This window comes from Gossypium hirsutum, chromosome D02, assembly GCF_007990345.1.
Source record: "Gossypium hirsutum isolate 1008001.06 chromosome D02, Gossypium_hirsutum_v2.1, whole genome shotgun sequence".
In the NCBI taxonomy this organism is placed as follows: domain Eukaryota; kingdom Viridiplantae; phylum Streptophyta; class Magnoliopsida; order Malvales; family Malvaceae; genus Gossypium; species Gossypium hirsutum.
The window spans coordinates 66,948,338-67,020,426 of record NC_053438.1 but is presented as its reverse complement, the minus strand read 5'-3'; the positions used below and the strand labels follow the sequence as shown (position 1 = coordinate 67,020,426).

Sequence of the window (72,089 nt, the reverse complement as noted above, 5' to 3'; positions counted from 1 at the left end):
TTGTTCAATCTATGCTTACAGAAAAGAAGAATCGGACCCAACTGTGTGGAATATGTACTACGTCTGAACATCCGATGGATTTGTGCCCAATCCTTAATGAAAATTCAACGGCACATGTCGACGCCGTCGGAGGTTTTCCGGGACCTCCACAAAGACGCTATGGTCCTTTCTCCAACACTTACAATCCCGGGTGGAAGGACCATCCCAACTTGAATTACGGACCTAACCCCCGATATAATCCATCGTACCAACCAAGACCTCCGCAACCGCCACCCAAGCCGAGCACATCTTTAGAAGCTATTATGGAAAGATTGCTGTCGATGTTGCGAAGTACCAACAGAGGATAGACGCATCAATACAGGAGTTAACTAATCAAGTTAGTAAACTCTCGATGGCGGTTAATTGTTTGGAATCTCAAGGTAAATTACCTTTCCAGACGAAGCCGAATCCTCAGTAGAATGCAAGTGCAATAACTCTTCGTAGTGGAAAAATTCTGAAACCAGTTCCCGACAAAAGTCATGGGCAAGACAAGGAATGGGAAAATTAGATCTCTGATCCAAAAGCCAAACCAAAATCAAAAATTTAGAAACCAATTGTGATGCCACCTCCTTTTCCAGGGAGACTCGCAAAGGATAAGAAAGAGAAGGAGGAAAAAGAAATCCTCGAAACGTTCAGGAAAGTGGAGGTGGATATCCCTTTGCTCGACGCTATCAAAAAAATCCCTCGTTATGCGAAATTTCTCAAGGAATTGTGCACTAACAAAAGGAGGTTAATAGGTAACGAAAGAGTAAATGTAGGAGAAAATGTCTCCGCAGTACTGCAAAAGAAAGTTCCGCCTAAATACAAGGATCAATGTATGTTTGCTATTTCCTATAAGATAGGTAATGTAGGCATTAAGAAAGCCATGTGTGATTTAGGGGCTTCCATTAATGTTATGCCTTATCCTATTTATAAGTTGATTAACGCGGGTCCTTTGAAAAAGACAGGAGTAATAATCTAGTTGGCGGACAAGTCAGTCATCTATCCCGAAGGGTTGCTTGAAGTCGTCCTTGTTAAAGTTAACGAATTAGTTTTCCCTGCAGATTTCTACATTATTAATATGGAGCACGATAACTCAACTAATTCGTCTGACATTTTACTTGGAAGACCGTTCCTAAGTACCGCAAGCGCAAAAATTGATGTTCAGAGTGAAACATTGACAATGGAGTTTGATGCCGAAATCGTGAAATTCAATGTCTACGAACCATGAGTCATCCTAACTCATTATCAAATATTTCCAGTATCGATAGTATAGATTGTTTAACTCAAAATTATTCTGAATATCATGACTTTGATGAGTTAGAAACTGTTCTTTACAGAAGCATTGACATGGATGTATTGAGTCGTCTCGAGGAGTTAGCAGTTATAGAAGATCCGTTGATAGAAATTGTCAAACACTTGGAGACGCAACCATCGTTGACGAATCGAGGTAACCAATTTGAACTATTACCTTCCCAAATTAAAATGTTGCCTTCGATTTTGCAGCCACCAACATTGGAGCTTAAAGCGTTATCGGACCACCTCAAGTATGTCTTTTTGGGAGAGAAATACACATTACCGGTAATAGTGTCAAACAGACTAACCAAAGACGAGGAGGAAAGTCTAGTTCGAGTTCTGAAGGATTATAAGGAAGCTATTGGTTAGACAATAGCCGACATAAAAGGGCTAAGTCCATCCACTTGTATGCACAGAATTTCCATCGAAAATAACACGAAACCAAAGAGAGATGCTCAGAGGCACCTTAATCCACTCATGAAGGAGGTAATAAAGAAGGAAATCCAGAAAATGTTGGATGCTGGAATGATATACCCGATCTCTAACAGTGATTGGGTTAGCCCGGTTCATGTCGTGCCCAAGAAAACTGGCGTGACAGTGGTGCAAAATTCATCAGGAGAGCTAGTTCCTACCCAAGTCCAGAATGTATGGAGGGTTTGTATCGATTACAGGAAGTTGAACGCAGCTACCCGAAAAGACCATTTTCCACTTCCCTTCATCGATCAAATGCTTGAGCGATTAGCTGGTAAGACTCATTATTGTTGTCTTGATGGATATTCAGGATTTTTCCAAATTCCAGTGGCACCTGAAGATCAAGACAAAACAACTTTCACGTGCCCCTTTGGAACGTTTGCGTATAGACGAATGCCGTTTGGACTTTGTAATGCTCCGACCACCTTCCAGAGATGCATGGTAAGCATATTCTCCGATTACGTCGAGAAAATCATTGAAGTCTTCATGGATGACTTCACGGTGTACGGTAACTCTTTTAACGAATGACTCGATAATCTCACTAAGATATTACAAAAATGCCTAGAATTTAATCTTTTTTTAAATTATGAAAAATGCCACTTCATGGTTGACAAATGATTAATTTTAGGTCATATAGTTTCCTTAGAAGGTATTGAGGTCGATAAAGCAAAAATGGATATTATTAACTCATTACCTTACCCCATATCTGTGAGGGAAATTCGTTCGTTTCTTGGGCATGCAGGATTTTACAGACGATTCATAAAAGACTTCTCGAAGATCGCGCAACCGCTTTGCAGTCTGTTACAGAAGGATAAAGAATTTAAATTTGACCAGACTTGTAAAGATGCATTTGACGTATTGAAGCAGAAATTGGTCTCCGCCCCTATAGTGCAACCACCAAATTGGAACTTCCCGTTCGAAATCATGTGTGATACAAGTGATCGAAGTGTGGGAGCTGTTTTTGGCCAAAGAATAGGGAAAGAGCCTCATGTTATCTACTACACTTCGAAAACCTTGGATGCTGCCCAAAGCAATTACACAACCACTGAGAAAGAATTATTAACTGTTGTGTTTGTTTTAGATAAATTTAGATCTTACCTATTGGGAACTAAAAGTGATTATTTTTTCTGATCATGCAGCTTTGAAATATTTGATAGGTAAGAAGGAGGCAAAACCTCGACTGATCAGGTGGATTCTACTTCTGCAAGAATTCGATTTTGAAAATCGAGATAAAAAGGGATGTGAAAACTTAGTAGCTGACCATCTGAGTCAATTACCGATTCCAGTAGACAACACACCATTGAAAGACAACTTCCCAGATGAAAACCTATTTTCAGCAAATACGGTTCATCCTTGGTACGCAGACATAGTAAATTATCTCGTTACAGGTACTGTTCCTTCGGAATTACCAAGGTCCAGAAAAGATAAGATTAAAAAGGATGTTCGACATTACATTAGAAATTAAGAGCAATAAACAATTTAAAAAAATATATTTATACGACCTATAAAGAACAAAATCAATAGAATTAGTCTTTAAAATTAAAATATGAAGCACAACAAAATTAAGAAAGTTGATTGTTTGAAAGATAATCCTCATGAAGCTTAAGCAATTTTCTTGAAAAAGATTTGAATTATTTAGACTAATATTTATATGGATATTAAAAGTTTATATTAAAAAAAAGTCAGAAATGCTTTTTTACTTTCTCTCTTCAAAATCAGTTTACTCTCTAAATATTCCAAAAAGTGACCCATATTCCTTTTTTTTTTCTACATATTCATCAAAGTTGTTTATTTTAGAAAAAGATAACATTCATTTTAGGGTCATTTAAAAAATGATAGTTTAAAATATAAAAGTAGAAATTTGTTAGCAAAGTATGGATGAGAGGGTTATTTATTTTTCATTTTGAGGTGTGATTATAGTTTTTAAACTCAACTTAAAATTTAAAGTTTAATAAGTTTTTTTTTAGTAAATCATTTTCACATATTATAATTTATATTTTTGTATAAACAGAATTAAATTGATAAATATTTTTTATGAACTAATTTAAAAGAATGTAATAGTTAAGAAATTGTATTAACAAATTAAAAAAATAGTTTTAATTAATTTAAAATAATAATAAAAATATTAAACCTTAAAATATTCATACTTAAAACAATACCAATTTCTCATCAACAAAATCAATTAAAACTTTTTATAGAAATTTTTTGTTTAAATATTTCAAAAATGACAAAATTAAAAAATCACTCCTTTCTTTAGCAAAATTAACCTCAAATTTTAACCTCAATATCGACATATAATGCATAAAAAAGATATTTCATAAACCAGAAGAAGAAAAATTAAAATCAAAATCAATGAAAACACCAGTTCATTTTAGAAGTTAATATGTATTTAAATTTGAGGTAATGTTCTGATACAAACTTATTGCTCTGAATTGAACAATGCTTGTTGACTTACTATGTTTTGGAATTTTTATGATTATGTTATGATACATTACAAGTTGTTGCTTATCGACTTTTATGTTCGATACATTTAATATATGTACTGGAACTTAATTTTAGACCTACATAAAATCAATTTTAAAGGACTTTTGGGGATATCTTATCACTTATAGCATTTTAAATACCGTAAAACACTTTTGATATTAAGCCAAAAACATTTAGAGAAGTTAAACATTTATGCTATGTTCAGTTGAAGTATTATTTTTAGCCACTCAGATTTCTTGTTTATGTTGAGAGAGAAAATATTTTATTCTTTTTGAAGGGTTTTGTTTTTTACAAAAAAAATTTGCTCATCATTTTAATTGTATGTTTAAATTTATACTAATTATTCTCTATTTTATATCTAACTATTTTAGAACGTGCCTTTATCATTAAATTAAGATAAAAAATTATTATTTTTAACGAATTATTTGGCAAACTGAATGAAGCCGGACTCAGACTCGGGTCTGAATTTTTTTCAAACCGGACCTCGTCCCAGCCCGTCCCGGTAAATGAGGGCCTCCACTTATAGTAGCAGTTACTGGTTCTTTCTGTCGGCGACGGTTGCAGCGAAACTTGAAAAAGCAGCGCGAGACGCGGCCATTTTGGCCACCTCCGGACTTTTTATGATACTGGACTAAAGTTTCTCCTGTTATCTACTTCTTAGCGTCATGGCTTTGTCAAGAATCATAAAATCCAATCAAATTCTCTTCAAATCAACCAAACTAATCCCACCAAATTCTTCGTTACTGCATTCCTGCAAAAGCCCCCTGTTTTTCCCCTCAAATCAGCGAAGACCCATTTGTGCAAAGCACCGAAACGACAATTTCCTCTCGTCCGATCAGATCAACATCTCAAATGCCTTCATTTCAATCTTAATCAAACACCCTTTTTCACCAAATAATCCAGAGCTGAACAACCTCGTACCTCTCCTCACCCACAAAATCGTCGAATCCGTTCTAAACAACCTCAAAAACTGGAGACTAGCTCAGCAGTTTTTCACATGGGTTTCAAGTCTACCTGGTTATAAGCATAACATTTATACTTACAATGCCATGGCTTCTATTCTATCACGTGCTCGACAGAATGCCCAACTGAAGGCTTTGGCTTTGGATGTCGTCGATTCCAATTGTTCTATGAATCCTGGGGCATTGGGGTTTTTTATTAGGTGTTTGGGGAGTGTTGGGTTGGTGGATGAAGCTAATAACTTGTTTGATCAGGTTAAAAGGATAGGTCTTTGCGTACCGAATAGTTATAGCTATAATTGTTTGTTGGAAGCTTTGTCTAAGTCTAATTTGATTGATTTGGTTGAAACCAGATTGAAAGAGATGAGAAATTTGGGGTTGGAATTTGATAAGTACACCCTGACCCCAGTTTTGCAGGTTTATTGCATTGCCGGGCAGTTTGACAAGGCTTTGAGGGTGTTCAATGAGATGCTTGAAAGGGGATGGGTGGATGAACATGTTTTGTCCATCTTGGTTGTTGCCCTTAGTAAGTGGGGTGAAGTCGATAAGGCAATTGAACTGATAGATCGTATGGAAGAGCGTGGTATGAGGTTGAATGAGAAGACATTTTATGTTCTGATTCATGGATTTGTGAGGCAATCTAGAATGGATAAAGCTCTTTGCTTGTTCGATAAAATCCGAAAATTGGGATTTTGTCGTAGTGTTTCACTTTTTGATGTGATGATTGGAGGGCTTTGTAAGAATAATGAGCGAGAGAAAGCATTGTCTTTATATTCAGAAATGAAAGAGTTGGGAATTGATCCTGATTTTGGGATACTGACAAAGCTGATATCTTCTTTTTCTGAAGAAGAAGAAGAAATGGACCGGTTGCTTCAACAATGCTGGGAATATGTCGGTTCACAACCTAAGAACCTGCTTTTCAATTCTGTTCTGGAAGGTCTTGTTCGCAATGGCTCAATAGATACAGCTTGTAATCTTATCCAATCGGTAATGGGGAACAACAGAAATGGTGGTAGTGTCCTTGTGAAGTACTTTTTGAATGAAAAGGAAGTAGTTACCCTTAATACTAACTCATTTACTAGTGTTATCAATGGCTTGCTTGGTGCTGGTAAGGTGGATATGGCTCTCTCTCTCTTCCGAGAAATGGTTCAATTTGGTTGTAATCCAACTTTATTGCATTATAACGATTTGATTGATGCACTGTGCAAGTTAAATAGACTGGAAGAAAGTTATGAACTTTTGAGACAGATGAAGGAAATGGGACTTGAACCAACCCATTTTACTCACAACTGCATCTTCGGGTGTCTTTGTCGGCTAGAAGATGTTGAAGGAGCAGTTGAACTGGTGAGAAAGATGCGCTTTTATGGCCATGAACCATGGATAAAGTATTCTACCTTGCTTGTGAAGAACTTGTGTAAACATGAGAAGGCAGTGGAAGCTTGCAAATTTCTCACTGATATGGCACAAGAAGGTTTTCTTCCCGATATAATTACCTATTCTGCTGCTATAAATGGTTTGATCAAAATTAAATCAGTTGATAAGGGTTTGGAGCTATTCCAAGAAATCTGTGCTCGTGGGTATTGTCCTGATGTAATTTCTTATAACATACTTATAAAAGCGCTTTGTAAGGCCAAAAGAGTTGCAGAAGCTGAGGGTCTTTTGAATGATATGATGTTGAAGGGGCTTGTTCCCTCTGAGGTTACATATAATTATTTGATAGATGGATGGTGCAAAAATGGTGAGATTGACCGAGCTATGCTTTGCCTTTCCAAGATGTTCGGGAAAGAGAGAGAGGCAAATGTGATTACTTATGCAACTTTAGTTGATGGATTGTGCAAGTTTGGAAGACCTGATGATGCTCTAAAGCTATGGGATGAAATGGGTAGAAAAGGATGCATTCCCAACAGAATTGCTTACCAGACTCTCGTCAATGGACTTTGCAAGTGTGGTAGATCCTCTGCTGCTTTAGTGCATTTCAATGAGATGAAAGAAAAGGAAATGAGACCTGACAGCTATATCTATATAGCACTAATAAGTGCTTTTCTATCAGACACAAACTTAACTTGTGTTCTCGATATGTTAAAAGAGATGGTCGATGTAGGAAATTTACCAGATCCACTAGATAAGAACTTCCCTATCATAAGAGGTGCAATTTGTAAATTGTTAGAAGATGCCAGAACATCTTTTAGCATAAAACACTTTATAGCCGAGGCAAGATCCCAGATGTTAGTCTCTTGGAAGGAGCTGAAGGTAGACATAAGCCCTCTATATGATCCTTTTCTGTCTCGCATCATCTATATCTGGTGTTATGTTTTCAGATCCAGCAACCCTAAACCCTACGCCATTGCTAATTGGAACTTTAATCTTGAATCCTAATACTGCTTGACGGCATTCGACTGACAATGTTTTGTAGTTAATGTAAAAGGTGAACGTAGCATATTGACCTACGCCCATACTTGTTATTTGATTAAGCAGGCAAGGATATCTTAGGTGAAACGCCCAGGATGATAGCGGCTAAATAATGCTTTCTTTTTTTTTATTTGGATGCATTCCCTTAACTAAAAATTGGAAGTTAGGCCCTATGTCATCCATGAGTTTACATGTGAATTTGCAGGTATTTGAGGCCCTGTAATGACAATGATTAAGTGCCCTTTGTTCAATATGCAAAAAGGGTAGGGAAGTCCAAACTCCAAGAACCAAAGGGCAGGAAGGAAACATAACTGTCAAAATGGCAGTTTGCACACATTCCCACAACGCAGAAACTTTAACCCCCTATTAATAACCCTTTATCGTCAAAATTTTGGTACCAGTACCCTCTTTTTTTAGTGCCCCTTCCCCATTTAAGCTAGGTAGATCTTGTTTTCTGAGCCATGGCAACGGATTTAGATAGATCATATGGCTGCACAGCGAAGCCTTCAAGCCTGTTGAATTCCATCTTCATGTCCATAGTTAACATGGCAGGAAAGATGCTTGTCTCAACTTCAAGCTCAAAAGCTGAGAACACAGAGAAGTGGAAGCTAACAGATCACTTGAGGTTCATGGTTATGCTAATAAGTTGGCTGATGTTGTGGGTTCTTAGGTTTTTTATGGACCTCTTCTCCTGCTCTATGATTTCCCCTCCGGACTATCACCTCGGTGGCTCGTCAACCGTCAGGCGATTCCAGCTATCACCATATTCATCATCAGCAACAGGAGAAGCATTGCCATCTTCTGGTTCATCATTGGATTTGATCCTTCGCAACAGGGTCGATGTTGATGGACTAGCTGTTAAAGCCCTAGTCAAAGCACTAACTCATGTAAGTTTACAACTCCACACCCACCATCCATAACCTGAAATATTTCAAAGAAATCTTTACTCATCTGGTACCTTCGCCATTTTAAGCATTAAGCTCAAGTTGACTGATTGAAAGATCTTTTGAGTGCTTTTTTAGTACTGTCCTGTTCCTTTTTTATCAGTACAAAAGTGATTTCCCTGAATGGTTTTTCCCCTTATTATCAAATAATCAAGTTTTAAACCCGATAATTATCATAATTAATACAAATTAAAGTAAGGGTGTGTTTGGCCTTTCCCAAATGATGCCAATGGCACCTGACGAACACACATTTCACCATTTCAAGCATTCAACGAATGTCACTTAATCTGGGATAGTAAGAAAGGAGCAAAAGAAGATGGTGACAATATTACAACACGACAGTAAGATGAGTGAAAGGCTTTGGTGTATATATATATGTACGTATATATGAGACTGGAACACAGAAAAAATGTGAAAGTGAAGCTAAATACAGAAACGTCCCAGTCCAACACTCGAGACGATGCCACGTATTTTTCCTTCTTATTGCCACTGAGTAACATTTGATCTTGGCATGCGTAATTTTACGTGCACCAATGCACATCTGGAACACAGGTAATTGGTTCTAGTAAGGAGCATTTAAGGTAGAGAAATCTTATTAGAATTTAATTTAGGATAAAACTTAAATTACTCAAGCTCACTAATTAACTTTTACTCGAACTTGGAGTTGAAAAAAAAGCTTCAAATTTTCATTTGAGCCAATAATGGGAAACTTTTTTTTTTCATTTAATTAGTAAAACTATGTGTGTTAATGCAGGTTTTGGCCTTGTTGAATGAGATACCAGCTTCATCAAGAAAATACCAATACACAATGGCGATGGCTGACCAGATCATGGAAGATAATGCAAGGCACGGTCACTCAGCGCTTCTCCATGTTAACCGTTTGGCTCTCGCTTCGTCTTTTACACGTACTTCCGCCCTGTTATACCGATGCCTCCAAGTCCAAACCTCGCCATCGGGAGACTATGGTGACTCATGGCACTTGCGAGCTATCAAGGCAATCCCTTTCGGCTCCTGCATAGCATCATACATGAAGGCCATCACCATGTGCTTGAATGCCGCATTTTCCTGGTTCGACACCGCCACAACGCGTTTCCAGAGGAGGGATTGCAATGTAGAGCCGGACATGATGGCTGAGAAGTTGGCACAAGAGTTGCTTTGGGTAACCAACAAGCTTAGGTGTTATGGGGGTGTTAACGAAGCTTTAGTTCAATGGAGTTTGGCTTCTGGTTTGGCTTCTCTATCTCTCAATGCTAGTCCCAGAGTTCAAGGCTCCGTTGTTAAAATCTCAGGTCATTGATTCATTTCATTCATTATCCTCTGTAAGTCCAAAACCACATTACTTAAATCTATTGACCCAAAGTTTTTATGTTCCTTCAGCCTTTCTATTTAGGGAGCTGACTCGAAAAGACCTGGAAATTGCGAGGCAAGTGAAGTTCCGTTTGCTGGTGCTATGGACTCCATTGTTTTGCCATGCTAGCAATGGCCATGCATATCCTATCCTAACGAGTTTTCAAAAGGCAGAGATAGAGAGAGCAATGGACGAAGTAATATCCAATTTCCCAGCAATGGAGCAAGAACTTATCCTCACCACTTGGCTTGAAAACTATGCCGTATCTGTCTCCGATTGGCCTAATCTCGGATTAGCGTACGATCGGTGGTGCCAATCTACTCGAGAAATGGTTCACCATTAATATAACTGCACTGTCAACTTTATTGTTTCCTAGTAGCTTTCCTTGTTCATTTAACTTAATAGTTCAATAATACCAAGCTATCTCATGCTATCCCGCCAGGGATTTCCTTTTTTCCTTTTTTTTTTGTCTCTTTGTTAATGGAAAGGCTCGAGATATGTAGTCAAGATTATTGGAGATCGGGCACAAAACCTAAACTGATTTTTCCTTCTTTTTTTATATATTTGTATCAAATTATAGTAAAAAAATCATATGACTCTCCAAAAACTCTCTAGATACATGGAAATAAAGTATAAATGTTAACTTGATTACATCTAATCTAGAGACACAATAATGACAGCGACATTCCTTGTTCTAGCACTTCTTTGGCCCATGTTTGGATCTTTGGACCACAGTGTACCGTTTTTTATTTAATGCAATTTAAATGTTTTACAAAAAAAAAATCAAACTGATTGGATCTCTGATTTTAAACTCAACTGGTTGAATGGAGCTGTTCGATCCTTTTAAAGAATTAAAATGAATAAATTATTAATAATTAAAATCACTCAACAAATATTCAAAATTAGAAATAAAAAATACTATTTGCAAAAAGAAAAAAATTGAACTAAACCATAATTAAAAAAAATGGGATTTTTTTTTTGCTAATTTTAATCAATATTTTCGATTTTCAAATTATTGATTTTTTACTAAATTGAAATAAGTTTGATTATTTTTAATGGATGAAAATGATCCGATTGAGATGAGAAGTGGGTTTTTGGAAAAAAGACATATTGCATTTGACATAGGTAACTTGCTTTGTAATTTATCGATGAATTTCCACTTTATGCTTACCTTTTAACCCACTCAAAAACCGAGTGTAGGATACACTTCCCGACTCCCCACTTTGTGTGTGAAATATAAATAAAGAAGTAGTTATATGGGTGGGTTCCAAAATTAAAGTAAATGAATGAAGTGGCTCCTAAAACGGAGTAAATGAATTATGGGTTACCATTTGAAATTTTGATACTATTTTTAAAAAATTATCATATTTTTTTAATATTTAAATTTTTAATATTAATTTTACTTATGGAGTTTAAAAATTTTACTCGTAGTATTTCAAATATTATTTCTATTATTATATGGAAAATTATTTGGTGCGAGCTACTAGTGGAGTTAAAAAACTCCATAAACGAACGTGAAACGTTGTCATGTGTCTTGAGGGAATATTAAAGAAATTAAAACAGACACATGTCGTGTATTAATCCCTGCTTCTGGAGTTTAAAAGTTCCATTAACAGTGGACCAAATAATATCTCTTATTGTATTGTTTTTATTTTTAAAAATAGTTATTGTTATAATTATTTTATCAAAACAAACTTGCAATTTTTTAGACTATTTTAATATACAAGGGATGGTTCTATTAATCTTTTAAATAAAAATTAGGTTTTTAACATTATATGTTACATGTCATTTTAGGTATTTATTACTTTATTTTAATAAATACTGTATTTTTATTTCATTTAATTAATATAAAGTAATATTATTCAAATGATTGAAAATAATTATAATAATAAACAAATTTAAAATATAATTAAAGTATGAATGAGCTATTAAAAAACATGGTGAAACTGTACTTTAATATGAACACAAAGGTGGGGTTAGGTATTTTACCATACTAAATTTTTAGAAGAATGTAACGAACCTAAGTTAGTGGTGTCGGAAACACGGGTTCGTGATCTTGCTTTTGTAAATCAAGCCCATAAATATTTTTATTAAATATTTATAGAGTTATATTACAGGGGAATTGAATTCTGGGTAGATAACTTTTACCGAATTAGTGAGTAATTAAGGTACAAGAACTATGTCGAAACCATTTTTTTGAAAACAAAAATTTTAGTTATCGACTTTAAAAAAACAAAAATTGGAGTCGCCACCGATCCTTTATTGAGGTGTGATCGGTTCACCTAAAATAATTTTGGCCTACGAAATTTGAGAAAATAGGTTCGGGAGTCAGTTACGCACGAGGAAAGGTTAGCACCCTCGTAACGCCCAAAAATCGGTACCAAATTGATTATCTAATGTCTTGGTGTCAAAAATTTAAAAGATTTAAAAAAAAAACTCAAATATTGAAATCTGAAAAGGATAGTCACTTATTCAAGTCATGCGAAGAAATTGAGACCCAATACGTTAGGGTACAATTTCTCAAAATCCCCGAATTTTGAATATCACTTTTGCTTTATAAGTAAATCTTCATTTCAAGGAAGCAATTATGTCATGCCCAATACGTTAGGACATAACAAATTAAGTTCCCAAAAATGATTTTTACTTATATATTTTTAAATAACGAATATTCTCGGTTATTTGAAATTAACAAAGAAAATCGGAACCCAATACGCTCAATTTTCCTCGAAAATCCCTAACTTTGAATATCGTTTATTATTTTGAAAACCTTTGAATCATAAAAAAATGATTTTAATATTTTGACAAAATCAAAATGTATTCGAAAAATGTGTTAAAATGTAATGCAATATGAAACAAATATTTTAATTTAAATTATGTGTATACATAAGTATGATATATAAACAATTTTAGCAAATATGTATATGGATATGAGAGAAAAAACGTAAGTCATAAAAAAACAATGATAAAATACATATAAAATATATTAATACATTTAAATAATGTATTAGTAAATATAAAAACATGGAAAATATTTATAATAGCCTTGAAAGGAATGCAAAAATATATGTATAAACATATGAACTATAAAACATGAAAATATAAATATCATTAAAAATATGAATGTATATAAAATATATATCAACTATAAAAATAAAATGATATGATAATAAAATATATGCGTACTACATATATGCATTTAAAACATTTAGAATATACATATATATTAACATATATATATGCGCACATATATACGTACAATAATAATATAGTAATAATTATAGTAATAAACAATATAAACAATATAATAATAAATAAATAACTAAAAAACAAATTAAAGATTAAGGATCTGTTTGATTGGCAGTAAAATGTTTTCCGTAAAATGATTTCTGGAAAATGTTTTACATTTCTGTAAAATGACTTACTGGAAAATGTTTTTTGGTGTTTGATTGAATCTGTGTAAAATATTTTCTGCTGTTTGACAGATTTCCCGAAAATATTTTCCGGAAAAATTATTTTTAATATATTAATATAAGGGAAATTATAAAAGTTAAATATTATTTCTTAAAATATATTACTTATAAAAGTAATAAGGGAAATTATAAACTCTAGATGGATCCCAATAAGCCCAATTTACTTGAGGTTGAAGATATGATTTTGGATTCAAGACATGGGATATGTGATGCCAAAAGATGATGTTGGATATAAGACATGATATTCTAGGGTGTGTATACAATGATTCGTTCTTGATTTTTTGGAACAAAAGAGAGCAATAGCTTTGACTCCTAACCAATTGCTTTGACTCTCATTCCCACTTCTATTTTCAGACTGCCCTCTTCTATTATCAGAGAACAAAAGAGAGCAATTATCAGACTGCCCTCTTCTATTTTCACCTTCTTCATCTCCTAACCAATTGCTTTGACTCTCATTCCCACTGCTTTCCAATATCTTCTCCTCATTCCCTCCGACTGCAACAGTAAAACTTCCTTCCGATTCACTCAAATTGGCCACACATTCAGCATCCTCTATTGCTTCCCACTCTAAAATTTGATTGCTTTTATCTGAAGAATCGAAAATACCTTGATTTTGGTCAATTACTTCCGCATTATTTTCAATTTCTGCTTTGGGTCAATTTGAAAAGCAAGCTCATCAGATTCTCGTTCACTTTCAATCTCTGCTTTGGGTCATTCCGAATCAATTCCACAGTCTCTGTCTTGGAAACACTACGCTCAATGTCATTCACTTGCTCCCTTTTGGATCTTGATTGCCGAGTCGGATCTGCCCCGCTCCGAACCGACGAAGTGGACTGGGATGGATACCATCTTGGGCTTAAGAGACTGAGGCTGCGACGCCTCGGGCATTACTAGAACCGGGATCCCTCTAAAGCTTCTCCCATAGCGGGGGCGAAACGACGCATCGAATGGATTTTGGGCAAAAGCAAAATGGAATCCAAGCAAAGCTTCAAGGAGAGCTTTTTCCATCAGATTGACTGCCGAGGGCTACACTTTTCGAGAATCGGCAACTTCTCTCTGAAGGCCACTGCCATGGCTTGGAGGCGATTGTAGGCTTCGAAACGGGAAAGGGAAGGAGAAGGGGAAAGGGGAGAAGAATGGGTCATTTTCCGGAAAATGTCTTACCGAATTCAAAACGGTAAGACATTTTCCTCAAACAAGAACTCTTTTTCCCGTGTTTTGTAAAATATTTTACAATAGGAAATCATTTTCCTCCAATCAAACACCGAAAAATGGGGAAAACCAATTCCGAAAATGGTTTTCCCCCTATCAAACAGACCCTAAGTTTCAAAACCAAACGGAATTTGAGAGCTGAATTTGAAAAACAAAAATAAGAAAGGGAGTAATTTAAACACGCGCAACCAGGGAGAGGACCAAAAAAACAATTTACCCAAATCACCCGATCACGCAAATGTCCCATTTTGAACCCTATAAAACCCCATTTTAAAACCCTAAAATCATTTCCCTTCTGCCATTTGAAGTTGCATCGTTATCCCATTCTCTCTTCCGCTCCCAACCGGCCACGACGACGACGACGCACTACCACCGGTAAGAACCTTTCCCCCTTTGTCCCTTTTGCTTATTTAATATTTTTTTTTAAAAACAAAAGAAAAAACAAAAATCTAACGCCAACAGTAACAAGAACAAAAGAAGAAAATCAAGAATCCTTCACCTTTAAAATCTTTTGCTTTTCTGTCACTTTCCTTTGTATTTTCTTTTCTGTTTTTTCAATACCAAATTTTGTCCAACCCCCATTACAGACCCTTTAATCGGTTTTTATAGCCGAAAAAAAACAAACTCTCAAAAACTCCCCCCATTTACATTTTTGTCCTCTTTTTTGCTATTATTGATCGTTCGTTGTATGTGAAGGAGAATGTGGAAACGGGCGTTGTGCAGTGCTGCTGAACGTGCGAGCAACGAAGTGGGCAGTGGAACGGTTGCTGTGACAAAGGCGGCTGCTGCTAACTGCTTAGGGTTCTTTGATTCTGTTTAGTGTTTTAGGCTAGTGGGCTTACTTAGGGTTGGGGTGTTATTGGGTTTAAAACTGGGTTTGTAATTTATTGCATTTTTATTTTCAGGTTTAAGCATTTGGGCCCGGGCTAAAATGGCTTATTACAAACTATATTGTAAAAGTGGTAAAAATTCAATTGCTATAGATTTTTAATTAAAAAATGGGGTAAGGACTAAAGTGGTAATTATATCATCTTAAGAACGATAGTGAACGGTAGGTAAATAAATGTATTAAAAATATGTTATAAAAATTATAATTTAATTAATTTAGTTATAAAATATAAAATAAAATACTGTGATGGAAAGAAAGAGAAAGCATTGTCTTCCTCATTTTTTACCACCGAAAGTTTAAAAGAGAAGAAGAAACATTCGACCTTCAACGGTTTTAAACTTCAACAACAAATTGGTTAATTCAATTTAGTTTTTTTTTTTGTAATTTTTATGTTTTTGAGATTATGGGAGCTAAATTTAGTTAGTCCAATAGCAATTTGTCAAACTGTTAAAATTTTAGAAAGTTACCATTGATTATTTTTTGAAGTTTTAGGTGTTAGATTGATATATTTTAAACTTAGATATGGAAAAGGATAAAATTGTGAAGTGAATTGATAGTTTCGTACATTAGGGACCAAACTGAATAAATTTTAAAATTGACTACAGAAATAAAAAATAGGAGAATGGATTATAGTGAAATCATATTTCAATTTAGAGTTTTATATTGAAAGTTATGTTAGTCCTGGGACTAAATTGAATAAAATACAAATTTTGTGCAAAGTGACAATTGATTGTGAATTTGGTGGATTATTGACGGTATTGTATGTTTATGTTAATTCATAGCTAACGCCGACTTGGATTCCTCTAGAGGTAAGGGAAAAGCTAAAGTCGTCAACGAGTAGCTTGGAGTTTTTGGTTTGTATTTCTACAATTTGAATTGCTTAAATTGTTGCATAATTTCATTGTATAACATGGTAAGATATCGAAGTAAGTTGGGATTGATTAGATGAATTGTTTTGGCATGAAAATGTTAATTTTGGAAATGAGAGATTAAATTGAATAAATTTAAAAATAGTTGTAATCTGATGAAAATGTAAAATTAAATTTGAATTCAACTGATTCATGCTATCTTATGAATGAAATTGTTACTTAATTGATGAATTGAATATGATAATTTGTGAATTGACTATAATTGTAAATTGAATGGTTATTACCCTATTAACTGTTCAGGCAAAATTGGATATAATTAACATGTCATAAGATAGATCGAGTACAGGTTACTTCAACTACATGTCGATGAGGGTTGGGCACAACATTTATTTCGGTTATATCGATGAGCGCTAGGCGCAATCTATTTTCTTTGGAATTGTCTGATAAGGTACTAGGTGCCAAATTGGTGTGTCAGTTGGATCCACGTATTAGTTCGAGTCCAAGTCAAGTTAATAGAGATTTAAAATGAAAATATGAAAATGATATTTAAAATGAATTACTATTGTGAAATATTATGTGAACTGAATTATAAGCCGGAAGATTGGTATGACAGTGGACGAATCAAATGATTCGATTTGGAATTTGATATGTTAATGTGATTACCCCCAACTTAACGTGTTATTTTGTGGATTGAATCATATGATATAGATGAAGTAATTGATAGCATGATTTGCATATGATACCTTAATTTGCATTGATCTTTGAATTGTTGAAATACAACTAAGTTTATTACTCAACATACGGTTTTGTTTTCCGTACGTAGGCTAGGTTAATATGAGATCCCAAATACTTATATCAGCATCAAGACGTAATCTCGGGCTCAATGAAGTTGGTTATGTTCTTTTGTTAGTTTGATGGCATAGTATTTTGCTATGTTGGAATGTTCGAATTAGAAGTTAATATGATTTATAATTATATAATGCGAGGTTAGTAAATGAAAGTTGGTATAATTTAATTATATGTTTTGTTGTTAATAGATGATATGCTAGATAAGTAAATTGTTGATATAAGAAAGTATTGGCCATGTTTGGAATGCTTAGATAAGTAAATTGTTGATTTAGGTATGATTTGAACATGTACTTAGGTGTTATTATATGTGTTTTAATTTGCATGATAGATTGTTTTGAATCTTGATTAATTCTTAATTTTGGATTGTTAATGATTATATGAAGGTGTGCATATGATGATATCATGTTAAGTTATATATGTTTCATAAGAATGCTAAATTTGGAAATTTAGTTACTATGTTTAAAATTATAAAATCGAATGGTTGTACAAAGGTGAATGGTTTGAGAATTTACAAGTTGGAAATGGTGTGGTTAAATGCTTATTTAATGAATGAATATTTTGTTTGATTGAGAAAATGGTTGAATCGAAATGTTAGGTCTGTTTTTGAATTGGTTTATGCAAGTTTTAAGTGTGTATATAGGCACCAATTGAGTATCTTTTGGTTTGGACATGAAATGGGTGCCAAAATGGAAAATTTTGACATATTTGACACTAATGTGTGATACCTTGGTAACACTATTAGTACTTGGTATCTTTCAATCAAATTTTCAAAAACAGAATCTCAAAATAGTATCGATACTTTACAAGGGTATCGATACATATGGTTTTTGTTTAATTGGCAAAACATTGAACCTTATAACGGTATTGCTACCAAGGTATTGGTATCGGTACCTAGAGGAAAGCATCGGTACTATAAGCCCAGTATCAATACATTTTTATTTAAATTGATTTTTCTGAAACATCAAAATTAAAAATGGTATTGATACCTATCAAAGGTATCACTATCTTTTTTGAAACTTTGAAAACTTTGCAATTTGGTCCTATTTCATCTTCGAATTAGTAATTGAGCTTTCATAAGCTTGATTGAGTCTCAAAAAGGTTTGTTTAGCATATAATGATTGTATTTATGAAATGTTTGAATGTTAAAATGATTTATTTATAGTGCTTTTGGCGGTAGTTGCTCCGGCAACGAATGTGACATTCTGTTACTGACCGTTACTAGGCGTGTGAACGTCTAGACTAAAATACCACAGCAAAAAGATATATAATAAAACAACGATGCCTGGAAGTATACGGATCAAATTGTAATATAGTAAAGTGTTACAACGAAACAATCTAGGAAGTATTCCAAGGATCGTACCCAAGAGAGATTGAGTTAAACTAGAATTTGCTTTTCTACACTAATAGAGCTAAACAATAATAATCTAAAATTATAGTACAAAAAACCAAATTAGACTTAGGCAGCAAATATAATAGAAATTAAATTAAACTAAAGGAAAATGAATGAGCAGACAAAATAATAACAAGTAGAAGAATAACTCTCATCAATGTTCATAATTAACTTCAAAACTCGGGATTTATAGAATTACCTAATAACTAACCAGTTATTACCTATTGGTCTTTAACTAATTAATTAGTCGAAAAAAATAACTTATCTCTTGACCTCGCTGTTTAAACCGAGATAAATTAAGAGGTACTCGGTAAATTATTCTCTCGACCTCATTTACCTAGATTACTTCCTAGGGTTGTCAATCCTAAGGTTTAAGCACACATAATTTAAGCCAACTAACTCTAGAACAAACCTTAATTCTTCTGTTAATTATTCCCACATCCGATCATTAATCTCCCTAAGGAATTTAGCCACTCATGAATCTAGATGCAATTTTCCCTAAATTCAAATTAAACATGGAAATTAAATATTTAAATAAAAAAAGAATAGAGAAATTGATCCGTTTTGATATCGAGTTGTACGCGAAAGCCAAAATTCCTTTGACAATTGCAAAGATAACGTTGATTGCAATTGAAAACCAAAAGAAATTTATAAAGAACTGAATAAACGAAGGCTTGGATCTAAATCGAATCCAAGTTAGAATAAGAAGAAAACTTTTATTTTTAGAACAAAAGACTAAATTGAAAATAAACTGAAGGCTAAAATTAAATACTAAAAATCTACTTTAAAACGGCTCTCTGAACGGCCTCCTTAATTTAACCTAAGTATTACTATATATAGCAATGGTTTCTGCCCTAATTAGGTCAACTACAAGCCATAAGGTTGAAAAAGATGCGTTGTGTAGACGAAAACACCCTTAGCTTAATTTTACCTTTTGTCACTCCGACGTTGTGGCACTAAACTTCACAGGGAACTTAATTGGTTTCAAAGTGTGGTGTTGCGACACCGCATGTTGGTCTCGTGACGCTAGAGTCGTCCCTAGGCCTAAAAATGGTGTCCTACACACTAAACCGACTTGTCAGTCCTTCCTTAGGCCTGTATTGGCCCATTAGGTCATTAAATTACCAAAATATGCATAAAAACGCTCATTTACGACTTGAAAAGACTCTAATAATTTTATTTATATAAAATAGAATTATTACTTGAATAGAACTCTAAGCATAAAATATAGGAAAAATTTGTGATAATTCTAATTTAATTTACAATTATTAGTTAAAAATTTGACTTAAAAAAGTGTGTTAATTTAAAAAAAATGCTAATTTTATTGATGTAAAACAGAGTTATTACTTGAATAGATCTCTAAACATCTTAATTATCACTTAAGTAATATTAAAGCTATATACCAATTAAAATTTAAGTTTAACTTTATAAATATTATTCAATAGTTAGACATGTTCAATCAACTAGCATCTAAGAAAAAATGTCAATAAGAAAATGGAGATTGTTAGCACTAATAAGTTAGACTTATATTTTAAAAAAAGAGCTTACTTCAAAGAGGCAATATCAAATTATACTCGAACAACAATACTATCGGAAGTGATCGAAAAATATTTTAATCAATGATGAGATAATATAATATTTTGATTTTTTAAAAATATTAAAATTTTTTCTACAAGTTGTTTATATTATGTGAAACACACACTCTTAAATTTTTTTTTTGTTGAAAATCTTTTTTTCTCTATTAATTATTTATTTGTTTGGTGCAGGTAATGTTTTGTAAGTTTGTTTTGAAAAGAAAATTAAATTTAAATAATTATTTTTCAATATTGTTGCATGTTACTTTACCTATTTTTTTATTTTTTTAAATCAAAATTATATTTATTTAAATAATTATTATTGCAACACTAACTAAAATTAAGTTATTTAAAAATTAATTAAAAATTAAACATATAAAATCACGTATATGTGACATTAGAAACTAATAATTTTTAAAGCCTCAATTAAAACCTTATTTATTCTTTTATATAATTTTTTTTTATAAAACTCCCCTATTTCATATTTTAAATTAATATTTAACAAAATTTTTAATATTTTCAATAATTATGGAGTTAAAAATTTTGTAATAAAGTATAAATAAAAGTAAAAGTAAATTACATCTAAAGTCATTAAATTGTTAGTAAGTTTGTGTTTTGGTTACTTAACTTTAAAATGTTATAAAATGATTATTGAAGTATTTGAAAGTTTTCATTTAGGTCACTAGGTTGTTAAACTCGTTGTTGTATGACATTCTTTATTCACATCGCCTGCACTAACCGAACCCCCCTTCTATTCTACATGAAACAATTTTGAATGTTACAAATTACAAACCAAAATCCAAACAGTTTTGTTCTGTATTGTTAGACATTGACCGTTATATCGACTTAGATCTAAAGTATTTTCTTCTACTTATTGATGAATATTAATCTACCATATTGATTATCGAATTATCGCTTGAAACTTACTAGCTAGACTTTTCTTTAAAAAATAACAACCTAATAATTTAAATAAAAACTTTTAAATAATTAAATAACCATTTAATAAATTTTAAAAGTAAAGTGACTAAAATGTAAATTTACTAATAATTTAGTAACTTTTATGTATAGTTTACCTGAATAAATAATGAAATATACTCACTTTTCTCTTTTCCTACGTTAAGTAGCACTATTAATTTCCCCTCATAAAAGAAGGAACAAATAAAAATATATAGGCTTTTCAATTAAAGAAAGACTCCACCCAACGGCGGCTCTCTCCAATCATTCGGTTCTCCCTCTCATTTCTCCCTCTTTTATCTTCCTTTTAGATTCTTGAATTATCCCCCGATTTTTATCCGATTCCATCCCATCGCCGATCTCTCCTCTTTACATTTTCATCTACCCGACGATTTTTTCCTGATCTGAAAACCTTTGCTTCGGAGAAAACTACGCCGAGGAACAGCATAGCGAAATCGGCGGTTGTCGGTTAGGGAGGAAGGCAAAAAGAATGTCGGCCGAACAGAAAGAACAAGAACCTAACCCTAACCCTAACCCTAATGGTAACGGCAACGGCAATGAAAATTTGAACACTGAAAGTGAACATGAAGAAAGACAAGAAGACAGGCAAGAACATGAACAGGAACAGGAACAGGAACAGGAACGAGAGCAGCCGCCACGTCAGTCTTCGACAAGAACTCCTTTCACTAATCTCAGTCAGGTTGATGCTGACCTGGCTCTTGCTCGAACCCTACAAGAACAGGTAAAAATGTTCAACTTTTTTTTTTGGTTTGGCTTTGAAATTTGTTCATTTTTTGTGTGCTTGTTTATAAAAATTACTTTTTTTATAGGAAAGGGCGTATATGATGCTTAGGATGAATAATGATGGTGGGAGTGATTACGGGAGTTGGGAGGCTGGGAGCTATTTGCATGATGATGACGATGATGATGATTTTGGAGATCCCCATGATCATGATATTACTGACGGCGATGATGAGGATGAGGATGATGGTGAGCAGGAGGATGAAGATGAAGAGGAATATGATGGGACTGATGCCGATGATGATGAGGATGCGTTTGATGTGCATGCACATGCTGAGGATGGTGATGAGGATAACAACCCTAGTGCTGAACTCGACCCAGCTGCTTTTTCGAGTGATGAGGCTTTTGCTAGAGCGCTTCAGGACGCTGAGGAAAGAGAAATGGCTGCTAGATTGTTGGCCTTAGCTGGGATTAATGATAGTGAGTCTTTACTATTGTGAGACTCTTGTTAATTGCTTTGAATTTATGCATATGTTGAGAGTGTTCATTGAGGTTTTACTAATTTGCAGGAGGAATTTTTACATTAGAGGATCATGGAGGTCACTCCCAGGTGTGAATTACTGTAAATACGGGTTATAAGCCTGAATTTTCTTGCATATGTATTGATCTCTATGTTACTTTATGGGAAAAAGTTTCAATCAGATTATGTGACATATATCATTTGTACGTATATAGACATTTGTTTGTAAATACTTAGATGGTCGTCTATTGTTATTTTTCATTCTTTCCTACATACATGCAACTATGCCAGGTTGAAAACTGCAATAACATGTCAGGGAGAATTTGGGGTTCTCACTTCCTTCATTCCAAAGATGTTCACTTGGAAATTTGTGGATATTGAGTAATATGTTTGGTTGTCTATTTGTGAATGTTATGCTTATACTTTTAACAAGACTGGAATGGTTCTAAAGCTAAAACCTCATCAAGTTATTTGCAATCTGATGCTTGTGATGGATACATTTCAGTTTACTCATCTTGACATTATTGAATCACACATTAGACTATCTGGTTTCAATTAGATGTTTAGTATTTAGGTACATTCACATGCTAATATTAGCACTTGATTCCCTCTTGTTGGCCACTTCATATTTTGAACTAGTAAGTGTAATCTTCTTAGTTCTGACATTTAACTTGTTATAAGCGAGGATTCCACAGTCAACATTACCATCTCTTTTGTTTATGTCTGAGGCAGAGGTTCATGTCTGTCCCTCTGTACTCTTGGGTTGATAATATGCTGTCTGGTTCTGTTTTAGGATTATACATGTAATGGCTGTTATTTTACATTTTGGAATTTCACTTATTGGGAATGATTGGTGATATATTGGAATAAACAGGATTTATTGAGTATTTATAACAGTCAACCTATATTTGTCATAACAGTGCTGGGAGTAAAATAACTTGTTTGAAATGCAAGGACCATTTTGTGAATGGTTCAGAATTTGAGGTTGTTGTATGTTATAGTTTCTCGACATTTTTCTCTTAGAAACTCACTATTATGAGATTTGACTGAGTTTTCATTAAATAGTTGATTGCGTGATACCTTGAGATTTGACCTCTGTATAAAATGAAATTTTCTTCTCTTTTTTTTTTTTTTTGCTCTTTTTAGCAGTGATGAAGCTTATCATCTCACTTAATTTCTAGTCTGATTTTTTGGTGATATACATTTGCAGGATACATGGGAAGAAGTTGATCCTGATGAGCTTTCGTATGAGGTAAACTGGGTAGAGTCTACTGCATTTAACTTTCTGCTTAAACACTCTAAGTATGATTCTATCATCCAGGAACTCCTTGCACTTGGTGAAGTTGTTGGAACTGAGAGCAGAGGGCTTTCGGCTGATTCACTTGCCTCCTTGCCTTCCATAAAGTACAAGGCAGGAAGCAGTCAGACAGGAAGCAATGATTCGTAAGTTTGAATGCATCATTCCTCAATGCCTGTATATCATTCACTTGCTGATTCAATTTGTATCCTTTGTTTTCAGGTGTGTCATATGCCGTGTAGACTACGATGATGGTGACTCCCTGACAGTGCTTTCTTGCAAGCATTCATATCATCCCGAGTGCATAAATAATTGGTTGAAAATAAACAAGGTATACTGCATTTAACTGCCTCTAATTTTGCTTGTTATATAGGTTTATGAGGACTTAGAAGCAACATCTGCATAAACTCTCCATCAAAAGACAAAACTGGCAAATGTCTCCCTTGTTGCTTTGTTGTGACATATACATGTTAGAATACTGGTTTCTGCAACTATTATCTGTTCACAGAATCATTCGTAAACATACATGTCCCAATGCAATGGGTATCGAATGATGTATTATTTTGTTACCGCAGGTCTGCCCTGTTTGTAGTGTTGAGGTCTCAACCTCGGGTCAGAGCTAGTACTTTGGGAATACTCCTCCATCGAGCCACAAGGTAGCAGCGTCTTGTTTTAATACACGCAGAATGTACCAGTTCTTTATGGTAAAAGACATGTATCTACAACATCCATTCCTCTATTAACTTGTGTTCACCCTATGGGAATTAGTTTTTACCATCTGTCTTATGCCGACTGGCCGGCCTTTTTAGAAAAATGACAATCACCAAATTGTGTTTGATTTTTGCATGATGTTTAGAAATGGCAGCCTCGCCCATTGAAGATTGTCAATATCTCCTTGGATCTGGATTGTGTATAATGTTTTAATATTTTGGGTAAAGGAAATATCCACTTAAGGGTTTAGGGTTTTAATCAAAGGGAAAGGATGCTAAGTGCCTACCGTAAGGCATCATAACACATGCATATCCCACTTACCCTATATTTACATTAACTGCATCTCTCTCAGTTTTTTACATTTAATTTTTGTTAATTAATAAAATTGGAATATTATTAAAATAATTTCAATTATTTGATACTAATAATTTTGTATATATATTAGTTATATTAATATTTCTATAAATACATAATTTTAATTATTGTATAATATACTAATAAATATATTATTATATGTAATATAAAATTACTTATACACTAACATATATTATATTATTAATTATTAAATAATAATAATAATAGAACGAGGAAGGTATTTATAGGTTTGAAATGTAATGATTGTTATTTGTTTGTTAATTTCTTTGTCATTTATGTATTTCAACTTTATCAAATTTTGATATTATTAAAAAGAAAAGAAGATAAATATCAAAATTAGATATGAATTATGGTTTAATATGTAATTGTATACGTAATTTTGATTTGTGTAATTTTATACATGAAATTTTGATTTCATCCTAAATTATTAACACAATTATTGAAATAACATCATTTTATGATTATATATTATTTACATAAATAATTATATCTATTCAGTATAAAAATAAATTGATTTATTTATTTATTTAAATATGTATGATTAAATTAAAATTAAAATTTCAAGTATACATTTAAACCACAATTAGAGTTTCGCGCGTATAATTGTATCAAATTAAAATTCACGTATATAATTGTACATTAAATCAAAGTTTATGTATAATTTTAAGATTTATTCCTTAAAAATATAATGTTAAAATATTAAATATTTATATAATTATCTAAGTTAAATTTGTAACAAATGTTGTAAGACTATGTAAAAATTAAATATATTTTAAATTAGAACTGTTAAAAACAATTAATATTTTTTCAATTAAAAATGCAATATAATTTTAAATAATTAAAACATTTTAAAAGTTAAAATCATTTAAAAAGTAATTTAACTTTGTCAATGTTTTAAAATATTTTTAAAGCATAAAGATAAATTTAGTCCCTAATGCTTACTCATATTGTAATTTTGGCCCCCTTTTTTCTTTTATCATTTTGGTTTAAATTTAGTTAAATTACTTTCTTTTGATGGAAAGACTAAAGTATTAAAATTTTAATGACATTGACATTGCAACTCATGTGGCACTGTAACAGGTAATTTTAAAAGCTTGTTGAATTTTTTAAATGTTATTTTTTTTATGAATTATACATGGACTACCACACAAATGGTCATGTCAATACTGTTAAAATTTTAACAATTCAATCAATAACAAGTTTACTAAAATTTAAAGGTAGAGAGTCAAAGTGATTTAAAAAAACTACAGTATTTTTTTCGAATCAAAGGCATTATGAAAATTTTATTTTAGAAAAAATGTTTTCAAAATTTATTAATTAAAATGTCTTTAATTTGATTCTTCATTCATAATGTCTTTAATTAACTAAAATGTTTTCAATATTTTATTTTATGATTAAAACTATAAACCATTGCTTCAATATTAAATTTTAAATTAAGATAAAAAAAATTTACCAACTGTATATATTATTTTCCATATTTAAGAATTTAATTTCAACATCTTTATATCATCTTATCAACATATTACACTCTCTGTTACGTTAATTTGACATAACATTCATATTTACAAAAATGTACCATTAAATATTTATAAAATTTTCATCCCTGTCCTCTCACCCGTGTATAACCCAATCATTTGCACAACTTGTTTTCCCAACCAACTGTCTGAGACAGAGCTAGTGGAGCAGCAACTGTTGGAGCTAGTGGAGGTGTACTATGCAAAATTCGCATATTAGGAGTTCTCAAATTAGCCAACAATTGCATTAAAATTTTTAGTCATGAAAACACTTACAGTAGATGAAGTTTTACAACTTCTAGAGTTGTGTCCAACCATGAAACACCTATGGCACTTTATCTTTCTCCCTTTTCTAGACAGTTTACCCTCACTTCTCTTACTTTGTTCTTTTTTGGTCCCCTAGGCATTTTCTTTAGGATGGGGGTCAATTGGTAATCGAAAAGGTAAAGTTTCTTCAGCAATCAATTTGCTAATATGGATTTTTATTTTTTATATTTTTAATAAATGATGTTAATTAATTTAAGATAAATAATTTCAATCGGTTTTTTTTAAGGGAACAAGTCAAAAGGGGTCGACAGCACGAGATTGACCAAAACTACCACTGTCATTAAAAAATTGAATAAAAATTCAGGTACCAATATGAGACAAAAAAATCATAAGTATCAATCTCATAAAAATGTACCAATTTTAAATTTACCACTTTAAAAATAATATCTATAAATACTTATCATTTTCCACCTCTTTATTAGGAAAAGTATAAATTATCAAACTTAATTAAATGATTAAAGCAATAAAACTTTTAATTTTTTAAAAACTAATTGATGTATCCAATGGAACCAATAACCCAAGGCTAAATCAATTAAAATTCCAATCAGGTGATTCTAATCCCCAAGAAAACACCAGAATAGTTCAAAGAAATACAGAGTATTGTGCTAGCCTTTATCATTTAGCAGGAGCCAAGAAGGAATTAGGAGTTTATACATACATACATACATACATACATACATACATACATACATACATACAGACATATGTATATGTTGCTACATCTTCTTGACACTGTCAATAAATCCAATCAGTCAGTGATGTTGGAAAAAAAAGAAGCCGTTGCCCACTTCGCAATTGTAATCGTTCAGAAAGGATGCAACTCAATTAACTTTATAAGCAAGTTCAACCCTGAATCAACCAATTTAACTTATTTCAGCAAATGGCGACTTGGTGAGCACGCTAAACTATCAAATGCATATAAAGCACTAAAACAAAACTTTTTGACATGATTTATTTGCTATATCTGGATATTCTTATGATAAAAACATCTTGCAGAGGTATCAACATAGAATAAAACCAGTGACCATATGGTGCAGTTAAATGCAAAGTAATTAAGGCAGCATCTCACGAAATCAATTGCAATTCTGTTTTCACGTAAAAATAAATGCATGAAAGGACCAAAGTTTCACACATAAGTGAAGCAGAATAGTAAAGAAGCATTGAGGACCATATCAGATCATCATTTCAAGTAAGTTATCGCAGTTATATAAGAAAGAAAGTTTCAGAGCGAACAATATAATATAGTACTAATATTCATAACCAAAGCATATGAAGTGACTCACTCTGCATTTGGATCCAAGTATTTCACAGCTTGCTGGACTGCATGTACAGTCATTTTCTTCACCTGTTTACAAATGGCAATTATAAAGAAACAACATTCAAAGGGATTAATAAACACAAGGCTGAAATAACTACATCGGATGAAATGAACAAAGGCCAAAAAAGATGTAGGTAATGGAGAGTATGCAGTGCTACAGTGATTGGATTCCACAGCATTCATTGATCAATGGAGCAAATGACTAATGTTCGTATAGGTCTAAGAAACAATGATCCATGATAATGTTGTTCAAGTAAATATAGGGCAAGATACAAGTAAAGCTACCCACTTCCCCTCTCGCTAGAGAGGCTAAAAGGCATATACAGAGAAATTATAGCATTAACATTTCAATGGTCAAGAACTATGTGCATACCTCTAGTTTATCCTCTTTTTCCCTATGATCACGGGGAAGCAGACGAAATTCCTCAGTCAAGCGAACACACTCACCGACATTTTCAGGCGAAACAAAATCGAGAGCAACCTTTATGCATGACTGTCAAACATAAAGATAGATAGTAAGATAAGCCCATGCATATTGAATAATCAGCATAAGAAATCAACTTGATGATGGTTGCTAAAAAGCATGAAACTACACCGTGATTTATGTGTACAAGACAAAGTCATTAGACTATTAAGCTCAACTTTATGCACAAACCTCCAGTGTATCCTCTTTTGGTGAGCAAGTAAGGTTTTTAACACAGTACATATGATTAAACATAGAAGAATCCATCAAGGATATTAAACAAGGCACCAAGAAAACAGAAAGTACCCCCGAGTTTTAGAAATGTCCAATATTGCTTCCCAATTGATTTGCAAACCTCTCACAAGCATCTCAAATCTATACATAATTCAAATTAACCATAGGATTCATAAATCATTTTATACTCATTATGTTAATAATTACTGTAACAAAGATAGAAGAGAAGAATGCTTATCATGCTTCCTCTTAGAAGTTGAATTTATACAGGTTACAGTGGTTGAAGAAAGGAGGAAATCAAACAATAGAACCCTATCAAATTCCTAAGATTATGTACAATTAGTCCCTAAAACTATATTATTATACAACTGAGTAACACTCCCTCTCAAGCTGGAGTATAGATGTCAATCATGCCAGCTTATTACAAAGATATCAAACCCAAGTCCCAATTATAACCTATGTGAAGATGTTACTTGGTCTCCTGTCTTCACATATCGATAAATACCAGTATCTCTTGCATTTTATCATGAACAAAGTGGGAATCAACCTAGGTATGTTTAGTTCATTAATGAAATAATGAATTTGTAGCCAAATGAAGAGCAGTTTGATTATCACACGGCAGTTTTTTTGCTGAAGAAGACTTTAACCAACTTCAACCAAAAGATGACGTATCCACATAATCTCACATACTGATCGAGCCATGGCTCTACATTCTAACTCTACATTGGATGATACAACGTTATGTTACTTCTCCACAACACCAAGTTCTCTCCAACAGAAACACATTAACTTGTAATGGATCTTCTATCAACTTTTGATCTGGCCCAATTAACATTTGTGAAACATATGATATTGGTGTATTCACGATTCTCATACAGTGTTTCTCTAGTAACACAAAATCTACTCTAGAGCTACCCAATGATTAACTATTGGTAAATACATAAACTAACTATCGACACTAGTTGTGTACAAATATTTGGACAAGGTACTCTAAGATAATTCAATATTCAAAACTTTTATACTTCTCCAGGCCTTCAAATAACCCACCATCATCTTTGAAAAGATGTAGATTAGGAGTCATAGTAGTACATCGTGGCATGGCTCATGTTTTCCTTGTCTTTGTTAACAAATCAGTCACGTGTTTTCTTTGAGACAAGAAAAACCTTTTCTTGCTTCTTGATACCTCCATTCCCAAGAAGTATTTCAACAACCCCAAATCCTCTGTGGAACTTAGTATGTAGAAGTGTTTTGATAGATGGGATTGATGTATGGTCATCTTTTGTAATGATGATGTCGTGAACAAACACAAAGAATGATTTTGTTTGTAGAATAATTAATGATCAGACTTAGGCTTCGTTTGGATGGGCGATTGACTGCGGTGCGGTGCGTTTAACTTATTTTTTGTCTCACGCTACAGTATCGCTACAGTATCTAATCTCACCGCCACTGCTGTTTTTACACTAACCGCAGCTAAACGCACCGCCCATCCAAACTCACCCTTACTCTTCTTTAGTCCGAGTTGCTGAACTACCTTGTTGAATTTTCCAAACCCAGCACAAGGACTTAGACGATAGGTTTCCCTAGACTCCCTCTGAGTAGTAAACCTTAGCAAATGCTCCATATAAACCACTTCTCGAAGATATCCATAGAGAAAAGTATTCTTAATGTTCAATTGCTATAAAGGTCAATTGTAAGCAACTGTCACGGAAATAAACAAATGTCATTTTAGCCACAGGAAAAATAATGTATCAAAGTAGTCTACCCCATAAGTCTGAGTATAGATTTTGAAAAGAAGACGTGCTTTAAGACAAACCGCAACCATTAAGATTAATTTTAACAGTAAATGCTCATTCGCAACCAACAACCATCTTTCTTATGGGGAAATTCACCAAGCTCTAAGTTACATTTTCATCTAGGATACATATTTCCTCAAACATTGCATTACACTAACTGAGATAACTTAGGCCGCTTGAACAACCTTAGAAATAAAAACAAAATCTAGAAATGCAATTAATGAGCAAGATGAAGGAAACATGAGGCCATACTAAGTTGCTAGAGAATATTTATATACTTGTATATTGCTAATTTATAGGGATTGAATTAGGATTTTATTTTATTTTCTTTCTTTTTCTGTTAGCTTGTAACTTGTATAAACATATATCTCAAAGTAGAAAACAACATATAGTTTTCACTCAAATAAATTTCATTCTTTTTCTATTACTCAATTTCGTTTACATGGTATCAGAGCCTTTAAGCTTTAACTTTTTTGTGTTTCGTTGATCAAATCATGAAACGATTGGGTATTTTCATGGGTAACTTTTAAGGTGATTGTTAGCGTGCACTGCAGGCACAGGGAGGAGCACCACCACACCTTCAGCCAATTTGCACTTTCCAACAACTAGAAGGTTATCACATGCAATTCACGTGCCGCCTAAACAACCGCCACCTTCACACGCCGGCATGTGGAAGCGTGTGTGGTGTTAGTTGCCTTCCAACCTTCTACGGCATCGACTACATGCTCCAACCAAAACCTAGTGTTGGGGTATTTGATAGGACGTGCAACTGGAGGGCTTTTGGTGTTCGGAGCTTTTTGCACTGTTTTGAGATTTTCTTTTTTCCTAGACTATTCTATTTGGTTTAGGCATCGACGTCAAGGTTTAGTTTTTTAGACTTAGGAAATTATGTTTTATTTGCACTTTTGGGCCCTTGAGTTTTGTTTGTGCTTTGTGATTTTTCTTATGGTTGATTCTAAGGTAACAGTAAGCGAGATGGTTCCACTGATGTCTAAGATTATTGAACATAAACTGAAGGTGTCCAACTATTTAAACTGAAGCAAGACCATCAGGATTTATTTGAGTATTGATAAGGATGACCACTTGGTCAAGGACCAAGAATGGATGATACTAGACAAGTCTGGTTATGAGAAGATGCACGACTATACTTACAAATCTGCAATTCTATCAATATTGAGGTGATCGCTGTGATCAAACACTAAGAATTTGTTAAAGAACTAATAAAGTATTTGGAGTTTCTATATTATGGGAAAGTAAATATCTTGCGAATGTATGAAGTATGCTAAGCCTACTACCAACCTGATAAGTAAGGCAAGTCATTTACGACATACTTTATGGATTTCAAAAGAGCACATGGATTTCAAAAAAGCACATGAGGAGCTTAATGTTTTATTACCATTCAACCCAAATGTGAAAGTTCAACATGCTCAACGGGAGCAATTGGCGGTTGCTAAACTTGAGGTTACTAAATCTCAAATCCTCTCTAGATCAAAGATCATATCTTTACAAGATACCTTTATGAGAGTATTACGTATTGAAAGCTCTAATTTAGTTCAAACTAACAATAGAGTCCTTGTGAGTAAGGGAGTGATAGTTGCGGTCAGAAGATGGGGAGAATCATGTGATATTATTGTCATGAGCCAGGCCATACTAAGCATTTCTGTGTAAAGCTACAAATAAGGTTCAAAGATCGCAGCCAGCAAATATTGCAAATATGCGAAGTTGACAAATCTTCTCATTCTCCCTCTAAGCAACAAATCCTAATGGGTGCTCCATATAGTTTTTCTCCTAGAAATCACTATGTAAAAAAATCATTCTTTATATCCAATTGATGCAAGGACCACTCAGACATAGCTGCTATAGTGATAAACAATCGAACCGAAGCTAGCTTTACTGAAACGGAATTGGTGACTTTGTTGGCACAACTGCACAAGTGCAAGAGGAACAAGATTGCCTGGTCATTTGGTGAAAGAATTCAAGATGTGAGAGTATCAACCATTCTTCTCCCTTCCCCATCTTATAGAAACTGAAGATGTGTCCTCAGAAAAGAAAGTTTTTTTTCCTTTTCTAGAAAAAGAGACATCAAAAGTTTTTTTTCCTTTTCTAGAAAAAGAGACATCAACAAATACTAGATACCTGTTAAGATTAGGGTTGTAGCACTTGTACCTTTTTCTGAAGATAAGAATGCCCAAAAAAACACACTCCAAAGACTTTTGTTCCAACTTAGTGATACGAGGTCGAACATCCCGAATAAGGCACGTGTTTCAGTTTCATCAGAAACAATGACAAGGTTGGAAACAAAACATTGTATGGACTATCAACATTGAGTGCTGATGGGGACATGTGGTTTATTAAAAAACACATGATGGGCACAACATCAACCCATAATTATTTAGGAACCTTCATTTGAGACAAAAGTGCTTGTAGTCTCAAGGGCATGTTTGTTCTTCCTCGCATTTAGTCCATTCAATGATGATGTGACAACATATAAGGTTTGATTAAGAATATGATCTTGGAACATGTAGGGATCCTTGGCATTATCACTACTCAAAATGTGCACAAAATACCATATTGAGTTTTTATATCAACACAAAGGGCATAGAAGAGAGAAAACAATTAAAAGCATAGAGACCATCAAAACATGTCCTCTACTAATAGCCTACTTCGCTATAAGATCCTGCAAAAGACAGTGGTATAGGAAAAATGAGATACAACAGTTTAGATAATGAGAAAATTTACTCACAAATTTAAGTTAAAAGGTAAGTTTTGGCAGGCTTGATACAAATGATAGAGTAACGGAGGAAGTTAGATTGACATTATTAAAACCAAAAAGGAGAACCTATCAACTATAGTCACAAGAGAAGGTGATTTATGCGATTGGAAGAAGGTAAAAGATTAGAATTACATGCCATATGATCTGTGGATGAGAAGGAAACAAGACACCTAATACCGCAGGAGTAGTAACAAGAGTGGTCTGAGTTCGAAGGCAATTCTACAATTTCTTACAAAATCTCTTCATATGAATCATCTCATGACAATAATAGTAGACGATGTTTGATTCAGACTGTTAACGGTCTTTTCTCAGTTATTCCCCATCCAATGTTATTATTCTTTTGTGTGGTGTCATTCCGATCTCCTTTGGTAACATGAGGAGATAGAGAATTTTTAGTGTGAAGGAAAGAAATTCAAAACTCGATAGAATTTGAGATTTGTAGCCTCAAATTCAAAAGGAAAACCAACCAAGAAGCTCATTACAGCCATTTGCTCTCTTTGAGCTTATTGCACTTTGACACCCGAACTAAATGGTATTAACATATTTAATTCTTCACAAGTCTTCTTGAAGTCAATGTAATAGGTTGTGAATGACTTGGCTTCTTTCTTAAAACACTAAGAACATTGTAAACCTCATAAATATGATGCAAATTTCCTTGACTGAAAAACAAAAAATCCAAGCAATCGGCGAGTTCTTTACAAATTCATAGTGATTAATGAATCCAATTATCTCACTATCAATAAATTCAAAACTTGCAAGGAGAGCCGTGCATCCACTTAAAACCCAAACTTTTCTAGTATCATTGGTTAGTCAAATAATCGTCTTTGTCAAGACTCCGAATGTAAATCCAAACGGTCTTACTCCAATCAAAGTAATTGGGGTTGTTTACTTTGCATTCCATAATTTTAGACATTACTAGAACCATCTCACTCATAAAAACCTTAGATTCGGTCAATCTCTTTTTATTTTGGCAACAATTAACCCAAAAGTAGACAAGTACGTAAATCGCAAAAACCAAAAGATTAACCGAACCACTCCAACCCAAACCAAATCAAAACTAAGCAGCAAATGGCAGCCCAAAATTTCTACCAAACCAAATCAGAACAAAGTAGCAATGGCAGCCCAAGGCAACCCAAAAATTTCAGCCAAGCCACACGGTCACAAAGGTTCCCAAACCAATCACCAATGGATCCATAGGGTAACAACATGATTAACCCCCTAAAGACCAGGGTATTATCAAAGAGAGACTCCACACTCCCCCATGTGCCGACATATGAAGACTCCAAAAAGGACAAATGGCACATGAGCTTCACTCATGGGTCCTTCATTCACCAGACTTCAAGGATTGACCGAACTAAAGTTGTTGCACCTCCTTGTAGAGGCAATGAGCCCTGCAAATCACTTCTAAAGTGACCCACGAAAAAAAAATCCCTATGGCTATGGGAAAACAACCATTAGAAGTTTTTCCCATCCAAACTCAAGAACAACAAACTCTGAAATTAAATGTAAAAAGCTATAATACCATGTGACAAGGATAGAAGAAAAGAGAAGAATGATTGTCATGTATTCGGCTTGGAAGTCAAATCCCTAAAATTATGTACAATTAGTCCCTAAGATTAAGTTATTATACAGCTGGGAAACAATTACAATTATTTCACTAAAAAATACCTAATTGAGATATTACATCAAATGAGCATTACATCGTTAAACAAGAAAATAGGATATAATTGAGAAGAAGTAACCACATAGGTAAGAAGATCGTTTAGATCTGCAAACTGCAACTTTTGTTGATTTTAGCATAATAATTTGAAGTAGAACTTAATACCATCTCAAACTACACTATGACTTCGCATTCAAGAGACAATTAAAATATGACACTAATATTGCAGACACTAGAGATAGATATTCTTTTGCAACAAAAGCATTTAAAAGAAAATGTAAGTACCATGTTACCTTAATGTTCCGGACTTGATGAGGACAACCAGCAGGTATTAAAACAGCTTCCCCAAGTTTCTGAACAAAAGTCCAAGGTTCAATTCCTGCATGCCAACATTTTATAACCATAACCAAAGGCTGACATTTTGTCTAACCAGTTCAACAATATTTACTATACATTTTGACATACCATATTCCTGCTTAAGCTTTGCCTTATGATCCATGGTCAGATAAAAGGACTGATCATGTAGAGGATGAAAAACCTATATAACAAAGATACGAAGCATTGCATAGTATAAATAACTCGTCAAAGACATGAAAGTAAGTATCAATTGCCTAAAATTAATACATATAACTTTTCAGCATATAAATAGCTAATAACAAATAGCCTAACTTCAAATCCTTTTTGTGAATCCCCATCTGATTATATTCTTTACCCAGCTCAAGAAGTGCGGAACGTTAGATGTGGAAGGCATCACCAAATTCTCTAGGTCCTACTTCATATTCCAATGCTTTTCTTGTACACACGTGCAGACAACTAAATAAAAGATCCCGTTTCTTCCATTGTCCCCAAGGGACCATTAAAGGCACATTTTAAATAGCAATTGATATCAATCTTTTTGTTACAGCTTTGAGATTAGTTCATTTCTAAAATAATGAAAAGGATAATAAGAATCCAACCAAAAGAAACAATTGCAGCTCCTCTACTGAAGATATTATCAATTCAATAATATTTAAAACAAAAAGCTCCACTCTCAATACATAAAATTTAGAAAAGCTGTTTTCAAAAAAAAAAAAAAAAAGAAAAGAAAAGCTACCTGTGATACTGGGCAACAATGAACATATCTAAACTCCCTAAAGTGCTTTTTAAGGTAATCTTGCAGCTTTGGAACATCTTGCCTCCGGAAAATGTCCCAAACAGCTCCTCCCTCGTGAGCTTCCACCTCTTCAATTTCATTCCCAGAAGTTTCAGATGACCTGCGATTCTCTCCGCATTCTTCTTCATCCATTTTTTCCTTCCTACTCTCTTGCATTTCAAATTCCCTCACTGAATTATTGCCACTCAGGCTCGAATAACCATCTTGACCTTCTTGTTCAACAATAACTTTGCATTCCTGATCACCAGCTCTATCATTAGACTGCCTGTCGTAGGGAGATACATCGAACCACCCATCATCAGGCTTATTCCTGTCAACCTTCGAAATTCTTCCAAAAAGTTCCTGCTGGTCTTGCAGATTGTGCTTTCGTTTTAACTTGTTGATTGCATCAAGCTGTTTACGAGTAAGATTCACCTCAGCAATGTGTGTTAAAACATTCACCTGAACAGAAATTTCAAAACAAATAAACATACTTAGGAACTTGGGGGGGGGGGGAGGAATCGTCATTATAAGTCATGCACGTTCTAATTATGTTTTGAAATACATAGAAAGATGATGAATTATTTACTTAGGAACTTGGGGGGGAAATCGTCATTAGAAGTCATGCAGGTTCTAATTATGTTTTGAAACACATAGAAAGATGATGAATTATTTAAGAATTAAGCATCAGAGTGAACACGTAAAGACAGGATATGTTACCCAGCCTCTTCAATTTCTCCAAAGATGTCCAACACCTATTCGGACATAAGTATGGGGATATAATCCTCCAAATAAATGAAAAAGCTTACAAGAAATCGAGAATCCATGCCACACATACGCATATCCAACACTCACCCCGAGTCCGGGTAACATATAAGACAAGATCTAATCACCCATAAAATAGAAAGAACAAGCTATCAGTCAAAACTGCAAATTTTCCATTTTGAATACACCTTTCGGTATTACACTTTGGATCAGCAAAATAAACTAATGTGACAGTGGCTTATGATCCAGACCGTGTCAAAGTTAGTGTTTACCAAAACCAAAATACACATGTATATTAGAAAAGCTGTAATATGATCTATTTTATATATCAAGCGTTGTGAGAATTACCACAAACATCAGTTCATTTCTCAATAAAGCATAAAATTCAGGTAGATATTTACATATATATAGTTGTGCGGGAACAGGCACAGAGATGAAACTTCATTAGTTTTGATACCTTACTTAAATTTCATTGGCACATGATGTGTAGATATATCAATAACTCTATACCAAAAAAGGCTCAAAATATAACTGAATAAATAATATGTTTATTAACATTGAAGTTGTAAAAATAAAGGAAAAATCGAGAGCAGATACCGCATCTGACATATCACAATGAAGCCTGGTTACTGAGTCTCCACGCCCAAGCTCTTGTGCAACTCCATATGCAATATATGACTTAGGCCCCATATCTGGCTTTAGAGATTTCTTTGGCAATTTGGTAGCAATATTAAGAAGCCCACTTTGAGGATGGGTATATTCTTTAAATGGCAAACAACAAAGAAACTCGGCATGATGACGTGGAAGGAGATTCTTAAATTCGTTAGATGGAGGCCAATCTTTCAGCTTCAGTATCTGAGGCCATGATTTTGAATCAAAACGACCATCTGTGTATCCTTTAAAGAATTGGTGAATATTGACCACTACCTACATTTAACCAACAGTGCTGATTTTAGAACCAAGGTTATCCGGATAACAAGCAACTGTTAAAAGACAAGCATATTTCACTACACAAGCCAAAATTCAGATGATATACTCAAATGGAAATGATGCTACAAAAGCACCAACATACATATATTATACGATTTTTCTCTTCAAGTTACAAAAGAAATTGAGATGTGGACTCCCTACAGGATACTAAGGCTTTGTTCTGGATTGAGCTACACGTGGACGACCTCGCATAGGGTATGGTAGAAAGAACAACATAATAGAACCTGGGTGCAGACCATGTTAAGTGTCCAAGCTAATACCAATTGGAAATAGGTGGAGGTGCAACTTTAATATAGACCAAAGAGAAAATTAAAAGCATGATGAAAGCTTAATTTATAAACAATTGTAAGTCGTAAAGGGAAAAAAACCTATTTTTTAGACATGGCAGCTGCAATGGAAACATATATTAAGAAAGTTATTGGCAATGAGATCAAAGCTTAATTCGGCTTCAGCAGTACTGTGTTTGACTCAAAAATTGGTACATACACAGTACCAATTTAAGCATCATATTCTGATAATAAGAACTAGTGCAGTTGATAACCAAACTGACCTCAGACCAATCTAAGCAATGAAGTGCCTTAACTTCCAATTGGTGATCACTTTTTTTATTTGTTACTTGACGAAAAGCACGCCACATAACCATTGGCTCCCAGCTCAAACCAGATGCATTCTCAAGGACATTGCTGACAATAACAGGCTCACCATTAGCCCAGTGCTTTTGGAAATGTTTCAAATCTCCGCTCTCAATATCTTTAGCTTTTGGACAATATAAATAGTTGTCAGTGGCATCTTCTCGAGAAGCTGCTTTCCTTAGCTTATTGTTGTCAATGTCAGCTTCTCCCATTGAATTGTAACAAGGGCACTGTTTGTTAGAAACTTCAAGAACATGGTCAAGATTCAGAGCTTTGGTTATTTCCTCAGCCTTTCTAGTTAACTCAATAACAGCATGTTCTCCAAACATGCACCTTAACTCCAAAAGGCCATTACCACATCCACCTAAGTCCTTCGGGGGGCAGCGAATGGTGCCATTTTCATTCACCTTCCACTCAGAAGTTGCAGCATTATGTTCTTTAGAGTTAGTTTCCTCAGGGGAATCCTCTTCCTTAGAGGGCTTTAGAGCATTCCCCACTTTTGATGGCATAGAGCACTGAAGTTCTCCATGCAAGTATTCAAAACTCATGTCAGGATATTCCATAATTACTTCCCTTTGTCCACCCCGCAAATCCCCATCACGGATTTCATGGCAACATGTAAGGCACAGATCATAGTTACAATCAGGACAGCTTCTATGAAAGTCAGCAATTGATGTTCTGCAGTAGTTACTGCAAAAATATTTAAAAAATCTTGGTATCAAGAATTGCTAAAATGAGTTCCAGCAACATACAAAATGATCTCCATTTAATTTCACAATGACAAAAAATACCATAAGAACTTACCAATATACACGCTCATTCTCAGTACATATTGCCTGCTTAAGCTTTATCTGTTCTGCGGCCACCCCTACTCATTCAATAAATATGCGTTAAAAATGAACCATTAAAAAGAAAGAAATTAAATAACAATGTTCTAACATGCCATACTGATATTAACATAACAAAGTTCAAGGTCTGTCATTGGTTCAACAGTCTTCCAGATATTGAACGGCCCAAGAAATCACATTTTGGAGAAATGAAGTCAGCATAAATAATTCTTAATAAACCAACCAGCATACTAGAAAAAATATGGTGAATTAATATTGTAATGAGAAAAACTTTCATACGATGCGCTAGGTAACCATAGACAAAAGAGTGTGAAGATGCCACGCTGGCAGACCCCTTAAAATCAAGAACAGTCATAGTTGACTTCTTATGCCAACAAGATTGCAATACAAAATGTTTGTCATCATAATAACAAATTCTGCCAGCATAGTATCTGGAATTTCTTTTTCAACCTTCTTTCCTATAAAAACATAGCTAGTAAGCTCCAAGCAAGGCAAAGAACAATCTTTACTATCCACATCAACAAGATAAACAGAGTTTGAACATTATTTATAGGATCATTCTCCTAACAGATTCTACAGATTATTTTTAAAAATTAATTTCAACATCAATTATTTGATTGTAATCACACCAAATTAGAACCCCGTTAATCTCTGTAGAGAACAAAACTAAATTCACACAAGCAGATGTCCAAATAAAGATATACATACCATTAATTTTTGCCTCAATGACCTTCTCTTTTATTTGTTCTTCACTAAATTGTTTAATGTATGGAAGAAGTGTCTGAAGCACGTATCTGGTATGCTGAACTTCTTCACCACCACTGAACTTCGGATTAAGTGTCTCTTCCAATTTCTACAAGTCATCAATTATACAATATCATAAATCAAGCATGACATCATATATGCAACAAAGTGAGCAGTAAAGCTATGAATTTCAGAACTAACTTTGAGTAGGCCAGTCGTCCGTAAGCATGCTTTGCAATTGCAATTCTCTCGGCAAACAGGGCAGGCATCAGCAATTTCCTCCTCAGACATCTTGGGATACCTAGTCCCAGAAAGACAAAATACTTAACCAGCTAAAAGGGGAAAAAGAACAACATAGTAACATACTCACTTATGATTAAGATTGACAATAACCAGAGAGAAAAGCAGCAAAGTTCATAAGAAATTAGCAACCGCATGCAATGCACATACATTTAGATAGAAACCCATTTCCATAAAGGAATCAACTGAAAGAAGTACCAATTTTTTATGCAGGGGATGCAATATCGTTTACTATTGCAAAGTTTGCATCTCACAACCCTGCCTTTATCATTCCTCTTGCACTGATGGCACGTTAATCTATCTTCTTTGGCAATGGTAATCCACTGTAGAAAAAGCAAAAACAAGAAGCACCAGCAACATGAAACCGAAAATGAAGGAAAAGACACATTATAAGAATAATGCAGGAATTAAAAAGCAAAAACTTTTACCTTAACATCCCTCTTTCTCTTTGAACCAGGCACAGGCTCTTCTTCTTCCCCGGGAACCCTTAAGGGCTTAACCAAATTTTCTGACTCATTCATTCCCAAAGACCCATTTTTCGCCCTTCTTCGACTCTTATCTGTATCTGTCCCTTCAATGGCTACACTTTCAGTAACTTGTTTCCTTGGCCTACCCCTTCCTCGTTTCTTTGCATGCACCGTATTATCACCATTCTCACTAATAAAACCATCTTCTTGACCTTCAGATTTCACTACTACTTCCTTCTTCGGCCTGCCCCGTCCACGCTTCTTTGGCACAAATTCATCATCTTCATTTTCTTGAACTTCGGCATAACTTACTTTCTTAACAATTGTTCTCAATCTCCTCTTTGAACCAGCAGAATCCATATCAACGTCCTCTTTCATGGTAGCTATACCTTCCCCGTTTGCTACCTCTAGATTCTCAACTGAAATCAAAGTGTTCTTTCCTTTGAGTTGAACCCCACTTTCATCCACGTTCTCCCCACTTTCTTCCACGAAATCCAAACATTTTCCCTCTTCCCCTCTCTCCTCCTTTTTGCCTCTTTCCGAAGGAACTGTCACTTCTTTTTTTGTACCTCTTTTATTAGGTTTGTTCAAAGTATCCCCTTCCGAATCCCCACTTTTGTTCTCTTTCCCTTCGATTCTATCCTCTTTTCCTTCCATTTCCCTTGCTTTATCTCTGCCCATGTCCCTGTTGTCCTCCCCATTTCTTTCTTCGACTTGATGCTCCGCAAAACCGCTGTTTTCTGGACTTCCCATAACCACCCACTCTGGTTTTCCGACACTCCCTCGCAGAATCTAGGTGCTGTCTGAATTCAGCCTTTTAAATGTGCCATTCACAAACAAAGTGGTCTTGAAATTATAAAACCAAATTATTTATTTATTTTATTATATGTTTTTTCTTATAAATAGGAAAGGGAGTTGCTTGAAATTGTAGAATATATTACTCTCCTCTTTAAATCGAAAGACTACTCTATCGAGAGACATTATTGATATTTTATTTATTACAGTACCTGTCTCAAGCATATTAGTACAAAGATTTTTGTTTCAAGTACCACTGAATAACCTTCTAACATGTTAGGTTTTTTGTTTCATTATGTTTTACATAAATAATTCTGACAAACATAATATAACGGTTTTAATATATTCAGTAATTAATTAAATAATTAATTTATCCTTATTTTTTATATAGGATATTATAAGAGTTAGTAATAAATTAATTTAATTGATATTATTTAATTATTCACATGATTTATTTTTAGTAAAAAAAATTGTTTATTTTGAAGGTATTTTATTTTTTAGAAAAGTTAATACCTTTTTTTTAATTTCAAGTTTAAATTATATTAACTATTCTCTATTTTATATCCAACTATTGTAATACATACATAATTACATATGGGGCTAGTAGGGGCTTCAAGCCTTCAACTCCCTAAAATGGAACTTTTTTTCATTTAACCTTTTATAATTTATAAAATTTTGAATTAGTTATAGTAAAATTGTACTTTGGCCCCAAAAAATAATAAAATTTTGACTTAATCTTTTAAAAATTATAAACATATAGGCTATTAAAATGATTTTTTTTATATTTTATTATTGTAAAAATATACAATTTAATTCTGGCCCTCAAATAAATTTTGATTTATCTTTTATTATCACACTGATAACCAAACGAGTCATAATTAAACTAAATAATTAACTAGCAACTAACACATTTTATTGTTAGATCAATATATCCAATCACATTTTATTGATATATACCCCTTAAATTTAATCATCATCAAATTATCTTTTAAAATTACCATATTTTTAACTACGAGAATTAGATGAAATAGTAAGAATCTCAACTACCTTTAATCAATCAAGTGGGCATAGCTTCAACACTCGTTTGAATCGAAAACAATTTCTTGAATAGAATCTACTCGTTTGAATCGAAAACAATTTCTTGGATTCAAACAATTTCTTGAATAGAATCTTTTAGTGTAAGTAGATGCATCTGAGCCGAAACGTTCAATCAATTTTGAAAAACATTTTAGTGCTAGGAAGTCTTTTTCAATACTTAACTATCTGTAAAAATAATTTTGAAGCTTGTGTATAATTAGGTAAGGAAGCGTCAAGATATCTAAATAGTCTCTAATATAGACTCTTTCAATACTAAAAATCTGTTTGGTAAATATGTTATTTACCTATAATTCCTAAGATAGTTTGTTTTCCAAAAATGAAAACAGATTTCTTATTGGGTAATAATTTTATATGTAAATATTTACCCTTTACTATTGATAAAAACTCTATTTGGCTATCAGCAAGAGATGATTTTATAGAAGTTCCAATTGAAGAAGATAATAAAATTTTGTGTAATAAAAAATTTACACCGGTTAAAATCAATTAGCCAATACTTGCAATTTATTACTAATATCTGCTGATTTCTTGAGCAGGCCTCATGGATAGAGGTAAACAACCTCTAATTATGGGAGAATGGACTACCGTTCATAAAAAACCCAACAAAGGGAAAGCAGAAGCAAACTCCAAAAAAGGATTTATACCTGCACAAACATCATTTTATCCTAACCAAGGATATTATGTGTCTTATCCAATGGTAAACCAACCATTTGGAACAAATGTTTTAAATTACCCGATGGTAAACCAACCAATGGGAAATACTTTTTCATTGACCCCAAACACGGTGAGTCAATTACAATGGCCTCAAAGCTCGAATTCAGTAACACAAAACAGTTTTGCTGAAGTCATCAAAAGATCAGACAATTTGTTGAAACAACAACAAATTGAAGAAGAAAAAGATCTTTCAAAAATTAAAGATTTTTATAATCCTGGTCTATCACCAGAAATTTATGATTTTATAAATGAAATATGGAAAACCCATGTTTCGCAACAAATAGCCAATTTCCGCAGAGCTCTTACCAGATTTTCATCATTCTTAGTTGAAAAAACAACTAAAGAAAATGAAGCTGAAGATTTATTATTAAAATCTATTTTATATAGAGATTGGGATGAATTTCAACTCGAATTTATGGATATTAAGGAGATAAACAATCTTCTTGATATTATTCAATATTTTATTCATAAAGGAAAAAACAATTCTATTATGAATAAAGTATTTAGAATATGTATGTATAATAAAGCTAGGAAATTATTACCAGTAGAAATATTTACAAAATTAAATAATGAAATTTGCAGACAGCAAATTCAATTTCAAAAAGCTTTTTCAGAATACTTTCTACAAGCTTATGTTTTTACTAATTATTTAGATAATGAATTTCTACTTTAAAATACAGACTTGATCATGAACCATTTGATATAACCAATATTGAATGGGGTTTTACTAAAGAAATAGTTGTGCAAAATCTTTCTTTTCATCTTTTAAAAGATTTTCTAGCTATAGTAAAGTCTGTCTTACAAAACATCATAAACAATGATGATTTTTATTACTATTTTCATATTGATATTAGTAGTTTAATTGGTATAGCTGAACAGGCAAAATTTTATCAGCCGTATCAAATTTGGATTATTAAAAAGATGATTGGAACACCCCAATTATCTGCTGTTAATGAAGATAAAGAACATTTGTCAAAAACAATTGATAAATGTTATAATAAATTTGAAGATTATCAAGTCCAAACAAGACTAGATTTATTATCACAAGCCCATTATCTTCTTCATGATAAAGTTTACAAACTTTGGACGGATGGTAGAAGAATTTTGGCATTTCCAAATGGAAACATCCAGGAGGAAGGAAATGAAGAATATGTAAAGCTCTTAAAAAAGATTGCTGAAATGGAGATAGAAGAATTTCCATCTCACATCACAGAAAAAATCAAAAATATATGGGAGACGTGGAACTCACCACCAAGACTCTCATCAGATTTTTTACATTTAGATGAGATTGAAGAAATGAATCTCAATAATATGCAAGAGGGTTGAAGTCAACAAAGATAGCAACCTGATAAGTAGGAAATCCACATACCGACAACAAAGTTTGGCAACGTGGATGTCATCATCAAATCCATGATGAAGACAAAAGAAGACAATCCATATGCAGACAAACAAGTCTTGCAACGTGGAAGCTATCATCAAACCAATGATGATGTAAGCAATGATAGAAGCTACCATAACACAAGCAAGTGATGGAAGCAGCCATTAATTCAAGCATGCAACGTGGAAACAACCAGGTCCATGCAATTAAAGTTACAAAAAGATGGAGACGTGGAAGCAACCACATCCACAAAGAAGTCGAATCCTTATTAGAAACACTGTTCGGGATTCAAAATACAATTGTATAGAATTTTTTAATTTCCTCTATAAATAGGGAGGAAAGCTCAATTGTATAGTATCGAAAATTTTATATCATCGAAAAAAAATTTAAGGATCGAAAAATTTACTAACTACTTTACTTTTTAAGTTTTCTCTCTTTTGTAAACATTTTCCTTTTGTAATAAAGAGTCTATATTCCCTTCCGCTCATACTCAAATACCTATGATTCCTATCTTGCGTTTTAATAGCCTTTTGTCTCATGTATCAATTTAAAAAAAAAATTCATATTTAAATTACAAACATTTAATTTTTTTTATATATTACTATTATACAAATAATATAAAACCTCTCATCCTAATTGACGAGATATGGTCCAGATTAGCTCCCCAACGGATCGCCTGATACGTATGCTCGCCACTTGTATGATTTTACCTTGCTCGCTCATATCCTTTGGGAGGTATCTAAAACATGTGCAATCCCTAAGGGAGTAACGTATCAATCACACATGATGCCTACTTACCCCTAACTCGTCATCGTCATATAATGGATCATGCTTTCATATAATGGATCATGCTTTATATATGTGGGGGAGATAAAGAAATAAACACTAAACAAATACAATTTCAAACTCACCACTCTCACACATACCCCTCTTATAAAAACACCCAAAACTATTTTCTTTCTCAAATTTAGTACGATGTAACATACTGATATGTTTTTATAAAAAAAACACCCAAAACTAAATTTATTAAAAGTAATCAATCAGAAGTTTATTTCATTCAAAACAGTAACACACAAAGCTGAGACATCGTTTCGTCTTTCCAGAAAAGCAATTTTCTGCTATCGAGACTAGAGTGCTCGATGTGATTGGCAAACGGGCATGGGTTCATCACCTCAGCCCCGTTGCAATTCAGGCCCACAACTGACAACAACAGCATGGGCATGCATGCAGCATAGACACCCCCACTCTCTCAATTCACAACAAAGAAGAGTAATAAATGGCTGAAAATGAACTTTCTCCCTTCATCAAAAGTCTCAACCTTCTCAGGTTTATTAATTTTGCATCGACCCAACCATCAAACTGTTGCTTTTCTTTGGTTGGGTTTTTCCCTCATTTCAGTATAAAATTGATTTTTCACAAAAACAATGAAAGCATTTCGAACAAGTTTGTCACCTGAAACTAATCCAGGAAATATTGTTTTGCTTTTCTTTTTCTAGGGAAAATCACACACACACTAATTAAGGAGACCTCTTTGCTTGAAAACCTCATGCATTGCAACACCAATCTTTGCAGGTGATTCAACAACTGTCACTCCAGCTTCTCTTAGAGTCTTTATTTTGTCCTGTGCCGTGCCCTTGCCCCCTGATACTATAGCTGTTTGTAGGCAAAACATGGAGTTTTAAGAAATTGTACAATAATAAAACATGGAATATTATTGCCCTTAGAAGAAGGGTATCAACACGAAAAGAAACTATCAGACATGGTAAAAAGCACCAGAATACAGATATACAATGGCATCGATAGAATTCAAAACTAAATTGTTATGACCTTGTCCCGAAATAGCTTATTTTAATTGTCTACCCTTTCTATACATGCTCACATTAAGAACAAATATAACAATTTACCTTTCAGCCAAAACATGATATCTTAACTATTTTAGGTAGAACTTTTTGCTTTTGTCATGAATAATGAGGCTTTTGCTATTAACATGCTTTACCTATGCAAGAGTGCATACAAGAGAAAAATTACTTGTAGCCAAATCATAACCTAAAAAATAGAAGATGGAAGCAATGTATTACCTCCAGCATGACCCATACGCCGTCCTGGAGGAGCAGTGAGTCCAGCAATGAAAGCAACAATAGGCTTTTCAGTCCCACTTTCCTGTTTCATTTATTAAAACAAAACCAAGGATAGAAGCTGCTCAGCAATTTTTCGCTTTATGCGAGTGCAGAGACACCCCCAATGCAATTCACAAACATGCTCCTTATATCTATAGAAGTGAAATTAACAAAAGCACCATGGAGAAAACAATTAAGAATATGCACAGAAGCACAATATGCATATATGAGTACAAAAACATTCATTTGCAGGTCCACATCACAAAGTTATATGTTCATCACCAGATTCCACCACGTTGCAAACCTTATCTTATATTTGGCACTATAAATAGATATTTATGTATCCCTATTCTCTTCCACCTAGATATTTCTTTGTTTATGTTTCATTTACCCGAATATTTGCTTTCAGACAAGGGACTGGATCAAAATTAAGGCTAACTATGATTTTTGAAAGAGAAATAGACTGCAGAAAACACAAATCCTAAATCCAATCATAATTTAGATGTTATCAATTATGCCAATTAGGACAATTGCCAAGACTATTACAAGCTAATATATAATTCAGTGGATATTATATAAAATGTTAAAGACAGGCTAGCTTATGCTTCAACTTTATCCCACCGGAGGAGGATGACAGAAGCCAACGAATGAGGATCAGCATCAAATGAGGATCAGCATGGAAATCAACTATCTCCCCCACCCTCCTGGGGGAAAAAGCTCTAAAAGTACAAACAAGCCCTCAGTTCCTTCATGCTAAAGCGTAACCATTACCTTTATCAGTGCAGCGGCATCTTCTTCTGCAGTGCCCCCTATCTCACCAATCAGAATGATGCCTGAATGCAATTGCAATAATTAGACAATACGCATTCCTATTCACAATAGACAAGATACAGCCACATAACCTAAAAGGCCTTTTAATCTAATAATTGCAGTAGAATTAATAATAGTCAAATAATACTAAGAAAACTAGTCCTAGAGAAACTCTCTAAAATCTAAATCTGGAAAATGTTACCTTCTGTCTGAGGATCAGCAAGGAATTTTGTCACACAATCAACGAAGTTGGTTCCATTAAAGGGATCCCCACCAATTCCTACACAGGTTGATTGCCCCAGACCTACTGCAGTTGTTTGGAAAACCTACAAGATAAAATGAAAAATATGCTTATTGACAACTTACTAAAAGAGAGTACACTACAACATCAGCATATGGAAAATAGTCTTAACTTCTTGAGTACCATGGTGTTCCAATCCCACAGCTGTTACCCTGTATATAAACCTACTGAATACTAGGACGTTAAGTATCTAGCAAACATTCACAGGTTTAATTATATTCATATTTTTCAACTATTATCCAATCAAACTGATCACTTGTAAACTTTCTTTCTAACACATTCTTTTCTGAATAGAAAAAATTTTATAGGAAAACCACTCGGTGCTGTCAAAGGTGCAAAAACATAAAACACTTGCCTGAGCGAACCAAAAGCTTAAGATGTACACGTGCTTATTTGTAATTGATGTCATACATAGATTAAGATACATAATTACAATAATAAATTTTTAAAAGGTTATTCATCTTATCAGGAAAAAGAAATGCAAGAGTTTATTGTTCTTTTGTTGGCCACCATTCATGATTTCCTTTGGCCCCATGTCAGTTGTTGAATACTCAAATACTGAAAAGTAGAGAGTATGATATTATCCTTTTTATTACAAGGTTATAGTTGATGAAAGAAATTAAAGAGAACTTCAATTAGGCTCCCTTTTTTGCACTTATCGCATTGCAAAAAAAAGTGTATCTAGGAGAACCAGGCATGCATTTGATCAAATTGGCCTTGCCCGAAGAGGTTTGAAGTGCTTTTATTGTTTGATGCTAAGGCACAATGCCTAGGCACACACCTTAATAAACTGGAATTACCCCCCAAGTTTTCTCTAAAAGGAGGTCTAGAAAACAAGCATGTGAAGATGTATCTTCAGGCACATAGATACTAGAAAGTGACTGATCCACACAAATATCCAAGTGAGAAAGTAAATATCCGATAAAGGGGCTTACTGCTTCATATGTTAAAGTGCCTGATCGAGAAACAATTCCTACACGACCTGGTTTGTGAATGTATCCAGGCATAATTCCAATCTTGCATTCCCCAGGTTTAATGATGCCAGGGCAGTTTGGACCAATCAACCTCGTTTTTGATTGCTGGTTAAGGGCAGCCTTCACACGAACCTGTGGTGTAAAGATATCAGCATTGATCTAAAAAATCAATAAAATTCATTACCAATCACAAAAACTTGGAAGGAAGATATCAACTGTAATTTGGATTTTGGTTCTCAGTACTCATGTGCATATTGCAGTCATACACTTGAAATTGCACATAATGCAAATGAGCTCCTTAAAATCACTTCTAAAATGAAAACCGCAACATAAATTCATTTCCACGGGTAAGAATGCAGAATTACAAATTTAGACACATAATCAAACAAACAGCTTTACTTCTACGGTGCCTTTGATTCATTTACCATGTCATGTTGAGGAATTCCTTCCGTGATACAAACAACAAGATCCAATTCAGCTTCCATAGCCTCCATGATAGCAGCGGCTGCGAAAGGCGGAGGAACATAAATGACAGAAGCATTAGCCTTGGTTTCAGCCTTTGCTTCAGCAACAGAGTTGAAAACAGGAAGCCCTAAGTGCTCTGTGCCACCCTTCTTGGGTGTTACTCCACCAACCTATAAAAGAAAATGAGACAAAACTAAGGAATTAAAAATATATATGACTAATAAGCAACATTGGATCATTCCCAATATACAAAACTACAACAAACCCAGTTCTCTGGCATATATAAACAAATCTTATAAAGGTCCTACTCTCCGTGATTTTCTCAATAACCCATCAAGTATTGCCGTGAATAATAAAAACCCATTAAAGAATAAAAGGGAAAAAAGAAACCAAAAACATCCATTAATTTTTTTAAAAAAGGCGAAAATTTGAAGGGAATTTAAATTTACCATCTTAGTGCCATATTCTATGGCTTGTTCAGTGTGGAAAGTGCCATTCTTTCCAGTGATCCCTTGGCAAATGACACGAGTGTTCTTGTCTACGAAAACCGCCGGTTGAGGCGCCGGAGCCGCCGAGAAAGAGCGTGACTGAGTCAAAAGCTGAGAAGAAGAGGAAGAGGGAGTGAGCGGGGATAGTTGAGGTTTGTGAGGAGAAATCCTGGAAGACAAAGATTGAATAAGTCGTGAAGCTTGTCTAGCCATTGCTGTTGCTGTTGATTCAGTATCGGATCTCCCCTTGCCTCTTTCGCTGCAGATACCAAAAAAATGCAGTCTCCACCAAATTATTGCGTACAAAAGCCAAAGCCCCCTCTATTTTGGTCAGCTTCCCCTTTTTTCCATTTTCTTTTCCTTTGCAAACTATTTTTCCTTTACTTTTTCTTTTCTTTTTTTTTTTGAACTTTTATGGGCCATGTTTTGGATCTAAATTGGGCTATCAACCTAAGTTCCTAAACTCCGGTTCGTTGATCCAAGGGGAGATAGCATTTTTTAATAAAAATATTTAAAAGAAATTTTGTATTTGACTAATTTACCTATAAAGGCCCATTTCCAAGTATATTTATGGAAATGGGCCAATTTTTTTATTATTTACCGAAAAATACCGGTTTTGGAAAAACTCGTCCACGTAGGAGTGTTTTAGGGTGAAATTTCAACAAAACGTGCCCCTAAGGGAGTGATTTTGCCATGTCAGCACAAAACGCGCTGACGTGGACGTGCTGACATGGACGCGCTTTACTAACGTGGCAAAATCGCTCCCCCAGGAGTGCGTTTTGCTCTGTGTTTTTTATAGGTTAGAGCTTTTTGCATGTTTAGTCCCTAGGATTTTTTAGTTTAGGGTTTCTAGGGTTAGGATTTTGTTAAACTAATTTAGAGTTAGGTTTGTATGGTTTAGGGTTTTGTTAAAATAATTTAAGGTTCTAGATTTTAGGAATTTTAAAAAATAAATCAAGATTTAATATTCTTTTTTAAAAATTAATTCAATTAGGGTTTAAGGGTTTTAAATAAATAAATTTAATTAGGGTTTAGTGTTTTTAAGAAATTTAATTAAATTAAGATTTAGTTTTTTTAAAATAATATTGTGTTTAGGTTTAGGGTTTAGGAAAATATTATTGACAAGAAGGATTTTATTTTTTTTCTACAGTAGTTCCTAAAAAATAATTTTGAGAATACGGTTCTGAACAAATAGTGTCAAAAATGCTTCAAGCAGATGCACTATCAGCAAAATTACTGGAAAAAGCTCCCACGTGGACGTTTTTTTTCTAAAGTGGTTCATGAAAAAATAACTTTGAGAAGACGTTTCTGAACAAATAGTGTCAAAAACTCTTCAAGCAGGATGCATTGTCAGCAAAATTACTAAAAAAAGCTCTCATGTGGACGCTCTTTTTTTACAGTAGTTCTTAAAAAAATAATTTTGAGAAGACAGTTCTGAATAAATAGTGTCAAAAACGCTTCAAGGAGGATGCACTGTCAGCAAAATTAATGAAAAAAGCTTCCACGTGGACGCTCTTTTTCTACAGTAGTTCCTGAAAAAATAATTTTGAGAAGACGGTTATGAACAAATAGTGTCAAAAACGCTTCAAGCAAGATGCACTATCAGCAAAATTGATGAAAAAAGCTCCTACGTTGACGCTATTTTTCTACAGTAGTTCATGTTTGGCCTTATGCTATAAATGAGTCAAATTTCATTCCCAGGTTGCATAAGTTATTGTAAGAAAAATTAGAGAGGCTAAGCAGAATAGAAATTGAAGATAAGTGAACGTATTAGTGCTATTATTTACTACAATGGTAAGGTCTGTGACACCGAGAACGGTGATGTTTTTTTATCAGAGAACACAACGCAACTGGTTTTTAACCAGACTATAGATTTGACAAAATTTCGTAAAAGAATTATGCGCAAAATCTTCGGAACGACGCTAATAAGGGTTTCTTCTATTAAGTATCGATTTTGTGCTTCGATTGATCTCGTGGCATATGACTCATTTGATATCAAATGTGGTCGTAGCTTTGAGGCGATGGTGCAGATTCATCTCGTTAGTAGATCACCCTATCATGAGTTATATGTACAATTTTCATCGCCAAATGAAACATTTGCGACTTCAACATCTACTGCTGTTCGAGAGAAATACACGACCCCTACCCGACACTCTGTTAGTGGGAGGCAAAACATAAAAGCTCCCGTATTTGGTGGTAGTATGAAATACACAACTCCTACACAACACTCAGTTAGTGGATAGGACATACACATTGGTGGATCGATGTTCAATACTGGAAATACGTATTGGGGAGTGACATCAACTTCTAGTGGTTGGCAATCCACATCTGATTGGGGACATTACAAAACATCCACAATAAGGGATGATGTACTCTCTACGACGTCCACCGACGAGGGGACCTCATACGTTACAGATGATGCTAAGTTGGATGATGAGTCCGATGTGGATCCACCTCGAGAGCTCGGCCCCAATGATGTAAAAGTTGTATTATTTTTTAAATCGGAGCCTGTTCCATCTGAACCTGAATACGTTGAAAATGGTTTAGATAAAGAAAACCTGCGATTCAAGGTGTACTCGTCTCCAGCCCACATGCATAATATCGATACATCGGTAAATGATGCGTTGGAGTTTCTAGATCTACCACACAGAAGGCGTGACCGTACAAGTTCGTCATGAGATTCGGGTGAATTGGAAGTTGGTAAGGAGTTTTCCAGTAAGGATAGTTTTCTTGGTGCATTGAAATAACATAGCATCAATCACAAGGTTAACTACAACGTGGTTAAATCCAAATCCTAGAAGTTCGAGGCCAAGTGTGCAATGCAAGACGATACATGTTCATGGAAAATTATAGCTTCTTTTAGGAAAAAGATAGGCTCACGGAAGATAAAAAAAAGTACAAAGGTTCACATACTTGTGTTGTCGGTACAGTATCACTGGGTGTTTAGGGTTTTTGAATAATAATGTTATCACTTAATGTTGCATTATTTAACGTACTTCGTTGACAGGTGTTTCACAAGATCATCCTAAGATGGATTCAGGTATGATAGTTAGATTAATACCACCGATGTTAAAGGCGGATCCCAAGACTTCTGTGTCGATCTTAATTGCCAATATTCGTAGCCAATTGAGGTATACGCCCTCTTACCGCAAGGCTTGGATAGCTAAGCAGAAGGCATTGGAAAAGATGTATAGTGGGTGAAACGTTTCATATAATAAGGTGTGGCAGTGGTGTCAGGTGCTGGAGAGGTGCGTTTCAGGTTGCATAACAAACCTTAAAATAGTCCTTACGTACTACAACAATCGATTGCTCCGTGCATGCCAAGTGTCCAAGCGTCTGTTCTGGAGCTTTAAGCAATGTCGGGACGCATTTGTGTACTGCAAGTCATTGGTATAAATTAACGGTACCTTTATGTATGGTAGATATACCCATCAACTATTGCTAGCTGTGACACAAGATAGCGGTGAGAGAATCATTCCAATTGTGCTTGCAATAACACTGGAGGAGTCAGGTGATGATTGGAATTTCTTTCTTTCTAGGTTAGGGAGACATGTATGCCCCCAACCTGATATCTACGTTATATCGGACCGGGACATTGGAATACTAGTCCCAATTGAGTGACAGGGAAGCCTATAGGATTACACACACCATCGGTATTGTCTAAGGCACGTTGTATCCAACTACTACGGGCAATATTAGTCTACCACTAAACGACAATAAGTGACCAACATGGGTATTTAATCTCTATTAATATAATTTCGTTTGTAATATTCAATTTATTCTGAATGGAATAGTGGTATGTAATTTTCGCTATCTACTTATATTGGTAGGGTACGAGATCAATAAAGACCATTTTCATGAGATGTTGGGGATTTTACGTTTAGTTAAAGATCAAAGCGCAGACTACCTCTGTAACGTAACTTTCAAATAGTGGACACAAGCATATGACAGTGACCTACGATATGGTCATATAACCACGAACCTGACTGAATGCATAAATTTTGTTCTAACAGGAACACGTCATTTGTCGATAACCTCAATTGTGCGAGAGACATATTTTTGTTTGGCGGCACTATTTCCAAAGTAAGCAACGAGTTATAAAGGCCAAATGCAGGGAAGCCATGTATGGTTCTAGAAGGTATTGCAAGAAATTAACAAGGCGAAAACGCGGGCCAACACCATGCACATAGTGTGTCACAATCACGACAATCTATGGTTTCGTGTAACGGAGTTTGATAGACCGAACCAATGTATTATCGGTGGCCAATATTGTGTACACCTGAAAAATAAAACTTGCGACTGTGGGATATTTAACACAGTTTGTAATCCATGTGCTTATGCAACTGCAACTTGTTAGAATCTCCGTTTGGATCCCATGAGATATGTCGACGAAGTGGACAAAATATAATACATGTATAATGTGTAGAGATACGTATTTCCACCGATCCTAGATGAACGTAAATGGCTGTCTATATCGCTTACTTCGTAAGTGGCTCATCTCATTACCAATCTTCGTTTAAATCATTTAAATCGTTTAAAAGGTCGACCCTACTCGAGTAGAATACGTAATAATATGAATATCTGGGAAAAAATGAATCAATAGAAGTTGTGCGGATGGTGTAAGAACTCAGGTCATACAATTCAATTATGTCCAAATCGAAATAGTTGATAATTGTTGTAATGAAACTATATTGCATTATTTTTATTACCTTATTCAAAAGAACCTCTATTTATTAAAAATATAAAAATATTTTACTATTAAAATATTAAAAACAACTTTTATTTTATTAAATAAAATAATATAAAAATAGTTTGTACAAATATATTAAAAAATCAATGTATGTGCCAATCGGAATCAATGTCACATGGGGTGATCGACGATTACGAGCTGGATTCCTTTTTGGTTCAGCTTTCGGCGGGGGTTATGGTTGCTCCGGTTGTGGGTGTTGGGAGGATGACCCACCTTGATAGAATAAAGAATTTTGAGGTGTTTGCATCACCCACGACGGAGGTGTTTGAATCCCATAAGGCGATGAGGAATGGTAATGAGATGAGCTCCTCAACGATGCCTCATGTAATCCCTTCGACGATGGTAGCCTATATATCATCGATTGAGTCGGAGTTATCGAGAAAAGAGATGCACCGGGCCATGCATTCCAGCCTGGCATAAGACTGGGAAAAGGAAACATATAAGGGTTAGGATACATATAAGGGCTATGATACGCACCTGGCATAATCTAAAGGGGCTGTGGTGTGGGTGTCATCGGTTGAGGCGTTGGGCCCGGTGATTGTATGGGCATTGTCGATAGGCCCGTGTCGTCATCATTTCTCCTTGGATTTAAAGGGCCCGTCGTTCTCTTTCGACACGGATTTCTCGACGCCTCTGTTTTTCTAGCAGCAAATATGGCTTTCCATGGATCCTAAACTATGACATGTAATCTAGCGTGCACGCTAACTCTGGAACGATGATCGATTCGTAGTAGGTATATGACCATACTAATTTTCCCAAATTTCGATATATTTCGAGAATAACACCTGCCAATTCGTATTCGTTTTGCCATAAGTCGATTTTATGCTCTTTATTGAGCACCTCAAGTGCTTCGAAATCGATTTTCGAAATTTAAATTGTCGCAACACTCTATCCGTTTGGTGCATCTCGACAGTAGCATAGTTGACCAATGAGACCTTAACATGCTAAATTTTAAGATTTTGAAAAAATTCATCCGGAATTATTGCCCGAATTATCGAATCATTGTATGATGTCCATTGAAACTATATAAATGTGATGAAAATTAGTTATATACATAATACTAAATACTAAATATGAAACGACTATTTTATGTATATATATTTTATTTAATACTTACTTGCGATTCCGACCGTTGGTCTAATAGAAGCTGTATATCTTCAAAAGTGGTAAGTATTCCAATGTAACTCGCCGGATGGTTCTAGCTAATTAAATAACTTTTTAGCATACAATTTTATTTTAAATCTATGTAATAATTGTAAAATCAAATAAAAACTTTACCTCGTTATGAGTGAGAATGTATATGGGTGGTTCACTCAATGACGTAAAAATGGAAAGCAAAACCGAAGCCATGATTGTAGTAGTGATAGACAACCTTCGACTTTGGCTTTAATTGGTGGAGTCACCCCGCACATCTCCCGGTACAATGTTGCCAACATGGCAGACCCCCAACTAAATTCGCCAACTGCTCTAAAATCAACGAGTTTTAGTAGCCATCTCAGATGCACGAGGTTTCATGACAAGTCCAACATAAAAAAACCTCCAATCATCTCAAGGATGTATGCCCGAGCATATCGTATTCTTTCTACTTCAGTTGAATCATTCCCTGGCTCCGGGAATGTGTCTCGTAACCAACTCATCTTGATCCGACCTCTGTAAATATTATCCGAAATCGCAGCCAAAAGATCGTAGCATATGGCTCCCCAATCAGCAAATTGAATGGACTAGGTGAGTGCGAACCCATCCACCGGTGATACTAATTGTAACTGTATGTCCTCCAAAGTGATAGTACACGCTTCGCATGGAAGATGAAATGTGTGTGTCTCGGGTCTCCACCTCTCTATTAACGCGCTGATGAGTTTCAGGTCCGACTTGCACTCTCGGCCTATAGTGGCCACGTGCCAAAAACCCGTTTCCCTCAAATAAATTTCTATCAACGGTGATGAAAGACCAGACATATTACAAATATAACATTGTAACACCCGATCTACAGAATGTTATAAAAAATTATAAAATACAAATTAATTAAAATTACATAAATGAAAAAATTATTAAATAATATTCAAAAATTAAAATTAACCCTTACCATTTTCATTTGTTCGACGGAGATATGTTTATGATCGAGACAAATTAATTCCCCGGCTATTGCTAACACGATCAAATATTTTTGAAATTATAAAAAAAATAATACTAATTTAGAAAGAAAAGGAAATAATTAATTAATGAGAGCTTTGAGAAATTTAAGGGGAAATTTGAAAGCTTTGAGAAATTTAGCGAGAAATTTAAGAGTTTTTTGCCAAAATTTGAAGAAATATTGTGTGAAATAATAGGAGGGGTTTTTATACTTTTTTTTTTGGACCGTTGGACCCCCCAACGGTCAAAAAATTAAATAGCCGTTGGAGAAAAAAACGGAGTAAAATGCGCCCCTAGGGGAGCAATTTTACCACGTCAGCAAAGCGCGTCCGTGTCAGTGCGTTTTGTGCTGACATGGCAAAATCGCTTCCCCAATAGTGCGTTTTACTGAAATTTCACCCTAAAACGTTCTTACGTGAACACATTTTGCCAAAATCGATCCTTTCTGGTAAATAATGCAGAAATTGGCCCATTTCTGTTAATATACTTGGAAATGGACCTTTATAGGTAAATTAGTCTTTGTTTTTCCTCCAATTATCAACTATGGAAGAATCAAAGTATGCAAATAGTGAATAACACTCTCTCCAACCTTTAAATGAAAGGTTTCAAGACGATGGAGCTCATATGGTTTTACATTATCAACGTCAATGTCAACCGAATTAAAATTTAATAAGTAAAAATTATTAGATAAATAAAAGATAGTATAAAAAAATCGTGCTATTGTATCTAGGAAAGCGGTTCTTTGACAAGTTTAGATTACTGATGGAGAGGCATGTTTTGCCCCCAACAGGGTGGCACAACATCTTCAATGCAGTTAAACTGAAGATTCAGCCATTGTAGGTATATTGCTGCATGACAAGCCAATTTAGTCTTAAAAGAAAATTTATAATAAATTGTAACTAATGAAATCGCAGCAAAGACTGATTGAATAGGTGGATGAAAACCTCACCTTCACGACCTTGGGATCTTTTCATTTTTCGATTTTACCAAGACACCTTAAGAGCCGTCACCGGAAAAACCTCAGCTGCATCCAATATTTATAATACATTATCATTGTTATAAACAAAAACAGAGCACTTGTTCATACTGATGTCCCCAACTTGTTTTCAACCTTACCAGAAAACTTGTGAGTAATCGAGATTTGGAAAGCAGTCTACTTGTGTTCCATTTACAGATTTTTTGTCTTACTTGCAGTAAAAGTTGTGTCCTTTGCCATTCCTTGGAAAAAGCTTCCCAAGTCAAAAGTTAAACCCCTTTCTTCTATGGAAATGGACCCCTCTGATTATGATACAATCTGAGATACAACGTTGGGATTTCCTTCGGTCAAGTCTTTTACGTTTGTCCTTTTTCGTTGCAATAAACTCCGTAGAGTTGCGGATTTGTACACCACAGGTTCAGCGATTCCCTCTTATTTTCTGCCTTGAACGTGTGGAAAAAGGTAGTTTCCATGGAGACAGGCCTGACACAGACAACTGAAAGTTCAATGTTTTTGCAAATAAAGTAGCTACACTTCATAAATGGAGGTTGTGCCTACTTGGGATGTTCAACAATCTCATTCTCACAATCATGAAGATCACTGTTGTCCATAGGTGCTTTTTCCTCTTGCTTCTTCTATGCATATGCCTTAATTGCCAAGGCTGCTTGGAAAAACAAAGGTTTGCACTTCTACAAAAACAAGGCTTCGATAAACAGCCCCGAAGAAACCACTTTCCCAAACTGATACAGTGAAGACTGTTGCCAGTGGGAGGCTGTTGAATGTTATCCGTCCACGACTCGTGTCAGCAGACTTATGTTTCACTACTAAAGAGATCCAAGCTTGCTTGAACATTGGTATCCAAATGCTACCCTGTTTGCTCAGTTTAAGGACTTGAAAGAACTTGAACTTCTAGGGAACAACATTAAAGGATTCACTGCACGTCATAGTAAGCACTAAACACCACACTCCATGAAACTGTAAGTCGTAACATCTCCTATGTGTACTAACTTTATGCTGTGCAAAGCTTCAAGAGCACAAGCATCTGCAGACCCTGGGTTACAATGCCATACAAGATGCTTCTGATTTCTGCTGGGGCAAGAAGGCATTTACCTTCTCTTCACTACTTAGATTTGTCTTCTAACAACTTAACCGGTTTTATTTCGAAATGCCTTTGCCATAGCCTTCCCATCAGGGATCTAAACCTGTATGATAATCATCTCCAAGGAAACATCTGTTCATGCTTGAGTAATTTGACTTCACTTGAACTTCTAGATCTCTTAGAATCAATTCAGTAGTTCCTTTTCTTCCTTACTAGTCCACAACCTTACACATATGTGTAATGATTAATGCATTTTTCAAATATGTGTAATGATGACACTAGATAATATATTTGTTTAATGCAGATTTGATTACACATGAGTTTCCTTTGTGTAATGAAATTGATGTTGCAAATTATCTGGTTTATAGTTATTAGCTGTTCTACTATTGTCTTCTATAAGTTGATTTTGAGATGAAATAACTCCATAGATGGATGTATAACATGAACCTACTAGGATTTCAATTGAAAAATGCAAGAGAAGGCCATTATATGAATTTGAATGAGGAAAAAAGGCACCTTGATTAGACGAAAGGAGAGCTCCAAGTGCTAGGTAAGGTCATCATGTAGCTTTTTGAATATTTCATGAATTCTTTTGTTAAAAGCTAGTTCCTCTTACACATTACAACTGCAATAAGGCTATTTCAGGTAGCAAGATCATTGACTAGCAGTGGCACTTCACCTTTATAACATATATGAGGGTAGCTAAATTTGTTATTATTAGTAGTAGTGTGATAGGATTTGTAACGATGCACATGATGATCTAAAGCCATATTCTTATATTGAATCCTAATCTTTACAACTTGATTTGTTGATGTAGGTATCTAATTGATTTGTAAATGGATGAGCATGTTCTTGGAAACTAATGGTGGAAGAAATGGACATGCTTGAGAGCAAAGGCTTGGCAGAATGCAATTACAACTTGAGAAAAAAGTTCATAAATTCTATACTAGTGAAGGAGGTATAGAATTGATTACGGGTCGGGCCACCCATTCAGGCCCGAAGGCCCGTCCGAAAAGTGAGAGGATTTAGACAAAAATATAAGTCTGAAAAATGAGATTAAATAAAAAAATAAGGCTTGTCTTTTAAACGGGCCAAATTTTGGGTAAGATTTTTTGCTCAGACCTAGCCCAAAGTTGGCTAAATAAAGATTTTTTAATATATTTTGAATTTGTTGGAAAACATTTGTTTTTATTTTAATGTTTTTAGTATATTTGATATATTATATTTTTTAAATTTATTTTTATATAAATAAAATTTAATACGAGCGGGTCAAGCTCGTGTTTAGTATTTTTTATCTGGACAAAATTTTAAACCCATTTTTCGGGTTAAATCTGAGCCTTAAAAAAGAGCTAAAAATTTTACATCAACCCAGTTCAGTCCAAGATCAGGTCTATAGTACTAATTGGCCAAATGAAGACCAATCTATCAACATTAGTGATTATGTTAGCATTATTGAAATATGTTATGAGTTGCTATGAATGTTTTAAGGTATCTAAATCTTAAAATTCTATAGATTAGTATTGGTTGTGTTTGTTTCATTAAAAATAATTTACGAAAATTATTTCATACAAAATTTACGAAACGGTAAAAAATATTTTACAAAATACTATCCAAACATTAAAAAAATCAATTTTTTAGAAAATAATTTTATTTTCCGGAACTTGTTTTAAGTGAAATAATGGCACTGGTACGGCTGCCCTGTCGAATACAACAATACGGTGACATATGAACCTTGACATAATTTATCCAATTCTTTTTATATAAATGGCTTTGAAAATTAGGATTAAATTTTCATTTTAATCATTTAATTAAAAAAATTAAAATTTTGTCATTAAAATTTTTAAATAATTTTTTTCACGTGTTAAACAGCAGTTTGTTAATTTGATATAATAAAAATTTTATTCTAATTTTTATATTTTAAACTCGGACTATATATAAAATGATAACTTTTTTTAAAAAATAGAAAATTGTTTTATTTTTAAATATGATTATATATTAATGATTAAAATATTATAAAACCAAACAGCTAAGCGGGGTCATATTCCCCTGCTTCAATTATTTTGCTAAGAACCCAAAATCAATGGCGTCTTCCTCGTACAAGAAATACGAAATCAGAAAGCGAGATCCAAACCCTAAAACCACCGCTTTGTTAGTGATCGACATGCAAAACTATTTTGCCTCCATGGCCAAACCTATTCTCAGCAACGCAATTACCACCATCAACCTTTGCCGAGAAGCTTCCATCCCCATTTTCTTCACTCGCCACTGCCACAAATCCCCCGCCGACTACGGCATGCTCGGTGAGTGGTGGGACAACGACCTCATCTTCGACGGCACCGTTGATTCCGAACTGATCCCCGAGATCGGACGGCTTTCGAAACCCGACGAGGTGGTTGAGAAAAACACGTACAGCGCGTTCGAGAACACGCGACTACATGAGATGCTGATGGAGAAAAAGGTGGAGGAGGTTATAATCACGGGGGTCATGACAAATCTGTGCTGCGAAACGACGGCGCGTGCGGCGTTTGTGAAAGGATATAGGGTGTTTTTCTCAACGGATGCGACGGCCCCGTCGGATTCGGAGATGTACGAGGCTACTTTGAAGAACATGGCCTACGGGTTTGCGTACCTGGTTGACTGCAAGAGGCTTCAACAGGGGCTTTTTGGGAAAGGGATGAAGTAATTTTGTTTCCCATGGCGAAGAGTACTGGTAATAAAAATCCTTTTCATTGCAATCCTTTTTCTGTTTATAGTTTCTATTATCTTCTGGAGATGTATGTATGTGTGATTGAAATGCTATCCTAGTATTAGTTTTTCTGGAATAAAAGAGTGAGAAATTATTACTCAACACAGTTTCTCTGGTATTGCTAGTTTGGTAATACTTTTAAAAAGTATTTTTGAAAAGTGATGTAGAAAAATATTTTTGAGAATTACTTTTTAAAAGTTTAGTTTAAAATTTGAGTGTTTAGCATTGCTGTCAAAAAATACTTTTGAGAAATAAAAGGTTTATTTTAGACATATTATTATTAAGTAACAAATATATATTTAAATAATATTTAAATTAGTTAATATTATTATATTTTAGTAAGAATATAAAAAAATTATTATAATTTGTTGTTAATATTTTAATATATGAAATATAAATTTTAAATATTTTTAAGTAATAAATATTAATTATTTATAAAATTTAATTAGAATATATAAATTATATTTTAAATATTTAAATATAACCATTAAATATTTGTAATTGGTATTTTAAAAAATATTTTTTTTTTATTTTTAACTAATGATTTTAACACATTTATAATTAAGCACCAAGAAAAAAAAGAAAATACTATGTTATTGGAGGGGTGAAAAAATAATTAAGCACCAAAAGTGTTTTTGGGAGAGGAAAAGTTGAAATTTTTAGTTTTTCTTGTCAGAAGCGCTTTTGAAAAGCACTTCTGAAAAGCTAAAAATTTTAGTCAAAAACAACTTGTTTTGCATAGTTTTTCTTCCAAAAGTGCTTTTAGAGTTAAAAGTGTTTTTTTTAAGCAATGAAGAACTGGCCCTTAATGAATTAGTCCAATACCTACCCTTACTTTGATGTTCAATCTTTCCTTTCTTATTCAACCATTAAAAAAAAAACTAAATAGGTAGTTAAAATAATTTTTTTATAAAGTTGGAAGGTCAAAATTTTTATGCTTTATTTTATCTATAATCTTATTTAAACTCTTTACTGATATTTAACTATTCCATCAGTTATGTTATGAAATTATAAAAATATCATTTCTTTTAAAATATAATTAATATTATTACAATGAAGTTTTTATTTTTTCTTTATATTTTGATATCATCTTTAAGAAAACAATTACAAATGCAATGTTGAAACACATATTTAATAACATCAAAATTAAAGTTTATGTTAGTGTTTTCTTATTGAATAATTTTTTTTAAATTTAGCATAAAATATTTACTTTTTTTCCTAAAATTATAATAAGTGGGACAAAATCTAATATATAATAACCAACATTAGTTTATGTTAGTGTTTTCTAAATTTGTTTGTTAGAAGGTTACTATATAAATGGAAGTATTTGAATTTTGAAATTTATATCTATTTGGTATTTAAAGTTTTTTTTGGACCTAACTTATATCTAAACTCGAAAAATTAAATCAACTTGATATGTTTTCTAGGTACCTGATTAACATTGTTAAAATAGATTGATGTGGCAATAATGACCAAAAGCAAGGTGGCACGTGACAAAAAGTATTATTTATTTATAAATTTTAAATACTTTTTGTTGACACCATTTTTTTGATAAAACGGGATCGACTTAGATTTTGAAAACGAAAACGAACATAGGAGTCACCGTCAATCTTCTTTTAATGAGGTGTGATTGGGTCACCTCGAAAAGTGATTATTTATTAAAACAACAATTATGGTCTACAAGATTCAGATAAACGGGTTCGGGAGTCGGTTACGTACGAGGAAGGATTAGCACCCTCGTAACGCCCAAAATTGGTACCTAGTTGATTAATTAGTGTCTTATTAGTTTGTTTGATTGCGAGTAAAATGTTTTCCGTAAAATAATTTCTGGAAAATGTTTTACTTTTTTGTAAAATGATTTCCTAGAAAATATTTTCTGCTGTTTGGCAGATTTACTGAAAATATTTTCCGGAAAAGTTGTTTTTACATATATTAATATATATTAATAAATTTTTATATTTTAAATTATTTTTACATATATTGCAATGATTTATTTATAATAATACTCAATTATTAAGCTATAATATTAATCGTTATAAATTGAAAAAAACTAATATCAAATAAATTATTTGTAATTGTGTTAAAAAAACAAGTATTGAATAATTAAAAAAAATTACTGGAAAATCGATAAACAGAAGCAATTTTCTACCGGAAATGAAGGAAGGAATGAAGGAGGCGATAGAGAGGAGGGCACGGAAAATGTCTTACGGAAATTGAAAGGGTAATACATTTTCCCTAAAATGTAATCCATTTTCCCTTGTTTTGGAGTTCATTTTCCAAATGGAAAATATTTTCCGCCAATCAAACACTGAAAAAGTTGGAAATGATTTTCCGGAAAATCAATTCCGTCAATCAAACAGACCATTAGTGTCGAGAATTGAAAACTTTGAAGAGATTCAAAATACGATCCTTGTAAAAAAACTTGTATAAATTAAATTACATGTTAAAACCCTCTAATTTCGGAGAGAGAAAATGTCATACCCAATGAGTTAGGGCATGATATTTCACATTCTCAAAAATGAGCTTGTCCTAAAAAAAAAACTCATGCAATAAAATTCAAAAGGATATTCAATTGTTTAAGTCAGATGAAGAAATCGTAGTCCAATGCATTAGGGCACAATTTCTCAAAATTCCAAACATTGAATATTGTCTTTATTATTTTTTAGAAAAATCCTCATCTTGAGAAAACATGTCATATCCAATGCGTTAGGACACAACTTATCGAATTCCCGATATGTGAATAAATGCCAAAAAATTATTTATTTAAAAAGATATTCAACTATCTCGGGTTTAGAAAATAAATTATGTCCCGTAAGTTGGAACGTGATCTTTTGTTAAATCCCGAGATCGTAAAAATTTGCTGAAAAAAATTTGTGTATTTAGATTTATCGAGAAAGTCGAAACCCCGTAAATTAGGGTACAACCTTTCGAATCTCAATATACGAAATGCCATTTATTTAGAATAAATGAAACACGATGTTGTGATAAAAAGAATGCAGAAACAAATTACATTGTTGATATGCATAACAAAACAATAATGAATACGATAGTGTAAAAATAATACGAGCAATAGTAACAAAAATAAGATAAATAAAAAGGACAAATCAAGAACATACAAAATAACAAGTATATAAGCAAATAAAAGTAAAACATTCTTTTAAAATAATAATGAAAACGTAAATAAATAAGTAAATAGAAAATGAATAAAATTATAAAAATGTAAAAAGATATATGTATGTATATATATAAATTATAAAATATAAAAAATATATACAAGTATGTATATATACATATATATATGTATATAAGAATTATGAAATATAAAAAAAATATAAAAGTATGTGTATATACATGTTTATAAAAATTAGAAATACGTACGTATGTATATATCATAAAAAATGTAAGCATATATATATATATATATTGAAGTTATAAAATATAAAGGACATATATATGCATGTATTTGTATGAGTTAATAATATATATGTATATGTGTATATATATTATAAAAACGTATGTATGTACATATGAATTTTAAAATTATAAAACATAAAGGATGTATATGTATGTACGTACGAATTGAAAATATGTGCGTATTTATATATATTATAAAAGATATGTATATATATAATAAAACTTGAATTAAAAGGTATACATAAGTACCTGGTAATAATAATAATAATAATAATACAATATTAGTGATATTATATAATAATAACAGTGTAACAACCCGACTCGTGTCCGTCGCCGGATTAGAGTTACGAGGCATTACCGATCAAAACCCAACTCGAATTTTTTTTTATACTAACTCAACCACAAAATTTCCTCCCATAAATATAAATATATATTTATATATTTAAGCACATAATTAATTAAAATCAAACATGCATCATTAATCAAATTACATATACCAACTATGTTTCAAAATTCAACCATATCATTATTATTTACCTAATCAAAATTTGATATAATTCAAATTCTTAAAACATTTCCAAACCTATATTATTTATATAATAATTCAGGCATATATCCAAACATTTATTTGTACACATTTTACTAACTATACTACATATTATAATTTAGATAATCTACCTTGTTTGGATAGCTCTTATACATCAATTTGAACAGCAATTATATACCAAATTAATTAAACAACATTTATACACCAAAATTTGGACAGCTTATATATAACAAATGGGCAGCATATACATACCAAATTTAACAGCACTTTTACACCAAAATTTAACAGCATATATACAGCAAATAGGCAACATATATATACCAAATTTAACACCACTTTACACCAAAATTTAACAGCATAGATATACAACAATTAGGCAGCATATATATACCAAATTGAGCAATATTTTTACACCAAAATTGAACAGTATATATATATATATATATAACAAATGGGCAGCATATACATAATACATCATATACATCTAATACACATATTATTTTCGAAATAGGCTTAAATATAACTAATATATACAACTATTAACAAATATGCTAAACACATCACACTTCCATATATATAACCGAAATTTGCATAAGCTTAAACATCATATATATATACCAAATAGATCAAAAACATAAAACCAAGCTTAACCAAAATGAGTAAGTCATTTTCGCATGGCTCATATTCACATATCCCAAACTTAAACATATTAACTAGACTACACATGCCATAGGTTCGAATTCATAATTTATAAAATACCAAAGACGGTCGATAGTGTGATAGACTATGCTGACGATCCCCGAGCTCGTAACGCGACTCCAAAATCTATAAAACAGAGGTAAACAAATACAAACACACATTAAGCTATTAAAGCTTAATAAGTCATAAGCAAAAATTCATATATATATATTAATACTTATTCCATCATTAAATTAAATAAAACAAATATCCTAATATTTTGTACCATATAACACTTGAATAAAGATCACATTGTATTTCCATATAAACAAACCATATGGCCAAATACACATAAATATTTAGTAAAGCCGAATATTCAATAAATCATTATGCCAAAACATGCTTATACTCAAATGGTTAACTCATACTCTATATTTCATTTGAAACTATTATCAACTTAAAATAATCAACTTACCTTGTCACCAATTAAGCAAATGGCTGTCACATACCTGAATTATTTAGCTTTTGTAACACATTTATTTGCTTTTACTATTGCTCTCATAAGATTTGTAGAACATAGAGCCTTGTATAAAACACCGGCATAAAGCCTACTAGGCACAAAGCCCGATACATTTCACCGGCACAAAGCCTGCTAGACATAAGGTCTGATATAATTCACTGGCACTGAGCCTGCTAGGCATAAAGCCTGATATAATTCACCGGCATAAAGCCTGCTAGGCATAAAGCCTGAACTTACAAAATCGGTCTTTCACATAATTCACATCTAAATTAAATCATTCTCGGAATATACTCAATTCACAATATTACATTCGGCCATACCTTATAAGACTTCAAATAATTCATTTCAATGCATAAAAAATGTATATATATCATAGTTAGTTCAACATTTAAATGCTTATTGACTTACCTCGGATATCGTTGACTGTTAAATCGGCTACTCAACCACTTTTGTCTTTCCCCGATCCAAATCCGATTTCTTTAATTCTTGATCTAAACATATTCAAATTAAGCTTATTTAAATACAATTCTATTCAATTTAGCCTAAAAACACATGAATGGGCAAATTACAATTTTCCCCCTAACATTTCACACTTTTTACAATTTAATCCTTTTTGCTCAAAACACAAAATACACAAAATTTGACTACACTCCTTAAGGGCCGAATATTCCTAGTGTCCATACAACTCCATATTTTTCATTTATTTAGTATTTTAGTCCCTTAAAAACTTATTTTCACAATTTAACCCTAATTACTCAATTTCAGCAAAAATTCTAAAACAAAACATGTTAATCTAACAAATATATTTCATATTTCACCTACTAACATCATAAAATTCAAACATTCATCAATGGCACATTCCAAAATCATCCACAATTCACAAAATTAATACATGAGTTTTGAAGTATTCAAAGCAACGATCTCAAAAACATAAAAATTATCAAAAACCGAAACAATTTCATACCTTAATCAAGCTAGAAAAGTGTCGAATCCCTAATAAGCTTTAATGGTTTTCTTCTTTGTTCATTTCGGCTATGAAAGATGATGAAATGACCATTTTTTTATGTTTTTTAACATAACATATATTATTTATTTGTTATTTTACTTATTTAACCTTTATTAATTAATTTAATAAACATATAATATAAGGGTAATGTAGACTATTGCCACCCACTATCTTATTTTTGGTCTTATTGCACCTTTAAACCTCTCATTTAAAAAGACAACAATAATTAGGCACTTTCATATTTAACCACTAAATTTTTATTTTACGTGATTAAGCCCTTTTTTCAAATTAAGCACTCAAACAATAAAATTAATTCACGAAACTTTCACACATGTAAATTCACACATAATAAACACAGAATAAAAATATTAAAATATTTTTCAGACTCGGATGTGTGGTCCCGAAACCACTATTCCGATTTGGGCCAAAATCGGACTGTTACAAACAGTATTAAAATAATTAATTTAGTAATAGAATAATTAAAATAACAAACGGAGGATTAAAATGAAACTAGACAAAATTTTAGGGCAAATTAGTAACAAATAGGAGAAAAAGGACCAAAATGATATGCGTGACAATTAATGAGGCCCAAATAGGAATAAAACCCAAATCCGCACATGCGTCATTCACTGGAGGGTCAGCATACGAAGGACTAAATTGAAAGAGAACTAAAATTATGTGGTAAAATAGAAAAACAAAAAAGGGCAAAATCGAAAACTAAGAAAGAAGTGGAAGGACTCGCCAAGCAAATATCCCATTAGCAAGGAAACACGCAGATCTGATCTCTGGGTTGGGTCACATGCGGGTCGTCCCCCTAAACAGCGTCATTTTGGCGCCTGGAGCTATGGCCCAAAACGGTGCCGTTTTATACACCTATATAAGTCCAAATGTTTTTAAAAAATTCATTTTCTACCTTATTCTTCAAAAAAAATTCAGAAAACACTCTCAGCTCCTATCCCCCTCTCCGGGCACTAGCCCAGAATCCGGCCATCAGCCGCCGCGCCGGCCGCTGGCGCCGGTGCCGCTGTGCATGGCGGCGGAGAGTCTAAAAAAACTTCTTTTTTTTCTCCGATGCAGCCCTCTGCCCCCCGAGCACTCCGGCAACGGCGAAAAGGTAAAAAAAACTTCCTTTTTCTTTTGTTATTTAATATTTCGAAAATTAAAAAATAAAAAAAACAAAGCAAAAACAAAAATAAGAAAACAACCTTTGAATCTTTGCTCTTTTTTCTGAACCGTTTTCTTTTATTATTTTCCAAAAAAATCCCCCCCAGATTACATTGAATTTGTGGCTTTAATAGCCAAATGCATATTTGCTTCTTCTTTTTATCATTGCTTCTCTGTTATTTGTGCTACTGTTGAGTGTTTTTTTCATGTTTGCAGGTCTTGACGGAGCAGGTGGGCAGGTGGCAGAGCAAGTGGCGGTGGGTGATGTCAAAGGTGGCAGAGGCAGAAGGCGGCGCTAGAAGCTAGGAACCCCTACCGCACCTAGGGTTTGACATTGTTGTTTCTGATTTGATTTTTTTGGGCTAGGTTTAGACAGTTGGGCCTGTGCATTTGGGCTTCGTGTTTGGGTTTAATCTTGTTGGGCTGGGTGTAATTGTGTTAGTTGGGTCCGGGCATAAATTGGTTATTACACTTTTATTTTTTAACTTTTTTTTACTAAATAACTAAATGTGAAATTGTCACGTTTCATCATACTATTGGTCGTCAACATTAAGTCAACTATATAAATTGATTTATTCAACTTTTAGATTAATCAATTAACTTAAACAATTCTTGTTATTTATTCTATTTGTTATCAAAGAAATAAGCCTAAACTCATATATCCCTACCTAACTCAATAACTAAATACCTAAACTAATTAAACTCAAATATATGCCCAACTTTTAAAAAATAACTCAATAAAAATTTCCATTACACCAATAACCCAACTAAAACTTACAATTAAATTAAAGATTAGTGTTTAGTACACTAATAGTTTCTTTTTATTCCACAATTAGTCTTAAAAAATTGACATGTCTCTTTTTCTTTAATATTTATTTTTTTAATGTTTTACTATACTCTTATAAAATATTTATCAACTCCTAATCCTACTTCTAGAGTCTAAAAACTACACTACCTGTATACCAAATACTAACTAGCAGTGTACTTTTTTTTTTCACGAACAATCTTAAAAAATTATCAGACGTCATTTTTAAATATTTTATTATACTCTTATAATATACTTGTCAATCTCGAACTTGCTAGTCATTCAAAATTGCTATTAATTTGGTAAAGTTCACTAAGATAAAAATATCAAATTTTGATAAATTTATTGAGCTAAAATATATCATCTTTTATAAACAAATAAAATTTTAAAATAAAGAGTTAGAAGGTAAAACACACAAAAAAAATTGACTGGACCAAATAGGAAAATTATAAAGAGTTCGACTAGGTTGATTTTTCCAATTAGCATTTAAAAAATAAATCCATCAAACACACCTTTATCTATTTGTAGCATGGAATCTAATAGTTTAATATTTGTAATTTGGTTAATTATATAAGATTCATATTTTAAATTAATTTTTAAACTTTTAATTGAATCCTTAAAGTGTTAGTATCATACGAATTAAATCCTTCAATCAATCTAATGTTAACTTGAAGTTCGTGATGACTTGATTTTTTGAGTTTGAATAGACCCAGTTTGTTCACATTTGATTTGATGGAATCAACATTTGTTTAAGTGTGCGTAGATATTTTGAAACAAACTAGTTTATCGATAACAAATTTAATGCAATTGTTCCCGATGTTTGATTTGGTGGCTAACACCTAATGATAGGGTTTGATTCTGTGATGCTTGTGTTTGTTGTGTCGAATTTTCATTAGATCATATGTTTCTTTGGTATGGCTTGATTAAGGATAAGTGGTCGTACCACTTCATTGTTTTCTATTTTCTATGTGTTTATTCTGTTGTACTAAGATTTTTATTCCCTTTTCTTTATAAAGAGTTTACCAAGGTTTTTTTTTTTATTATTATCCTACTTATTGTTGAATAAGTTAGATCATCGATTCTTAGTTCGACTGGTTCAATCAGTCAATCTGATTTTAATTAAATAAATTATTAAAAAATTATAGGAAGTTTAAAAATATATTTTTTAAAAATCAGGTTTTGACTTGGTTCAATAGATTCAAAATGATTCATTCAAAAATCAGTTCAACCTTTTGTTCAAATCAATATACTGATTTGTTCCGATTCAACTAGTTTGATCAACCAGTCTAATTTCAACAACCATCGAATTTACAAATCAATGAAATATCATTTCGAACAAAAAAGGGTAGACTACACCCAAGGTCACTAATTTACGTTTTAGTCACTCAAATTTTAAAAGTTACAAAATATTCACTAAATTATTCAAAAGTTTTTATCTAAGCAGTGATTCGACGATTGGTATAGTGGATCAATACCCATTGACAAGTAAAAGAACATACATTGGATCTAAGTTGATTTGGCTGTCAACATCAGAGATCGAAGAAGAAACGTGTTTAGATTTTAGTTAACAATTTGAATTTGATGTATTAAAGAAAAGATAATATAATTGAAATTTATGAGTAATATTTTTATCAAATCATATTCATACCATCTACACGACCATATAGATTTGTTTAAATTTGATCCAATTAATTTAAATACATTTCAAGCTAACATTTAATGTGTAAGTGAAAGTTCAACAAAAAAATTTGTTTAGTACGATATTGATTCATTGAGACTTTCAGATAAAATGAATTTAAACGGATTGAAATTTGGAGATTAATAAATTTAGCTCTCAACATTTATAATTTTTTTTAAAAATTTGGCCCTTATTTTTTTTAGCTACATTTAACCATTAACCTTTAAAAAAGAGTTAAATTATTTTTCTTTAACGGAAATGATGTTTGAAATGTTTTTTATAATAATTTTGACGTTGCAACTCTCATAACAATACATATTATTTCATGCTGACATAATATTATTTGTTTTACATGTCATGTCAATAATTAATTTAAAAATTATAAAATATTTACAAATAAAAAAACTAAAAAAAAGGCATGAATTAGAAGTGGATTGTAATACGAGTTGTCATATTTAAAAATTTAATGTTTTAGTTATTATTACCATTAAAAACATTAAATTGACTTTCTCTAAAAATTGATGTCAAATTTGACTATTTTTAAAAGGTTGAAAACTAAATTGATAAAAAAAATATAAATTTTAGGATTAAATTTATCATTATGCGATTAATTTTTAAGCTTAGGCGAAGCTAGGATAGGCGGCCGTAGGGGATCAAAACCATTGTAATCCTAATATCCTATCCAGTATCTGCTCTCAC

At 33.3% G+C, this 72,089-nt stretch overlaps 7 protein-coding genes across 7 annotated transcripts in view; 5 read left to right on the top strand and 2 right to left on the bottom strand.

The window, feature by feature from the left end:
* Positions 1-4,734: 4,734 nt before the first annotated feature.
* On the top strand, positions 4,735-7,985 carry LOC107909023 (putative pentatricopeptide repeat-containing protein At5g08310, mitochondrial). The gene is made up of 2 exons (XM_016836388.2): positions 4,735-7,478; positions 7,843-7,985. Exons 1-2 carry the CDS (start codon positions 4,935-4,937, stop codon positions 7,858-7,860), a joined length of 2,562 nt encoding a protein of 853 aa, XP_016691877.2. The 5' UTR covers positions 4,735-4,934; the 3' UTR covers positions 7,861-7,985.
* LOC107909026 (uncharacterized) lies at positions 7,694-10,382 on the top strand. The gene is made up of 3 exons (XM_016836389.2): positions 7,694-8,524; positions 9,336-9,870; positions 9,959-10,382. The coding sequence occupies exons 1-3, from the start codon at positions 8,099-8,101 to the stop codon at positions 10,270-10,272; spliced, it is 1,275 nt and encodes a 424-aa protein (XP_016691878.1). The 5' UTR covers positions 7,694-8,098; the 3' UTR covers positions 10,273-10,382.
* A 10,918-nt stretch (positions 10,383-21,300) lies between these two features.
* LOC107909027 (E3 ubiquitin ligase BIG BROTHER-related) lies at positions 21,301-24,584 on the top strand. The gene is made up of 7 exons (XM_016836391.2): positions 21,301-21,878; positions 21,967-22,357; positions 22,447-22,487; positions 23,608-23,649; positions 23,719-23,840; positions 23,917-24,025; positions 24,270-24,584. The coding sequence occupies exons 1-7, from the start codon at positions 21,627-21,629 to the stop codon at positions 24,315-24,317; spliced, it is 1,005 nt and encodes a 334-aa protein (XP_016691880.1). The 5' UTR covers positions 21,301-21,626; the 3' UTR covers positions 24,318-24,584.
* Positions 24,585-27,127: 2,543 nt separating this feature from the next.
* LOC107909028 (lysine-specific demethylase JMJ25) lies at positions 27,128-41,657 on the bottom strand. The gene is made up of 13 exons (XM_016836393.2): positions 40,702-41,657; positions 40,472-40,596; positions 40,175-40,274; positions 39,938-40,082; positions 39,186-39,249; positions 38,300-39,071; positions 37,357-37,686; positions 35,956-36,456; positions 35,328-35,400; positions 35,156-35,241; positions 28,313-28,432; positions 27,905-27,966; positions 27,128-27,470 (listed from the first exon to the last, which is right to left on the bottom strand). The coding sequence occupies exons 1-13, from the start codon at positions 41,491-41,493 to the stop codon at positions 27,443-27,445; spliced, it is 3,198 nt and encodes a 1,065-aa protein (XP_016691882.1). The 5' UTR covers positions 41,494-41,657; the 3' UTR covers positions 27,128-27,442.
* Positions 41,658-46,022: 4,365 nt separating this feature from the next.
* On the bottom strand, positions 46,023-50,259 carry LOC107909029 (succinate--CoA ligase [ADP-forming] subunit alpha, mitochondrial). Its single transcript, XM_016836394.2, has 7 exons — positions 49,839-50,259; positions 49,350-49,559; positions 48,886-49,056; positions 47,852-47,975; positions 47,611-47,672; positions 46,801-46,882; positions 46,023-46,375 (listed from the first exon to the last, which is right to left on the bottom strand). Exons 1-7 carry the CDS (start codon positions 50,088-50,090, stop codon positions 46,236-46,238), a joined length of 1,041 nt encoding a protein of 346 aa, XP_016691883.2. The 5' UTR covers positions 50,091-50,259; the 3' UTR covers positions 46,023-46,235.
* Positions 50,260-59,654: 9,395 nt separating this feature from the next.
* Positions 59,655-61,680, top strand: LOC107909030 (nicotinamidase 2). The gene has a single exon (XM_016836395.2). It carries the CDS (start codon positions 60,913-60,915, stop codon positions 61,513-61,515), a length of 603 nt encoding a protein of 200 aa, XP_016691884.1. The 5' UTR covers positions 59,655-60,912; the 3' UTR covers positions 61,516-61,680.
* A 10,332-nt stretch (positions 61,681-72,012) lies between these two features.
* The window catches only part of LOC107909031 (porphobilinogen deaminase, chloroplastic), a 2,907-nt gene continuing 2,830 nt past the window's right edge, over positions 72,013-72,089 (top strand). Inside the window, exon 1 of the mRNA XM_016836396.2 lies at positions 72,013-72,089. This exon is cut by the window's right edge and continues 393 nt beyond it. The gene's annotated coding sequence lies outside the window, so the exon portion shown is untranslated.

Coding starts and splice junctions, on each gene's coding strand:
- LOC107909023 (XM_016836388.2), top strand. CDS start 4,935: ATGGCTTTGTCAAGAATCATAAAATCCAATCAAATTCTCTTCAAATCA.
- LOC107909026 (XM_016836389.2), top strand. CDS start 8,099: ATGGCAACGGATTTAGATAGATCATATGGCTGCACAGCGAAGCCTTCA. Junction 8,525..9,335: donor TAGTCAAAGCACTAACTCAT/GTAAGTTTACAA, acceptor GTGTTAATGCAG/GTTTTGGCCTTGTTGAATGA. Junction 9,871..9,958: donor CTCCGTTGTTAAAATCTCAG/GTCATTGATTCA, acceptor ATGTTCCTTCAG/CCTTTCTATTTAGGGAGCTG.
- LOC107909027 (XM_016836391.2), top strand. CDS start 21,627: ATGTCGGCCGAACAGAAAGAACAAGAACCTAACCCTAACCCTAACCCT. Junction 22,488..23,607: donor ATCATGGAGGTCACTCCCAG/GTGTGAATTACT, acceptor ATACATTTGCAG/GATACATGGGAAGAAGTTGA. Junction 23,841..23,916: donor CAGACAGGAAGCAATGATTC/GTAAGTTTGAAT, acceptor CTTTGTTTTCAG/GTGTGTCATATGCCGTGTAG.
- LOC107909028 (XM_016836393.2), bottom strand. CDS start 41,493: ATGGGAAGTCCAGAAAACAGCGGTTTTGCGGAGCATCAAGTCGAAGAA. Junction 39,072..39,185: donor GAGAATGAGCGTGTATATTG/GTAAGTTCTTAT, acceptor ATATTTTTGCAG/TAACTACTGCAGAACATCAA. Junction 36,457..37,356: donor ATTGTGATATGTCAGATGCG/GTATCTGCTCTC, acceptor ATTTCTGTTCAG/GTGAATGTTTTAACACACAT.
- LOC107909029 (XM_016836394.2), bottom strand. CDS start 50,090: ATGGCTAGACAAGCTTCACGACTTATTCAATCTTTGTCTTCCAGGATT. Junction 47,976..48,885: donor GCACTTTAACATATGAAGCA/GTAAGCCCCTTT, acceptor TTTATCTTGTAG/GTTTTCCAAACAACTGCAGT. Junction 46,376..46,800: donor GCGTATGGGTCATGCTGGAG/GTAATACATTGC, acceptor GCCTACAAACAG/CTATAGTATCAGGGGGCAAG.
- LOC107909030 (XM_016836395.2), top strand. CDS start 60,913: ATGGCGTCTTCCTCGTACAAGAAATACGAAATCAGAAAGCGAGATCCA.